This window comes from Lygodium microphyllum, chromosome 26 (assembly GCF_053477565.2).
Source record: "Lygodium microphyllum isolate KBCC chromosome 26, Lygodium_microphyllum_v1.1.10, whole genome shotgun sequence".
NCBI classification, from domain to species: Eukaryota; Viridiplantae; Streptophyta; class Polypodiopsida; order Schizaeales; family Lygodiaceae; genus Lygodium; species Lygodium microphyllum.
In genome coordinates this window covers 15,072,641-15,144,729 of record NC_141160.1, presented here as the reverse complement: position 1 = coordinate 15,144,729, position 72,089 = coordinate 15,072,641, and the positions used below count along the sequence as shown (strand labels likewise).

The following is a 72,089-nucleotide window of genomic DNA, read 5'->3' as shown; positions in this document are numbered from 1 at the left end:
TCTACAATGGAAAGCCAGCTCTCTAGACTCAAGGTCGCCCACAAAACCTAGGGTATATTTGGTCTCCTATCTGTGCATAGCATATGGAGCTAATCCATGCGGCAAAGGTAGGAGTGGTAGCCATGGCACACAAAGAGAGAAGGAAGGAGAGCAGAAGTGTAGGGAAGTAGAGAATGAAAGGGAAAATGATTTTGGAGTTATAGCTTTTATGTATCTAGGGTTTTAAATAAAGGTTCTTTTTTAATCTAAAGTTTTAAATTAAAACTCTCACTTTAGTTTCTTTATTTCAATACTTTAAAGTAACTATTAGAATTACTCATATAGACAAATGGTTTGTTCTACATTATTATATCCTCGAATATAGTTGGATTGTTGAGTATATTGAAGTCCAACTACATAAAATATAGAAAATTTTTAAGAAAAGGAATCTAAAAGACCTTCAAAATCCCTTGGATCAAATTTAATATTTAGTTTTAAGAAATAAGTAGAAGTGATGAGCTACAATGTATCATTATGCAATGATGCAATGACAATATTGCATAGATTATAGAGCTCCATCCTACGATTTAAATATAATTTTAACCAGCACAATTCACTAATAACAGTTTGTATTATCGCCGCTTGGATCATACTAAACTAACATTATGTAAATTGAAAGTACTCAGAAGTTTGAAAGAAGTTTATATTCCTTTTTTATAAAACCAACTTATAAGGATTCCACTATCTCAAGGATATGCGGAGAAGCACATTGTTTACATGTCATGGATTGCTCACTACGAGTTCTGACTTTTCTATTATCTAACTTGAAATAGAAGTTGCAGAGGGGCTCATTGGACATTAATTAGATTTCTTGTCTCAGAAAAGAAATGGGCCAATGGCTCTCTGCGCTGACCATAAAATGATTATGTCCATTCCACAAGATAACTGTATGTGTCTCATCTCGAGTATCTTGATCCAAGCTGATCCACTCCCCTCGCAAAAGTTGCTCATATCAAAAGTGAATGCACAGATTTTTTCTAGTGATGAAATACCTGTAATAGAAACAAAAATAATAGTAAGTAAATGCGAAGAACACAACAATTCATCTAAGCAATACCGATGTCAATTAAATCAACGCATTCAAAGTAGTAAAAAAGGCTTACATGAATGTGAGATCAGATTGGTTGACCTTGCACTCAATCGTCTCATAAAAAGGTGTTCTTTTGACTTGCCAAGACTCACCCAATAGCTGACTCATCCATTCCATGGATGGACACTTGCATTGATAAGTAATCTTTGTTTCCTTTAGAACATTACATTAACCAAACAAATGTGAAAACAATGAGAATGGAATAAACCAACTAAGATGCACATATTTGGAGCATGTGGTGGGTTTCATAGCACAATTGATATCATATTTTATCTTGGACTTATATGCTCTTGACAACTCCAAGCTACCAACAGCCATTCACTACTAGATAGTGGCGGCAATGGGACATGCTACAATCTCTGGCTTTCTACTACATACAATGAATTCTAAAAAAAGATATATTGAGTTGCAAGTTGACTTTTAGAGTTATTATCATAGATCAAATAACCTATATCTTCATTCCAAACATGTATCTTGCCACTCAAACATTCCACATTCTGCCATTCATGCAAAGTTGATGGTTATAGAGCTGTCAGTAAAACAAGATTGAATTAGAACACTGCAAAGATTTCTAAAAGCAACTCTGATGTAAAAGAATAAACAATGATAAAATTTCAAAACTTATTGTTTTGTTTATAATTTTCAATGTAGTTCTTATCGTGTACAGAGATTTGTTTGTGCATATAAACATGTTGAATCAACACTTTTGTTATTGTACTTGTTCCATTAAACACTTTTCTAAACTCTAAAATTTACATTTCCAATGTTTGCTAGAGTTTGCAACATTCTTACGCTTGACCTTGAAACTTCCTCGAGTACTTGGTGCATCAAAATCCAATCCAACTTTTAGTACTTATCACAAATCCAATTACCACCACTATCTTTCCTATTGAAGACCTCTGCAAGTATGTTACTAATGTTTTTCCTCCGTGAATACATTTATGATAACCAAATAGAAACATTACCTATTAGCATGTGTATAATTTGCAAATGTTCTCTCCAAATGAAATGAAATGTAAATGGAGCAACTAAAAAAACATTGTACTTGCATTTCTTTTCACAAAGAAGCCCAAAGATGTTGAACAAGAAATTGACTTATAACAAGACCATTGTTCCTTCATTAACAAATTCCTAGAGTACAAAAACAAAAGAAATATCGAGTCAAAGCATATATATAACTTACATGGGCTTTGTCCAAATGAGTTAAAAATTAACCGTGGAGCAACAAAAAAAAGTGGCAATATACATGTGGCTCTCTTTGCAAAGAAGCCCAAAGATGTTGAAGAAGTTGAGCTGGAGACTCTTGGAGTAAAAAACAAAGGAAAACTCACTATGCATATAGCTTGAATACATTTTGTCCAAACGAGATAAAATTTAACTATGGAGCAACAAAAAAACAAGACAACATACTTGTAACTTTGTTTACAAAGAAATCGTAAGATGTTGAAGAAGAAGTTGAGTGTTCAAAAGATCATTGTTCTTGACTATAAGAGACTCCTAGAGTACAAAAACAAAAGAAATTACATGTCAGAGAATGCAAATAGCTTGCACATATTTTGTCGAAACGAGATAAAACTTTACCATAGAACATCCATGGAAGAGAACAATATACCTATAAATTTTTGTGAAGAAAATCTAAAGGCTTTGGTAGAACAAGCTCTACTCTCATAAAACATGTGAGACTCACTCTGTGTTCGTGTATAGGAAATGAAATTTCACAAGGTTATAGATAGTACAAGCAACAATGAGGCTGTAAGATTTTGTTAGGAAAGAAGAAGCGGGAAAAGAGATATGATAAATTTGAGTTCCACCTAAGAAAGAGGGGGAAACTAAAAAGGGGAGAAATGAAAAGTCAAACATAAAAAGATAAGAAAATGAAAATTTGAGTCACAAACTTCCAAAAAGTGTCACTATTGTATTCCCCACATTTCCCCTCATTTTATTACTGAGGGAAGATTCGGGCCAAGATATGGCTAGCAGATTTATGTTACATGAATCTGTAATCCTAGCTCTCTCATTAGTTAGTTCTATATTTGTTTATTCACTCCTTAAGGAGCAAAAAAGAGTCCATATTTCTCCTAATGCAAAGTTCACATACATGTCAATAATGGCAATTTCAATAATGACATCTTGATCTAGTCCAATTTTGACAAATTAATTGTGTATCTTTCTACCCCATTCTCCTTCTTGAATGCTCCCACATGTTTTTAAAATGGATGAGAATAGGTAATCGTTAGGCATTATACCCTGTTGAAGCATTCCAACATACAGTTTAGGAGCAATGGTATGTTTATTGGCTGCCATGTACCCTATAATCATTGTAGTCCATGACAACAAAGCTCCCTTTTCCAGTTGATTAAATAACAATCATGCCTTTTCTAGAAGGCCACACTTTCCATACACGTCAACATGTGCACTACCAATTGGAATATTTGATTCATATCCACTTTTGATAATCTGGTCATGTATCCACTTGTGTGGTTCCAAAGCTCCTATGCTTGTGCATGCTTTCAGAACACTTGCAAACGAGAATATATGAGATTTTCTACCCTCTTATTTCATTTCATTGACAAGCTCAAGAGCACAATAGCTATCCCCAACTGTAGCATATCCTACAATCAGTACATTTCATGACACCACATGTTTCAAATCAAGATACCACAGTCTGATGCTCCCATCTATTGAGCACGTAGCAAATGCTCCTTGATCATCTAAGTCCCCCTTAAGACCAGAAAATTCAGTACTCAATTGAAGTCCCATGCTTATGGTTTTCTTATGCATTGAAAGACAAGTTACATCCCATATGCAACCACTATGAGGAAGAAATGTGTGGCACCTCACAATTTGCAAACATATGCCAAAATCAATGTATCAAAAACTCAAGCAACAATTACATGGCTAAATTTTCAATTATTATCCCTCTTTAACATAACAACATCCTTGTAAAGTAGATGGCATACAATAGTCCCCCCTAGCACCATCACTCACCAACTTATCCTCTGCGTATAATTAGAAATGGGCATCTCTCTCAGTCTCTTCAATAATCACATTGTTACCAAAATTAAACCACAACCTTGTAGCTCTTTGGAATGTCTATTTCCTATTGAAAAAAATCCTCATAAACATTATATGGATGGTGAAGAAGAGGATTATGAACCTGTCATTCATAATCAATCTAAAAGATCACCGCAGCTAGTGCAATAGTCAAACAATCAACTACTGATATTGTAGGAGCTTTGGCCATATTGGGTTGCATAGTGGATGATACTCTTCTTGTACTTGTGGATGAGACTGAACTCCATGCATCATTCTGACTCGATACTGATTTCCCTCTCATGGAATAGAAATTGGGAAATTGTTGCAATAGCCTTTCTAGCATATCCTCCTCCGTTCAACAATAGCTGACAGGCATCAATGCCCTTTCTTTGCTACTCCCCTACTACCAAATGACCACATGCATTATCAAGTCAATTCTTGTGGATATGGCTCCAACAAATAAGTAATTTATGTCAATGCTTTGTGAGAAATGCTAGAAGTTGCATCAATCTTTGCTTTGCTATGTATTAATGCTGAATGCCAGCATGAATCTTTGCCTCTCTGAATGAAGGGAGAGCCCCCTCAAGAACAAGCTTAACCCCCACTAAAGTACCATAGCTCAAAGACTTGCAAAAAACTAGAATCTACCTCATTGTCCACCAGTTTCTCTTGTGTTTTTGGCTTGCCTCTTTGAAGTAGTGTGCCACTGTACCAAATATTAAACAGCGCATCATGTCATAACATATTGTAGGAAGACATGAGCAGCATATTGCCCTTTCTTTATTGCTCCCCTGCTACCAAATGACCACATGAATTATCAAGTCAATTCCTATCAGGATGGTTCCCTTCTTTGTTGTCCCCCTTGTTGTCCACCGACTCCTCCAGTGTTATAGGCCCCCCTCTTTGAACCAACCCCGCCATTCTGCTGAATATAAAATATCTGGCTAGAGTAAGGGGGCCAAGCTGAATATAAAATAATTTAGTTGTGATTTCCCATTTCACACCCTAGTAGAGCAAGTGAATGACCTTTGAATGGAGTTTGTAGTAGCCACAAACTTGCATTGGAAATTCTTTTGAGTACTTCCATAGTTATGATAAATGGGAGTATATTCTACAAATGCATTGAAACATGAGCAAGGGACAAATTTATTTTAGTGGCCCTGATGCATGCAATTATTTCAAGAGTGCATCAACCATCAAACACACCCATTAGAATTAGGAAGAAATAGACCATCCCACTAACTCGTTGTTGTGATAAAAGAATCCATTACATTTGAAACTTGTTTCATTTACAATTATTTTCTTTGCTTTGCAATATGCATTTCTCTTGAATCAATCTTACATTCAATTTCTTCCCATTTCAAGTCTCTACATAGGATGATACAATGTCTAAGCGAATATATGAACTCTCCAGCTAGAATCTCATAGAGGTGAGAGGGCACAACAAATACATACCTAATACATGTGTTGCAAAGATTCCTAGCAATGTGCCCTAAACACTTCATGGTAAACCCTAGCTGTAGTCTCGATCAACACCCCTCCTGATTGGGAGGTTTCTTTCTTCATATAGTTGATGATGCCACATAGAAGAAGAAGCCTTTCCAAATTGTCTTCAAGGTAGCATCCAGCCTATATGCAATACTTCTAAAATGACATTTGAATGTTTCTCCTCCTGCAACATTGGATTTGCAGAAGTAGTTCTTGAAATAGTTTCTATCTCCTCCTTCATGGATTTTACAATCATCTCGAGTTCCTCCAAGATTCAACCCTCTAGAATCCAATAGCTATCTTAATTTTAGTTGAGATGGTTTTAGCACCCATAGCCATTCAATTTCTTCTCAAAGCTACCTACAAAATGCAGATCTAACCTCCCTTATGTCCAAATAATTCTTTGCATGCTTCTTTGCCAAAATCAGAATATGCATGGCACAATCTACCACCATTTTAGCTATTGTAACATTTAGTTGAGCCCTTTCTTTCCTTATTTGGCCAAATAGATAACATGATATTCATAAGCTGGAATAGGATATTTGTAAGCTACAATGTCCAAATATTCTTGCTTGAAATTTCTCACAATATGGTTGAGTTGCACCTTGCCATCAATAGACTCTCCCCCAAATTCCAATTAAACCTACTTGAATCTCCATTGTGGATGGATTAGCGCAACTTCACATGACATTATGTCTCTTCTAGTGATCAATTTTTTTAGCGCACATGAACTACTGTCTCTAGTCATGAAATTTTTTTGAAGTGAATGATATGCCTCACAGATGAGGTCTCCAAAATCAACCATAGTAAAACCAAAAAGGTCAACCACAATAAATAAGTACATAGAATTTTCATACATGAACAAGAAATTGAACCTCATCACTGACTAGCACTATCCTCAATGAATGAAAATCTTACACATACTATTAGTAGGTCCATTAGGAATAAATGTTTCAATTGAAGCTTGCTTAAAAACATCGAAAAAGTAGTCACCATACTAAAGTGTTTTGGGCTTGCAAAATGTTATGTGCAAGGACTATCAAGGTGCTCGTGTTGATTCTTCACATGTTGAGCTACAAGAGCTAGATCAAAGGGACTTGGTAACTTCATTGTTTTAGATGACAAAAATGGTTGCCAAGTAGAAACTTGTAGTTTTACGGTCAAACGCCTAAACCTTAATAACAATTACTATCAACAACATGTAAAGAGCTCATCATATTTACATCATAAAAGAATGGGTTGAAGCATGTGAAGTGAAACACATAAAAGATGGTCTTGATATCTACTTTTGTGGCCGTTGGTTCCATGGCCAAAGATCTAAGGTGATGTGGATGTATTCTAATCTTATGCCCTCTAGATGCAATAGGCCCTACTCTAGCAATCATGGAGGATTTGATTCCTTTTTCTTGTAGTTTTACGGTCAAACGCCTAAACCTTAATAACAATTACTATCAACAACATGTAAAGAGCTCATCATATTTACATCATAAAAGAATGGGTTGAAGCATGTGAAGTGAAACACATAAAAGATGGTCTTGATATCTACTTTTGTGGCCATTGGTTCCATGGCCAAAGATTCAAGGTGATGTGGATGTATTCTAATCTTATGCCCTCTAGATGCAATAGGCCCTACTCTAGCAAACATGGAGGATTTGATTCCTTTTTCTTTATTGTTTTAGCATTTTTCATTTCTATCTGTGGTGGCAAGTTAATGATGCAACACTATCCATAGGCTTTGGATTTTTGAAAGTGAAGGTATTGTAACAAGCTAAAATCTTTGATAGAAATAGCCTATGGTCATTAACTTACAATAGCCTATGGTCATCTTTGATAGCAATAATTCTATCCTCCTTTTGCTTTTGTAAGAAATTTTTGATGCATTACAAGACCTAGCTTCCAATTCTCTCATTGCATCATTCATATTGCTTACAAGGGTTGATTGTACCTTCAATCTTGATATAGAAGAATTACGAATACCACATGCCCTCTCATTGAAATAGAGGTGATCAAGCCTAGTTTTCCCTCCATGACTAATTAAATTGCAGATTTTTCCATGGCAAATGCCAAATTAAGAATATTACTTGAGTCCAATCTTACATATTAGATCAAAAAATCTTATGTGTCAAAAGAAACATCTCTGTAAGTTTTATATGTCTCTTTCAACACTAGTTATGTTGAAGTTTTCCATACAGTTAGACAAGTATGTTGATACTTATTTTAGGATATTGCCCTTATGAAAAAGAGGACCATTTTTATCTCTTTTTGCCATGCACATGCACCAAAAATGTGTGGAAAAAGATGCACAAATGGAAAATATAATAGGTTCTTAACTTTCTTATATATTGGGCTAGGTCACATGGTGCTCAATATCAAATTGTTGATCAATATAGCTAGCTTCACAAGGCTTTTTGTACCACCAAATAATCTTTAGAGGGGGAGTAACTTGAAGAATTTTTCCAAATTTTGTAAAAAGGAATGAAAATAAATGTTATATTGTTGAGTAATGACTTAATTTAAGTTTGATTTTTTGGGTGACCACTTCCCATGAATTAATACTTGGTATCACTATTTGTAATCTCCCATAAAATATATGTTCTCCATATGGATATTTGTGATTCCCCAGAATGAAATGTGAGGAACTGAATTCCCTAGTTGTGTGGCCTACAATTCCCTAGTATGCTAGGTGGGAAATGGGATTCCCTAGTTTATAACCTACAAATACCTAGTTTAAGATGTGGGGAATAAATTTCCATGGTTATATGTAAGGAAATCATACATGTATACCAAGTATTCACAAACATGAGATGTGGGGAATGTAATTCCCTAGTTATTCATAGGGAATCCATGTTTAAATACTTAGGAAAAATAAGAGAATTTCATATATTTCATGAGTTTTCATACATAGGAATTGTTCAAAAGGTCCTTGTGCATATGTGTGCAAGTTAAGAAAGGCATTCTATGGGATGAAACAAGAACAAAGAGCATGGTGTGACAAGATCAGAGAGTTATGTGTATTGTGTGTGTTTGCTATAGTAGTGGAAGCAAGTCCTAGACCACACGATTCATGAAAATGATTACTAGCTCTTTGACTCCACACATACTAACCAAAAGCAAGGGATGTACTTAAGACAATAGACACATCATATATTAATTAAGAGTTGGTCTTGGTGGTAACTAAAATGGCCATTCATATGTCTACAAAGGAGTACATGATATGTTTAGTATCAACTAACATGTGAAATCACTTTGAAACTACCATCATACACTAAGGCAAATCAAGTACAACTTTCATGGACACTGATAGACACATCTTGTCAACATGCACATGAGATCCTTCTAGTATCATTTAAGGTTTCAAATCAAAAGCATAGAGCATCATGACATTGAGATCGATGTCATGACACTCCTTGTCTATAGGTTGAAACCTTAGATCAAATCATAAACACAAAGCGTCATGACATTGAGAGCCATGTCATGACACTCCATGTTTATGGGTTGAAACCTTGGATAATATCTATTCCTACTAAGATCTCATGTGATGAGAGTGTACTTGATCAACCACTATATGCCAAGAGTTTTAAAGTCATCTTACTTGTCAATTGAGAACAAACAAATAATGTATCCCTTCTCCGAAATTGGAGTGGCCATTTTAGTGACAGACACCAAAACTTAATTGATGTATGATGTGTCTACTAGCTCTAGGATAACCACTGCTTTTTGTTGCACAAACTATGGTCTAATCCTAGCACCTTCAGTTTGGGTAAAAAGACTCAGTAGAACTCCAAAAGGTAGAGCCAAACATAAGAAAAAACTTGCATATATGTGTGGATGCATCTTTATTATAGATATGGATGGGAGTTGGGACTATTATATAGAGATTTGCAAGGATGATATACTGAATTGAGAGTTTGCATAGGATTTTGCATTGATTTGGGTGCTTTCTGTTGCATGTTTAATACTCAAAAAGAGGGTTTTTGTGGAAACATTTAGATCTCTCTTTTTCACTACTATAGAGTGTAGATGTATTATGCTAAAAATGTAAGGGTTTTGAAGCTTTTGTTAAAAGATTTCAAATCTTCTTTGGCTATTTTGTTTCAAGTGTGTCTGAGAGTTATACTAGGTTCTCTTAAGATGCGACATATATTGTTTCTATAGAGATTAATGTATTAGTGTCACTAAAGCTTTTGGCTAAATTTTTTGGGTTTGAGCTATTGCCTCATAACTATTTCTCGATTAAGCTATTTCCTTTGTCACATGGCTATATGTCTCAAAGTAATAGTGAAGTTGCATGAAGTTTGGATCACGATCCACCAGCCTGCTAGTTCTTCTTATGATGGACAAGCACGGGACTAGTGCATCACAAAAGCGGAAGCAAAGGTTCTTTGCAAAGTAATACAAGATACCATTTGGTTTCTCTCTTGCATACTTGTCTTTTCTACTATCTCTTCTCTTTGTTATCTACAAAATAATATTCTTAGGACCCTAGTGGTTATATTCTTGATACTCCCCCCTCCTCCTCCCAACATCATGCATAGGGAACTCGTGGTTTTATTCTTGACACCCCCCCCCCTCCCAACATCATGCATAGCGAACTTATAAAAGATGAGATTACTAAGCTTGTCAATGTGAGATTTTTATACCCCATTACTTATATTGAATGTGTATCTCCTATCATTGTAGCTCCCAAGAAGAATAGCAAGAAGATTCACATTTGTATCAATTATAGAAAACTTAATAGTATGATGTGGAAAAATGATTTTCCTTCTACCATTTATGGATTAAGTGCATGCTAAAGTTGCACTCGATGAGCTATGCTTTTTTATGGATGGGTTTAGTTGATATAACCAAGTCTTAATCCTCTAAAAGATCAATCTCAGTCTACTTTCACTAGTAAATGGTGTATGCTTTTTTATAAAGTAATGTCTTCTGGTCTATATAGCTTACTTGAAGGACTTTCTTCACCACAATGGATGGTGTTTTTGGATGATTTTTGTATATTTGGAATATAAAAATAAATGTATCCGCTTTTATCTAAAGTATTTGAATGAAGTGATGAATTTTGTATCTCAAAAAATGTAGATAAATGTGTATTTGGAGTTCTGTAAGGTATCTATACTTCAAGGACATATTTTTTATTAAGAGAATATTGCAATGGTTCCTACCAAGATTGTAAAAAAATTTGCACTTTTACCACCTAAGGATCTTAAATAATTGCAAGGACCTTTAGAGAATTTCAATCATTATCATGATTTATTTCCAAATTTGCAAAGATTTCACTACCTTTAACAAACTTGTTGTGAAAGGATACTCTTTTCAATTGGGATGGTGCCTATTAGAAAGCATTTGAATTTATAAATTGATTAAAGGATCGATATTTTTACCTCTTGATTTCACCAAATAATTTCACATACATACATGTGCATCTATGCATGCAGTGGGAGAGTTGTTTTATGTCAAGTTGATGCTAATAGAAATTACACTACAATAGAGAAAGAACATTTATCAATTATATTTGTAGTAGAGAAAATTTACAATTATTTTTTGAAAAATAAAATTATTACTTATGTTGATCATGAAGCATTAAACTATTTTCTTAAGAAAACATATCTTTTTAGGTGAAACTACAAGATATAGGCCTCATACCGACATTTAAAGTGACAAAAATATTCATTTAAAAATTACCCTCGTTGTCACTAAACATGCTAGTATTAGCATCTCCATGAAACCATCACTATTGGCATCGGTATGTGCATCGCAAAACTGACGCAAATACTGATGCTAATAGCGATGGTTTGTGATGCATATTGCGATGCCAATATCAACATCTCTAGTAGATTTGGGACGCTAATAGCAACGGTTACAAAGAAGAAAAAAATTGTGTGATGTATTTATATTCTACAAATGGATTACATGTTAAATGTGCAATGGTTCAAAGTGAGTGCAAAATGTACTTGAACCCACAAGACTAATACATAGAATAAATACACGATCGTTGATCAAAACTCTTAGAATCATGGCAAGATATAAAGAATGATAATAACATACTACATAGAAGATGCCTACATAAATCACATGACCAAAAAGGAAGAGGATGTGCGCTCCACAAATCCAAGTACGAGCTATAGATCCTTGGTATTCGAAAGCTCATCTCGAGGCAAAGGAGCATCGAATGGAGTTTGCCGAAATAAATAAATTACACATCAGTCCACCATACATAATGCATTTTAATAAAAATAGTAACTATGGACAAGAAAGTTGAGTGACTCACTAGGCCACCACGTACATAGAGTCTTTCGATCAATGCAATGAGACCGTGTCTCTCTGCAAACTGAGTCTCTAGGCCAGTAGGATCGCGGTTTGTAATGGAGTGCTACAAGGAAAACTAAATAAAGTTGTTAGAAACACGATTCTCAGTACAAGAGATATTGCAAAAAAGAAAGTGAAAACAACAAAAGAAAAACAAAGTCCTCTAGACAAGTCTTGTGGCCACCACTCCCAAGATGATGGACCAACCCTGCCTCCAATTGTGCCCTGGCTACCTCCCACTACTATCTCCAATGTCCTGGAGAATCTGTAGCCTCCTTGCTTAGTCTTTGCCAATCATCTAAATCTAGCCACTAGATCTTTGAGATGCCACTCTTGAGTGCATTGCATGCATGTGATTATCTGTGTGACATGTACATACGCATGCACTCCATCATCTAGCTTGTGGAAAATCTCTCTACCATGGTAGGTACCATTAACTCCTCATGCCAGGATACTACTATGTAGTCCTTGCTCCCCTTAGGTGTTTCCTTGCAATGGTCTAAGACGTTCTGTCGAAAAACTTGTTGGCAAAACTCTCTCATATGAGACATCACCCTCCTTCCCCTATCATTCATGATCAAGGCTCTTATCATGTTATCTACAAGGTATCTATACCCCTGTAGGATATGTCTAAGATATATCCTGTCCCACCTACGATTGCAATCGTGGACATAACCAGGAGAACCTTGTACATTTGGTGTAACCACGAGGGTGGTATCTTTCGGAGTAGCATCTATAGGAGTGCCACCTATAAGAGTCATTGGAGTAGACGTTCCCACCACTTTGCAAGTTTCCAAAATACTCAATTTCATCTATAATGGTGTTTGGATCTATGGCTCGCCGTTGGCTCTCTTGCTCAAACTTTGCCATGATAAGACAATCCATTGTGGAGCACATTTTGTCGATGTGCTCAAATGCGGAAACGTCACCCATGCAACTACACTGCGTTGTATATTTTGTACTGTACATTGAAATGATTAGATTAGTTGTCACATATAAAATATAGATACAATAGGTTATAAAACATGTGGTTACCTCTCGACTACATCCCCTCGAGAATTTCCACTCCTCAAAAGAGACCTCCACCCCTTCGCGAGAGGCTGCGATCAAAGTTCTATGTAACCATCCGATAGACATAAACCACCGCATCTCCTCCATGCCCTTAGGATATCGAATCGGTTGATGGCATGTACTGCATTGAAATTCCAATTGCAATTCTTTCCGATGTTTCTTCGCTTGATTATACCTATCAAGCCTTATATTTGCAAACTAATTCAATATCATATACAAAAACATTAGACGTGGTTGTAAAATTTATCCTCTAGTATTAATGATATAGCCTAGGTTGTGCCTTTCAAGTAGTGGATTAGCTCAGGCACTCCATCCATCGCACACCCACAAACTCTTCTGAATGGCCGTAATAGGTGTATTCCTCCTTGGGATGAGACGTTACCTCCCTGTATAAATTTTACAACCACGTCTAATGTTTTTGTATATGATATTGAATTAGTTTGCAAATATAAGGCATGATTGATACACATTTTTCTTACCATTTTCTCAAAGTCTAAGATTGCCTAATCAATGATCTCTGATTGGAACTCACCGAAGCTTCATGCGTGTTCTATAGACAAGCGATGTTTTTGTCTTATTACCAGCTTGCACTAAGAGCAAGGACACGTGACATGCTGATTAAGATACGCTTTGCAATCTTGAACATCATGACCATCATGGTTTCTCATATTGTTTATGTTACAACAAATAACTCATTTTTATTCTCATTCTCTTTTTCTTTTTTAATTTGTTTGAGAAGGGATTTATTCTCTTGTAACTCAATAAAATTAATATCAATTAAAATGTCTTACAACACATAACAAATTTAGATACATGGAAATTAGATACATTAAAAGTATGGTTAACCATAGATTCCTTCAAAATAAACATTTAACAACTTTTAGATTTGTTGTCCACTATATCTACTCAAGGTTGGTTCTAATATAGGGAAGATTATCAACATTGATAAAGCAATATATGTCATTCCATATCCAACACCTTTCATAATATAGAAAGTCCATAAAGTCAATCCAAGGTGTGCACAAATTGATCCCTTTTCATCCAAATTCTAGAGAGTGCATGGCCTTGTGAATCTAGAGACTATAGTCATATCTAGGTGCATATCTATATACATGTCTATCCATTGAATCCTAATGGCACAAATTTATCAAGAGGTAATCAATGTAACTTCTACTCAAAACTCCCTTGTAATAATCAAACTACATTACCTCAAACTACTTAACTCTGCCTTATAGGGAAAGTTCCATCTCAACCCCACAAGGATCAACCTAAAGTAAGCCTTAATCGTGACTATAGTCTCCTACCATGGTTATCTAATATTAGCTTAAGATAAATCCTTTGCTATCATCTCTCAAACTTCAGTAGAAAATTGCATTAGCTTAAAGAGATTGAGAAATGAAGAGGGTAATATGCATCAAACCACTTTATTAATAAGGTATAGTCTTAACTCAAGGTCCCTAAAATAACATTGATTTGGATATAGGATGATACACTAGGATAGTTGACATTCGATCATTCGTAACTTGACCTAATCTAGCATTTCATATTTTTAATGGAATTCTCTTGGCTTACCAAGACCACTTTGCTGTATAAAAAATCCATGGGCAATTTAAACATCCCCTTCACCCCCTTCCCTCAAAGAGTAGCTTTAGTTTTTGAACTAACCTAACACAATTTATCAACCTCTCTTTGCGCTCTTCGTTTCATGTTCTCTCCCCCTTCTCTTTATTTCTCTCTATCTCTTTCTTTGTTGCCCCTCTCTTTGTTTCTCTCCACCCCCTCCTGTTTTCTCACTCATTCTCCTCTCTCCCTCCCTCCCCCGTCTCTCTCTTTCTCTATTTCTTTGTTATCTTTCATGTTTATTCTCTCTCTCTCTCTCATTCTCTCTTCCTTTTCCTTTCTTCTTCTCCCTCAATGCACCTCATTCTCAAGAAAAATAAACAAAAGAAAAGAAGAAAGAATAAGAACAAATCAAGAGGAGACAATGTACTCATCGCAAAGGCCCCTGAGAATGGATTCTTCGTCTCCTCTTCATGAAGGCTCCTCTTCTTCCTTCATACACTTCCGCCTCCTCTTCATGAACGGCGGCAGTGCTAGTGAGAATCTCTCATTCTCTCTTCATATCCCTCTCCCTCCCAAAGCCATGATCTCTTCGCTCTCTTTTTCTCTCTCTCAAACTCTTTGCCACAGAATTCCGAGCTCGGGTTTTGCTTACTTTTTTTTCTCAGAGTACCATCACTATTTGTGTCAAATAGCGATGCAAATAGCAACATTACTAATTTGCATCGCAAACACCCATTGCTATATCCCTGTATCCTTCTAGTGTGAGTAATATATTAAATGTTTGTATTTCAAGAGTTTGATTTTCAAATAGTTACTCATCTTAAAAAATCTCATGTTCCAATGTATCATATTTTACGGTTATTGATATTACGTAAGGAGAAAGGTGTTAAAGATGATCTACATAGTACATTACTTTTTCTTATGGCACCAAAACTTCCATGGTATGTAGATATTGTTAATTTTTTTGAGTATAACTCATATTCACCTAGTTTGGATAAACAAAAGAAAATGTAGATGTTAATGGAGATAAGCTCCTGCGGATTATTAGGAGGTTACTCATATAAATTCTTTCCAAGAGAGGGTGTTTATTATCCCCATTTTGTAAGAGAAGACGTCCCTATGGTTTTAAAGGCATTGCATGACGAGCCTTGTGGGGAACGTTTCAAGGTAAATTAATAGCACAAAAATTTCTATGAGTCAGCTACATAAATTCTTTCCAAGAGAGGGTGTTTATTATCACCATTGTGTAAAGAAGAGGTCCCCATGGTTTCAAAGGTAGCATGCCGAGCCTTGTGGGAAACATTTCAAGGTAAATTAATAGCACAGAAATTTCTATGAGTCCGTTATTGGTATGTTTATAACATCTTAATAGCATAACATATTAAGTATGCTCATTATTATTGTAGAAAATGTGATGTATGAAAATAGTATTGCACGTTTTGTTTGCCCTCTAGAATTAGTAAGTGATCAAGGTTCCCATTTCTTAAATGTTTTGGTTAGCGAGTTGATGGAAATATATAAGATTAAGTATTGTAAATCAATGCCTTTTTATCCCAAAACTAATAGCCAAGTAGAAGTGCGTATAAGTCAAATTATTTGTGGTATTTTAACTAAATTGGTTGCTTCTCATAGAGGAGTTTGGGATAAGTGTCTTTGTGGGGCACTTTGGGCCTACTGAGCCATTTATAAGGTAACTATGCAAAATACACCATTTAACTTGGTTTATGTAACTAGTGCAATCTTTTCTATTGAATAAGATATGCATACTTTACTAGTCGCCCTCTTATTGCATTTAGGTGATATTGAGTTATTGAAATGAACAAATCTACAATTAGTGAAGTAAGATGAGGAGAAATTATTGGCCTTATAGAGCGTAGAAGCCCCATAGAAGCGTCAAAAGTCTTGCAATGATCAAAACATTAAACTACAAGAGTTTAAAGAGGAGGATTTAGTACTACTTTACGACATTCATTAGTTAGTATAAATTTCTTGGAAAGTTAAAAATTTACAAATTAGGTTCCTTCAAGTCTATTCACATCTATGCTTGGGGGGCTCACTATATATATATTCTCTATATAATGTGCGTGCATGGCCTATTTATAAATATCCTAATCTATGATTTTTTCTTGAATAAAACACAACCCTTTTCTATTCAATCTGTAAGTAACCCCTTTATATGACACCCTTCTATATGTAAAAAATGTATAAAAATTATGTTTTAAAAACCCGTTAGTTTGAACTCACGTTATATATACATATATTCATGAGTGACCCCCCCAAGCATCTATGATGATGGATCTATGGATATATAAGACAGTAAGAGAGGAATTTTACATAGAAGATGCCAATCTAGATATATATATAATTACTACTAATTGGTATTGATTCTAGGAGGTTGAGGGAATGCTTTGTTCTTGTTAATGAAAATAGTTTAGAGAGATTTGGAGTAACTAATGAGAAATTTAGTGTTGTTATAATACACATTAAAAATAGGGCTGAAGTATTAAAATAAGACACATGCATGGCTTGTTGTATCTTTATCCATGTCTATCAATTGATATTTCTTTTGCGTGATCTGATTCATGGTTAAGGTATCTATTGGCTATTAATTTGAGTTGATACATTGTCTCAACAAGGGTTGGATAGGTGAGCATTGTTGTTCTTGGCAATAATACAATCATGGCTTTAGATTCCTTTGGAGTGTGATTTGTTTCTCCTTTTTCTCATCTTCCTCTCTTTAACCTCTACTCTCTGCAGAGTATAAAACCCCTTGGTTATGGCTTTCAGCCTTTTTGTCTCAAAAATTGTATAAATTCTAAAGTGGGGGACTTAGGTTTACATAGGGGAGTACATCTTTCATACAGAACAATTATTTTTTACAAAAGAAAATTTTGATCAAAAGTAATATTTTCATCAAAATATTCTCTCATCTAAAAGATTTCTTGGTGGGAAATAATTCCTTGGTACAAAATATTATTTCCTATGAAATATTAGTGATTCTACAAAAATTAGAGTATTAAGTATAAAACCTATTTTTGACTTATACTATGTGCGTATAAATGTAACCTAGATTAGGCTCACACTTTGGAGACCTCCCTTGCTCTTAGAAAAAGTATGAATTCATATTCACCAAGTGAGCCCCTATTGTCGAAGAACTCACTACCACACAAATTAGCAAAGATCAAGCCATACATGGCCAATTAATCACATGATTTAAGCGTAGCCATATAGAAGCCTCAAAAATAGAAATAGGACACTTAGAGAAGCTAGCCACATCAAAACATACATTTCTTCACAATTGGTTCACTTTGCGTACATGACTCGGTTGTCACATAATGACTAATAATGTCAAGCCATCAAGACCATTGAATATGACCCCGCTTACACTACACCGACATTTTTTTGGGTGCTCGCCATCACCCAAACGACCTCTTTGGAAGATCATGCGCTACTACATCCGTATTTGGATAGAATACTATGTGAAGAGGAGCTACATATTGTTAGCCATCTAAACGCAAGAGATTTCATCACAAATGTTCTCACTTATATCAGACCAATTGATATGGATAATTATTCTACCATGGAATACAATCCTCATTTTTATGATTGATTTCTATAGAAAGGTTAGACACCATCTCCTTAGACTCCATTCTTGTGTGCATCTCTATCGGTAAAACCATGGATAAATTTTATTCTTTTATTATTCTCTTTATTTTTATCTTTTTTATTATTCCATAAAATAACATGTGTTGAGCCTTGTGCCACCCAAATTTTTTCCCCACTCACCCGTGTGCAAGCTAGGAATCATTGCTAACTCTCAATGGAAAGGAGGGAGTGTTCATAAAATTTTATCAAGTGTTTAAAAGTGTTCATCAAGTGCTCAAAGTCAATCATTGCATATCACTATTAGCAATTTTTATAATAAGAAAATCAACATTTAATTTTTTAAAAAGAGAAGGGTGTAAGCTCATATAATAATTCCTTGGGAGGGTCACTCATGAATATATGTATATATAATGTGAGTTCAAAATAAGGGGTTTTTAAAATAGCATTTTTATACATTTTCTACATACAAAAGGGTGTCATATAAAGGGATTACTTACAGATTGAATAGAAAAGGGTTGTGTTTTATTCAAGAAAAATTCAGAGATTAGGATATTTATAAATAGGCCATGAATGCATGTTGTATAGAGAATATATATATAGTGAATCCCTTGGGAATAATTCAAACCTTCCTCTCATCACAGTTTTTCCTTTTTAAAAGAAGACATCAAAAGTGGCAGCAGTCGACAAGAACGTTGTTCACGAGAGACACGGGAAGTCAAAAATCCCCTTCACATATGCAGAGTAAGAAAAATACAATATGAATGCTGATATCTTAAGAAATGGAGATCTAAGATATAGATAGATACAATACATGAGATAAGTGGTGGAAGACGAAGAAAAAGTGAAAGACCTGGTGGAACTAAGTATGTGTAGAATTTTGGGGGTTCATTTAACCACCCAAAATATACTAAATTCCTAACAAATTATGATGTAAACAAAAGATTAGGGACCATCATGATGAGGACACCTCAAGGAGTATAGAAGGTAAAGATTCCACTCTTAGTAAATTGTGTATCAAGCCCTAGGTCTACCACACACCCCTACAAACTGAAGGCAAAGAAAGATATTGTGGCCTAGTTTAATCTCACAAAGCATCAAATTGGCAATGCTGGCATCAAGTTTGAGGTGATCCCCACAGGCCAAGTTCATCCACATATTGTTCTCAGAAGCTTTCCACAATGCTACAATGAATAGGATCCACCTTAACATGTTTGAAGATTTTGTCATAGGAGATTTGAAAGATGTGAACCTTCATGCATACATTAGGAGCACCATTCATGAAGCAACCACCCTACTTAGTGATCTTATAGGGTCTAAAGAGATTATAGTGGGAAGCTCAAATCCTACCAAGGGAAAATCTGCTGCAACAATAGCCTTGATTGCATTTGGAGGGGTTCTAATGGCCATCATTGAATAAGCATTGAATGATCCCAACATGCCTAGAGAGATGATAATAGGTGCTTAAGATGATATAGCCACATCCTTGGCACAAGACATGATAAGCAAGACATGATCCAATGATGATGGATAGCAGGAACAAACACAAGAAGAATAAGGGTCCCAAACCACACTTAAGAAGAAGAAACAAAGGATAGAGACATCGAGGGAAAAGAATAGTGAATAAGAGAGGTGGAAAAGAGCACAAGATGCACAAAAAGTAGAGCTAGAAGCCATTAAAAAGGAAAAGGAAGAGAAATCTAGGAATGAAGAAGAGCCACACAAAGATGACCAAGAGAAGAACAAGGAGAAAAGATGTGCAAAATGGGGGAAAGAAGAAGGGCACTGCCAAGAAACAAGTTGAACAAGAAAAGACTCCGTTAGAAGAACAAGATGCATTGAAAGAGACCATGGAGGATTCTAGAAAAGTTGAAGCAGAAAGACAAGCCAACAAAAAGAAAAAAGAGGAGGAATATTTCCTGGTTGTACAAAACTTTGTGGAGGAGATGCGAAGAAGAGAAGAAACCCAAGTGGAAGCTCCACCCAGAATAAATCAACCGAGTATTAGCTCAAGCAGAATGGGAAGCATAGCTAGTTGATAAGGGAAAAAATGGATTGAAGGTAAGGGGAAAGAGCTAACCCTTATCACCACCACCATAGCATATCCAAGCACTTGAAAAAACCACACTGCCTATTGCCCCATTACCATTGTCACTTCTTTCTAGATCAACAGAAGGTAGTCAGATCTCAAGTTAAGCTCATGAACGGATGGAATCATTCTACTCATTTTTTAAAGGAAGTCCATCAATGGGATCTTCCCTAATAAGGTCAAAGCGGCTTGTAGAAGCAAAGAAAAATAAGTTGAACCATAAAGGAGGACGGAGAAGGTGCCACAACTAAGAACACCTCATCTCACGTTCCCCATATCACTCGGGGAATCAGTTATTAGGACTTTGATGACCTTCTCAAGACTTTGGAAGAGCAAAGGGACTAGAAGGAAGAAGAAAGCAAGCAACTGGTGTAAACACTAGAAAGGGGAAAGGACGCTTATGTAATGCTCTAGTGGTAGTACACTAGGGAGATTTACACTCTTCCAACAGAGCTAGCCACTTTGGTTAGAAAAACAATGGATAGTGACAAGCAAGAGGAGTTACTTGCATGGTAGAGACAAGAAAAAGAGAATAGAGAAAAGAAGAAGTCCTCCATGAGGAGACCTCATAAATTATGGCAGAGCTAGAAGACAAGATGAAAGAGTAAGACAGAAAAATTGTACAATTATGGCTAGATGAGGAAAAAGTAAAGAAAATGAAGGAGAGAACCTTCAAATTAGTAGAGTATTGGAACAAAGCCACCAAAGGACATGAATATCTCAAGAGGAATATAGCCATGTTGAGCCAGGAGAAGGAGCACCACCAACAAAGCAAGGAAGAACACATTAGCATTTTAGAAGTCCTGACAAAGTGGTAAGAGCAAGGGTTGGAGAAAGCAAGGAAAAAGAACAACCAATGGGAGGAAGGAAGCTCAAGGCCTATGCAAGACCTTGCTCCCAAACTTGCAAAGGCTAAGCACCACAAAGGTGTACCAGAAGATAGAGCCTTACTAGTAGAAAAGATAATGAGAATCCAACATTAGAATTTTATAAAAACTCTCACAAAAGTCACCAACCCAATAGAAGAGGACACAATGGAGGGATTGAAGAGAAAACTCCAAGTGTCAAAGGAAGCCCTTCAGAACACCTTGGAGTCACTACCACAACTACCATAGTACGAGCCCACTCAAGATGAGGTTTCCCAATATCTTGAACAAGAAGGACTCACAAGGGAGTAGTTCGTAAAATTGGTATTTGTGATTCACGAGGAGCGTGACCCTTCATTACAATTACTTGATTCTTTTGAACCAAACCACACAGAACAATAGCCAAAGTGCTTAGTCCTCAAAGAGACATCCTCTTTAGGTGCAAATAGAGACCCAATGTAGGAGAGGCAAAAAAATCTAGGTGAAGTTACACTAAAGCTTAGGGTGGAACCACAACAAGTGTCAGAGGTGTCCTTCCTGAGAGAAACATAGGAACTCAGCATACACTGGAAAGAAAAGTTCCTACTCCTTGAAAGAATGGAGTCATGGGATACATCAATGACCTTTGATTTCAATAGAATAGCAATTCTCAAGTAGATACCTCAGTGAATGTCATGAAGCAGGTGATTTAGATTGGGCAGTTTTCGGCAGGAGATGGCTGGATAAAAAACTGCAAGATCGTTAGTCATGCCAAGGAGAGGAGGTAAGGTACTAGAAAAATAAGGTGTTTGAAAGCCTATACTAGTGCTTGTCTTCGAGTCACAGGTATCTTGGAGATAGACTATCTTGGAGGAGATCAATGAGACATGGATGGCCTTCTATGGGGCACTTCCTAAGGAAAGAGGAGATATCGTGCATTTACCATACCCACAAAGGCATGGCATTGAATACAATCTTGACATGCATGGAAGATACCACTTTTTCCTAATATTCGATGTGAAAGTTAGCTAGCATGCTACGTGCCTAAAGACATGAGCAAAATTTGGTTTACTAGTTGTCATCATCCCTTCTTGTGCTAAAAAATGGTGAATACCGAGTTGTTGATTACGACATACATGATGAGAAAGGCCTTCCTTGAGAAATCCATGAGGCCCCTACTTCCATCAGCCCAAGATCAAAGGAGAGGTAGGGAATAGTTACAATTAAAGAATAAGAGAAAATAAAACACCCTTAGGGATTCTTGCATGGGAAACGATCCATGGTAACAATCTAGTGGCTCCTTTTTAACCTCCAAAACCCCATTTTCTCTTAAACCCCCACTTACCTCATAGTCACTCACGGTTCTCAAGGGCAAGATATCTTAAGAAATTCGTAGACCTATCACCTTGAAAAACACATCACAACACCCAAAACTCTCACCAATTGGGCCCTCAAGTGTGGGATAGACCTACGGAATCTCAATTCACCTAGCACAGACCTATCTCCCAATCATACATCCACCCACTTGCACCCCACTTGTTGCCGCACACAAATTTTCATTGCAGGTATTTTGAAGAGCACGGGAAACCACCAACAACCCATTTCTTTGTTAGCACACGTGACCTCTTACCTTCCCTCTTACCATGTAAGTCCCAAGTGCCTTCACATCTGCCAAGGGATTGGCAATTCTTTATAGGATGGGGGATAATGTTAATCTTTTTTATGAAAGAGCTACAAAAGCAGGAAGTAGAAAGTAGTGAGTGTATACAAAAAGAAGTAAAAAGTGTTAAAAGAAGTGAAAAGCAAGATACGTGCAAGGATTAAGGTGAATCCAAAAGTGCTCATCTGAGGATACACTGACCTCATCGAACTGGTAGAATTCAAAGCTCAGAGTAAAAAGTGCTCATTAAGAAATAACATAAAGGCATCAAATGCTCCAAAAAAATCACGAATGAAAATCAATGCCGAGAAGGTTGAAATTTTTTTTGTAAAATCATTCTGTAAATTAGTGTGCAATCAAGGGCGTGTGAGTGGAGTGAGTTAGGATGTCTAGATAGGTCATGAGACTCCATAGGCAGGCATAAAGAGACCATGGCCACCAATGGAAAAACTTAAAACATAGGCCTAGGCAAAGTCCTAAATCATAGGCTATATATATATGATTTTAAAAATATCATTGTAATTATTCCATCGACTAATGCAAAGTAGGCTTGTCTCTTTTCTACTTCACAATCTCATTTTCTTCTCCATGTAGCCATCTCTTGCATGCAAGATCTTAGAGAGATAGTGAGAATCTTGTGAGAGCTTGTGAGAATGCTCTTGGTTATTGCAACAAAACTCCATTGCTTTCCCTCACCTTCTTGGGATCTTCCTAGTTTGAGAGGTGGAAGAGTAGAGACTTTATTGTAGTGAGAAGAGCCAGAGGGGGCTTGGGAGAGAGAGTGAGAGAGAGAGAAGATGCAGAGTTTCATCGACTTAGAGGAATAAGAAATGGAGACCGAATCTTTGCATGCAAAGGATGATGGAGTGAGAAATGAAAAGATGTTGAGTTGAGTAGCCTTCTAGAGCTAAGGACTTGGCACTCATGAAGCTTAAATAGGCAAAAGTGGAATAGGGCCCTCAACGTAGCCTCTAGTAATTAGAAAGATTAAACCTCCATTAGAAGCCCTCTCCCAACAATTATATCCATCACCCTCTATTTTAGTATTGGCAATAGAAAGAAATGTTAAAAGCACATTTAAGGATATGGTCTATGAATTAGCATCACAAGTTCCTACACTCAAGTAGGCAAGATTTGAAGATCACTACAACACAATGCCGCCATACACGCGTCCATTACACGCGAAAAGTTACGGGCGCGTGTATGGTCGTTTATACTTACAGCAATATCGGGCGCGTGTATACATGCATGTAACAGCGCGTGTATAATTGCATGTGAGGGCGCGTGTATTTGCACGTTAAGTCTGTCATAATACACGCTCTGTTACACGCGACACAGAGCCTAACTACAGAAATCCATTTCTTTTCAAAACAGAAAACCATTAAGTTTTAAAAATGTCATTGTGCATTGCAATGTTTACAAACCATTACAAAATCCCACTACATGCACTTACAACAACGTAATATATTGAAAAATATATCTTCATATGGTTATTGAAAGACAAAGTATACAATAGAAATGTCATGAATTTGGAACAATACAGTGATGGATTGGTTAGGGTTCGATCTCATCTTCAATAAGATCCATCCTTGCCAAACGATCAACATCAATATCCATTTGATCAATTTGTAAGGCTACGATTAAATTTATTCTACTATCGCTATTTTGCCCATTGATAATGGTACCGATGCCTTGATCATTCTCATCATCATCACCATCATCCTCAATGGAAGGGTCATCCTCATGATCATGAGAAATGGCACGCTCATCCTCATTATCATGATCATCTACATTGGCATGTTCGACATCATCTTCTTTGCGGCTTGCCACATCCTCCATATGCTCCATATCAGTGAATGTATTATACATTACTTTGGAACGTGGTGCAATAGGGATGACATACCACCATTTACTGTCATGCACCATTGGCAGATAGATAACCTGCTCAAATACACATAATTCATTAATTAATTAGCATATCAAAAGTCAAGGGGTGCGCGAGCTTAGATATATATGTACATGAAACACATTTGTAAAAAAATGCATACCTGCTCACATTGTTGTGGCAATACGAGTCTATCTTTCTTTGTTTGCCAAAACTTTGTAGAGTCAATAGTTACATAGCCACTTGCATGGCGTTTTATCATTGCGTTAGGCCCTTTTTCCACCACGTTCATTTGCCATTTGACATCCAAAACATACACAAAGAAGCGGCGAAAGTCAAGTCTGTATATGTCTTGGATTGTGCCACAATAATCATCCATTTTTCCATTGGCTCCCTCAAAGCTACTAATGACACCGCAATCTTGTGTATTCCTCTTTTCATCTATTCTTTGTGTTCGAAAATGCTTGCCTTCACACCATATAGCATTGAACATAGTGCACTGGACCAAAATATAAGCAATATCTATGTAAGCAATTAATGTGAATAAATATGAAAAGCCAATCACTTACAAAGAATGCAAATTTACATTTGTTCTATGTACCTTTAACATGCATCCTCGTGCATACTCCCATTCTTTCGCCGTGATATGCAGCCCCTCATCTCTCTCTGCTCTCTCCATTTCCTCATGCAACCAATCAACATGAATATCATTCGGAAGTGTTGCTAGATGCTTAGGGTACGCCTTACGAGAGCCATGTTGCCTCCGAAAGAGAGCTCTGTCTGCTTGCCTTTTTGTCTTTGCATCCTCGTATCTTGTAACCCATCTGCTCATCACATCACTATTAAGGATGCAAGTGAAATTAAGATCATCAATCAATGTTCTCTCAATTACTTTGCTCTGTCCATTTCCTTGAGGCACAATAGACGTCATCCTCAAGTCCTCTTCATTGCTCCATAGTCGCGGCAAAGAGCTATCCACCTGATCAAGAAATTCTGATATATATACAAGAGACTCTTGTATCAACCAACCCTCAGCCATGCTTCCTTCGGGCCTTGCACTTTGCCTCACAAAGTCTTTTAAGGTCTTCATGAAGCGCTCTAGGAAGAACATCCAACGGGCATGCACAGTGCCACATAAAGCAATTTCATCCACTAAATGCACAATGAGATGTAGTTGACTTGTGAGAATGGTTCGCGGAAAAGTCTCCTCTACCATACAAACCACCTCCACTGCCATAACACGCGCATCATCCAATGTGGCTGGATCAATTGCTTTGGAACTAACATATCTGAAAAATAAATGCACAGTACGTTATACCTCATGCACATTCATTTTGCAAGGTATAATGAAGGGTGATCTTACATGGGATTTACATACCTCACAAGCTCGCCCATCTTATAAATACATCTTTTCAAACTCCTGTCTGCACAATGGTCGATGCTAGTAGGTAGTATGAACTGCGCACATAAGAGCACATGTATATTTGGGTTAGGGCATTACAAAATTTAATTTCAACCTACAATAATTGGAAAACACTTACTTGGAGCATCTTGTGCCAATCGTGGGACTTCAACCCATGTAGTTGCTCAACCCCTCTTTTCTTAGTGGTTGTAAACGCTCCCTTCAACGATCTCATGCATCCAGTGGGAGTACGCAAAGTGGTGATGGCTTGCTTTACCTGCTTCTCCTCCTTCTTTGATATAATCCAGGGAGCAGGCGGAAGACGAACGTGCCCACCCTCCTCTCATGGCCAAGCTTGACACATACGTCCTGCGACCTGCAAGTCCTCCCGTACGCTAACATTGTCTCTTTTACCAATAACATGTTCCCAAATACTAGATCCCACATTCTTGAAGATGTGCATGGGATCAAGAAGATGGTTGATCTTAAGATGGGTCCAATATGGTAGCCGGAAAAAAATGGAGTACCTACACAAGGGATTGCAGACTGTCATCTTTATTCCAACTTTAGAGACTACACAAAACAAGATTGAAAACAATGGAGATGTACCTGTTCATGCCATCTGGAGGAAGAACATTTGAAGACTCCCAAATACGCTTCCAATCTTTTGCACGAAGTGTCTGTGGATGAATGTTCCTCTTACTAGGAGCATATTTAGGGTGATCTGATGGGAGAAATCGATGATGATTATCGAATATGGTCTTACACAAACCATCAGCATACTCATGTACCAATGAAGGGCCACATATAGGACATGCATGTGTACCCAATGTCCTCAAACCTGTTAAAATAAAAAAAAAGTTAGAATAATAAAGTCAATAGTTATAATTGATATAGCTAGTAGTATTAGAGTCGGGAGGTAGTTAGAATTCTTACCAGAACAATCGCTGTATCCTGGAAAGTCATGCATTGTCCACATCAACACTGCTTTTAAGTCGAAGTGTCGAGAGGAGGGAGGCCTACTAATGTCCACTACCGCAACACCTCTCCATAGTTCCTCCAACTCATCAATCAACGGTTCAAGATAAACATCCATATGCTTGACTTTATGTTTCCCTGGAATCAGAAGGGATAACATAAGATGTCCCTTCTTGATCGCCATTGATGGTGGAAGGTTGTAATTCACCAACACAACCGGCCACACGCTGTATGCGGTGCTCTTGAAACCAAACGGATTCACTCCATCCATACCTAGGCCAAGTCTCAAGTTTCTGGGCTCTGTTTTAAAGCTGGGCCACTCATCTTCAATATGCTTCCAAGCAGGAGTGTCTGCAGGAATTCTCCACATGCCATCATCCGATCGATGTGAGGAATGCCATGACATGAGCTCTGCTATGGATTTGCACTTGAACATGTGTTTGATGCGAGGAATTATAGGAAAGTGTCGCAAGACTTTACGAGGTACATCAAAACTCTTCACATCTGTTCTATACCTTGCTTCACCACAAGTGGGACACTGTCGAGCCTCCTTATGCGTCCCACGAAAGAGAATGCAATCATTGACGCATGCATGTATGCGATCATAATCCAATCCTCCAAGAGATGTCACATAGCGCCTCACTTTGTCTCTTGAGGTGGGTAGTCTATTCCCCTTTGGAAGCATGTTTGATAATAGCCTGCATCCAATATCATCAATTAGCCCATAACCCTAAACCCTATACTGTAAACCAAAAACCACTAACTCAAATTTGCAAGTTACAATGCTTACTTCAATAATGCGTCAAGACTTGCATTGCTCCATCCATAAACTGTTTGTATATTGAGCAGTTCAAGTGAAGCACGTAAAATAGAGAATGTGCACCCTTCAAAAACCGGTGTCGATGAAGCGTTGTAGAGATGCTCTTGTTCCATATCATTGTCGTCCACACCTTTGCGATCATCCCTAAAAAGATTCCGCACCATGTCATCAAACACTTCCTCTTCCACAACTTCGTGGGGTGCAGGGCTATTGTCATCCCTTTCCCACTCATCTCCGACAACAGATCCCGAAGCTCCAGCATCATCTCGTCGACGCATTGCATGCTCTCGCCGTGCGTATGGCACCATGTTAGGGTGTGGTACTGCATCCTGCTTCAATCATAGTATATATATTACAACGCGCTCCATTAATTTGCACACCATGAGTTATTTTAATACTTTCAATTCACATCTTCTCACCTCTAAACTTGTTTGAATCCATTCTCCATACATCGAGATGTGATTCAATGTAATTCGACGCGCTCGTACAATGCACCCTTGACATCGATTACACGTACACTTGATCCTTTGTGCCAGCCACACGTCGCGATCACGATGACGCATTGTCTCATCCTCACCAGAACTACTTGAAGAGGATGATGACATGCTATGTCCAAAATAACCAATACAGAAGTAGGATCAGTTTTTAGTGAAATCATACACATCCTATGCACAAAACAATGGATACACAAGAACAATCAGTTTTTAAAAAAAGTATAAACAGTCTCTGTGTCGCGTGTACAGGCGCGTCTACAATGTATTCTGCTGCGCTTTTACATGCGCTTTTACACGCGTGCTTTTTGCGTTTACCTACCGTGCGCGTCGCTTTCTTTCTTTCAAAAGCCCTCTTTCAAAACACTTCTTCTTCTTCTTTCTTTGTCGCTACAGTACCTCTGCCTCCAGCTCTTCCAAACCCCCGAACCTGCCTCTTCCAACCAGCCTTCTCCCTCTTGGACTACCCAAAAGAAGCAAAGGGTGCAGACAACACAGAAAGGGAGAGAGAAGCAAGAATCAACGAACTCACTTTTCAAAGACTTTTCAAAGAGGTTGGTTGTCGTTTGTTTGTTTTGGCAAATCTGTCGCTTTCTTTCTTTCCACCCGTGCTATGTGTACTTGAAAGTGACAGAGGATAGAATTCACACACATTGTATATGTGCTTAACTATTTATTTCTTGACAAACGACATCCGTCAAGATAGAGGAAAGAGAGAAGAAGGAACCCTTGTGTATGTGTTTAGTCATTTCTCCCTTGATGGACAATGTCCGTCAAGATAGAGGAAAGAGTTTTTGTTTTTCATGAATTTCGTCACTAATTCGAAATGAACCATTTTGGGCGGAATTATAGGAGATATTGTAGGAGAATTTCGTCACTAATTCGAAATGAACCATTTTCGTTATATATTGTAGGAGATATATTGAGGAGATATATTGTAGGAGATATGTTTATTTTTTATATGCATGTTTTGCTTGGTTCATTGAGGCGGAATTTCGACGCTTTGCAGATTCTTCATGGATCCAGGCTCTTCCTCCGATCCGTGGGCATACGCCACTTGGATGATGGAGATGATAAACCATTTTGGGCGCCATCCTAATCCAGTGGAGCTGACAGAGTATATGTATGCCCATCCTCCTCCTAGACTCCCAGGTCACACCGCGCCCCCAAGTACACAAGCCTCTCCACTGCCGTCTACGCCTGCGAGTCCGGCGAGACGTACCCCTGCGCATACACGCTCACCGAGGAGACACACCCCTGCACGGACACACTCACGCACACCCTCCTCTGTACCGTCACGTGAGGGCTCACGGCCACCATCACGTGCTCCCTCACAGCCACAGTCACGTACACAGTCACGTGTAGCCACCCCTAGTCATGGCTACTCCCGCAGTACAGATGAGAGCCGACGCCGCAGTAGGGAGAGCGGGAGTGGAGGATTATGCGGCGGGTGCTTTGGTGGGGGGGGTAGTAGGGCACGCGGTGAGAGAGGGCATGGAGGGAGGCATGTACGAGGAGACAGTGAGGAGTCGGAGGAGGCGAGAGAGGTGGAGGGAGAGATTTTCTACGATGTTACGGATAGGGGCGGGGTAGTCATGGATGCGAGAGGGAAAGAGGTGATGGAGTATATGCGGGGGGTAGTTTCAAACATGTATAGAAATTGTTTTGTAAAATTTAAAGATCAGGATAGCCGGTTAGTTAGGGAGGTCCTAGATAGTGTACATAGTTGGTACCCCAATCCCCCACGAGCGACATTCTCGGATGTATGGGGAAGGACGCGAATAAGGGAGATCTTAAGTAATAAAAGATCTCACCTTAAGAAACTCGCGTACAATGATGGGGTGAATGTAGCTGCGGGTGGCTATCCTTGTGAGAAACCTGCCACTGCCCACAAACGCGAGTGGAAGGAGGCAAAGAAGCGCGCAGAGGGAGGCGTGAAGAGCAGGCAGCATGTGGAGGCACGACGGATCCAGATGGAGACCATTGGATCGTCGCATTTCGGATCTGGTGGCGTCGAGTCGTGGGAGGCAGAGTTTGTAAGTAACTTGCCTCTTTATTTGATTGTTTGCCAAATTCATTGATTCTATGATTGTTTTGATCTTACAAACTATCTTGATTATGTTACAGCGACGGGTTATGGGGAGGAGGCCCACAGCCCACGAGACTGGGTATGCTCGCCGCAATAGCAGACGTGACACGTGGGCCATCTTCAGAAACGAGGGACGTATTACGAATGCGCAGTTTGACGCGGCCATGAGACCATACGGTCGACAGGTACTTGAAAACTCTAAATGAATGATTTCGGTTTATTTAATTGCATATATATGTATACTTACATACGGTATATTTCTTGAACAGGCACAAGCTGCTGATGCTCCTGCCCCTGATGATCCAGCCGCCACTGCTGATGTTCGTGCCAGTGCTCCTGGTGGAGGCGAGCACCACTCATCGGAATATACCAATGCGAGCTCCTCTGATCATGGAGAGAGCACAGGGTCCTCATCATCCTCTGATTAGCTTTCAGAATACTGTAGGATGTGGTTGTACAAAATTTTTTTGTAACTGAAGCCATGGGCTTTTTTGCACCTAGCTCCCTATTTGACTTTGTATATATTTGTTCCTAATTAAAGCCATGGGCTATTTTGACATATGGACTCCCTTGTACACAAATGTATCATGTATTGACAATGTATTGAATCCTGAGTCTTGAGTCGTGTATTAAGTTTTAGATAGTAATATTGAATCGTGTATTCATAGAGAGTGAGTCTTGATTCGTGTCTTGAAATCTAAATCGCTCTTTTTTTATGGTGCAATGCACCAAAAAAAAATCCAGAGAGTGCCTTTGGGTGGCTGGATGCTGGAACAGCATCCAGGCACCCAAAAGCACTCTCTGGATTTTTTTTTCCCTCTGTAATCGCGTGTATAAGCACGTGTCATCTCTCAAAATCGCGTATATTTGCGCGGATAGTCTGTTAGATTCGCGTGTAAATTTGCAGCAAAACTGCGCAGAACGCGTGTATGGGGTCGTGTATTCGCGCGACTAGCTGTCACTGTACACACGCTTTTACACGCATGTCTCTGGCCGCGATGATACACGCGCTATTACACGGGCCCGACACTTTTTTTCCCAAGTCATTTTGTGCGGCTAGGAGCGCGGGTATGAGCCCGATCCCTTGTAGTGGATGCCACTGATAGAAAGAGATACCACAACCATAGGTAGAAAGAGAGTGGAAATTGCATATGAGAAATCTAAGAAAAAGGCACCTAAGGTCCCTAGGGTTGAAAGATCAGTGACCTCCATGACATTAGCCACATTGAGCTTGACACAAGGATTTATAGAGTTGCTCAAGGAGGTGAACAATCCGAGAGACTAGTTGAAGGAAGAGAGAAAGGATGCCTTGATGACTATTGAAAAGAGAAAGAGATCCATGTAGCTTATGAAAAACAATAAACTAGCAAAATTTTTAATCTAAAAGGACTTGAAAGCACTAAGGGTGGCCAACGACAAAGGTGAGAAATAGAACATTTTCAGAAATAATGATGCGTAGAGAGTGAATTGGTTGTAGCTCAAGAGTCAATACACACAAGTCATTTAGGAGAAAATCCGAAATGGAAAGAAATCGAAATGCATTAAAATAGATGAGATTGCAATCTCAACAAATAACCTAAAATTGATTAGGTTTTTGATGAATAAATAAGCTACTCCACCCATTGACTATTTCAGATATTGGACATCTTTATTCTTCAAAAGAATAGGTGGATTCATCTGTTTCACAAGCACATTTTTTAGGGCCATTTTTTTTCTAACAACTAGTTTTAGGAGGCTAAACCTAATGGTTTAGTATGTTATTTAGGTTCGAAGTGTAGTAGCTCATGTTGATATGTGTGAAAACAGATAAGTATAACTTAGGTCACATTGCATGAATGGGAATATTGTGATTATCTTGAGTGTTCTCAAAGTGATATTGAGGCTACAACTAAAGTGATGGGCATGGCTTTGAAAACAAGATTTCTCTTTGTCATGTACTTAGATCTCTATTTCTCCTTCTTTTTAGGCCATATGAAGGTGCAAGCAAAGAAGGAACCCAAGCACCTACCAATATATATGTGGGGTTGTAAAAAAAAGTTTCAGGGAGAGTGCTTCTACTATCAGAAGAAAGTTCATACAATTTTAGATTGTTGTATTAACAATGTAGAAGAAAAGAATTGTACTTAAAAGTTAAAGGAAAATAAATTGCCAATATCATTAAAGTGGAGGCCTAAAAAGTAAAGGAAAGAAGACAAGTAGTATGGTTAAAGTAGAGCGATTGGGAAAGTGTATCCCTCGATATAAAAAGTATGTATCACTAAGTAATAAGTATTGAATAGCAGTGTCTCCCATGACATAACCAATAAGAAAGGTTTATATAGTTATATGTAGCCTCTATAAGAACCCATTACTATAACAATTGAAAACAATGCAAAGTACCTAGTTAAGGGTACTATTTCCTTTGCTCTTGCAAATGGTGAAGTCAAAGTTCTTTCAAATGTATTGTATATTTCAGAGATCAAGAAAATAATATTATTAGCAACTTTCATAATTAATATTTCCCATGAAGTGAGATTAAGAGAATTTTTGGATAGATTTTTTCAAGTTGTTTGGCAAAGGAGAAACAAGGAACAAGTAATATAAGTTCAATTTTCTTATAGCTACCATTGGAGTGGGCACAAGTAAACTTTGGTATTAAAGGTTGGGTCACATTGTATTTACAGTGTGAAAGGAGATGCATAATCATAGTATGATTGCTCACCTACTATTTGCAGTGATGAAAGGATGTGCAAGAAACATTAAAGTGAAGGCTCCTCTAGAGTTTTTTTACGTCGACTTGTGTGATAAGATGCCTATACAATTCAAATTTTGGGATCTTATTATTTCTTGTAGATTGTCAAAACTTGTAGCAAGAAGATATGGGTGTACTTCCATGATAAAGCTCAAGCTACTTTTGATTATTCTAAAGAGAATATTTCAAATTATTGAGAATTTTTTAAAAAAATCATGGAGAAAATTTGGATAGATGGTAACAACAAGTAGTTTAAGTCCAACTCAAAGGAGTTTAAAGACTTTTGCAAGAGAAAGGGGATCAAGCGCTAATTGACAACCCCTCATATACCTCAAAAAGTTGGAATTTTTGAATGCTCAAATCACACCCTTCTATAAATGGAAAGGTGTATGCTTAAGGGCAAGGCGATGGCTATTCACTTTTGGGCTAAATCTATTAATGTTGTAGTCAACATTGTCCATTAAAGCATCAAATTTTTCAAAGTAAGAAATCATCTATTTCACACTTTAGAACTTTTGGATGATGCATATTTTTAAAAGAACTTATAAGAGGTTTTTTAAATTAAAAAGCATGAAATATCTCACACTTAAGAATATTTTGATGTGAATATTATGCACATGTTTCAAAGGAAGATTGAACAAGTTAAACCAAAAGCACAAAATTGTATCTTCTTAGGTTATAGTGATTAGCATGAGGCTTAATGCTTTTATGACGAAGAGGAAAAGAATATCAAAATGAGTCATGGTGTGGTACTCAAGGAGAAGTATAATGGGTATAATCTCTCACCATGAATGGATGAGCACCTCTAACACACACATATTTATGGATTTGCATTATGTTTTTGCGCTCAAAATACATGGAAAAAACCCTTCATTGGAATATTACTTTCTTTACATGAATTGCATGCTTTTTGTTCTATTATTTTGCAACTCCTAGCAACAAAAGCTATTGTAAGGTTCACAAAAAATGTTCTCTAGCCCTTTACACCTTGCACAAAGGTTACATCCAAATAAATAAATTACACGTATACACATACACTAATCTTGCACTAGAAAGTTTAAAAAAATACAATAATTCTATGCTACATTAGCACCCCAAAATACAATAATTATGTACTAGATAAGAATCCAAAACTAACTCATCCTTATTGTCATTAGAATGTATAGCACTCAAAATAATGAATATGCATATCTCATGCTCACTACAACACAAAAGACATTAGTTTCCCAATCACAATGTGACTAGTGCTACACACCGCTCCACACATAAGAAGTCACTATCATGTAGCAAACGGAGAAGATAGATCTACAAAATTAAATAATTCATTTAAGTCCATGGACTTAGAATGTGCTTGCCCTCAACAAGGTGCCCAGATGTCCTCTAGCAATAGCAAACTCCTCCACTTTGAACTATGACCACTCTTATGATGACAAACACGAAAAGACTGAAATAATTGAAAATAACTCCCGCAAGTGCATGATCATTATAAACTGAGTACAGTAAAACTAATTTTCGAGTACTAGTAACATTTTGTTGTATCATTGTAGTCTAGTGAGAGTCATGCTGGCCGGATCCAACCCCAAACAATTGCTTCCTTCAAAGCAGCAAATTTTACGGATTGCCCCTAGAAAAACAATTGCTTCCTTCAAAGCAGCAAATTTTACGGATTTGACAGATTGAAAGACTAACATAGATTTGCCCCTAGAAAAGGCTACGTTATTTCGGCGCATGAGACAGGTTTCATGTGCAATATTTGATTCTTTATGTCATATCCAAAGTGGATGTTCTGCTGTAGAATACTCCCGAGCACGGAAAAACCGGCCTTAGTTCCAGCCATGGCAAGGCAAAAATAATCATCGAGCACTGCGAAGTAATTTTCAGGAGGAAGTTGTAAGTCCGCGTTCTTGAAGTGCAATGTCAATTATGGAATGGAATAGTAATTAGTGGACTTGTTCACCGTGTAGCAAGGGCCAAGTGGAAAATCTCCTAGTTGCACTGGGTCAGATCTATGAGGTCTCGGAAGGTAGTTGCGATGAGTTGATAGGCGGCGTCCTCGAAGAAGGTGATGGGTGTACCTGTAATATTATTTCACGTGCATGGGATAATCAGTAGATGGTCGATTTCCCTCATCACATTTTATTAGTCGATTTCCCTCATCACATTTTATTAGTATTTGATTGCCTAATGTATAACATTCGGGTTTTCACATTCTTAGATACTGACTCATATAGATTATTATGACAAGCTTACCCGAATCAATGGTCAAGCCACCAGATCCGTTTGCGGAGATATCGAACGTGTCATTTGGAAGGTCGAGCAGCTTGCCCCCTATGCTGACACCTTCTAGAGAAACATAGTAGAAGTTGGAAAGGCTCCCATTAAAGTGATGGTTGGTGATGATGGGGGTGGATACTGTAGTGTTCGTCGCCGAGCGATCAGTGTCAAAGATGGAAGTGGGGCCCAGAAGTAAGAGACTGGTCAGAGATGTGTCGTCCCAATTAGCGAGGCAATAAGAGAACTTGTGGTCGATAGATGTGCCCAATTGAGCAGGTAGGGAAGTAACGCCTTGGCCGAGGCCCAGGACACCAGTTGCGTTGGCTAAGAGGAGATCGAAATTTAGATCGTCGCCGCCAGAGCTATTTATATGTGGCACCGTCGACTTCAACACAGCCAAAGGCAAAATGAGAGAAAGACGGCCCACTAGTATTAACATAATGGCTATAGGACACACTGTTGAAGGTCAAAGTGTCGGAGGCAAGTTTCCCAAGGCTATAGCTGTGGCTATTCCTACTGTAGCAGTACTCACAAGCGCTTGTATTGTCACAACGTGCGGATGAGCGGCCACCTGTCATATTGGAGAGGTAATCGCAGAAGGGGCTGCTTCTGCAGGCGAGCGATGCGTAGGTCGATGACTTGGAAGGGTTGAAGAAGGGCTGAGGTTGAGGAGCGCAGTGGACGCAGGGCTGGCATTGGGTCCAGACGAGGTCGCCGCCCGTGTCTACGACCAGCGTGAGGTTCTGAGGAGGGCTTCCGAGTGAGAGTGAGATGAGATATTCGCCGTCGGAGGCGAATAGCGGCAACCACGATGACGAGGAGGTAGTGGTCATACCAGAATTAGAGGAAGGGAACGACTTGATGCGATGATGGCTTCTCTGGATGACGGTTCGCATCATCTCGACCTTGGACACCGTCGTAATCGTACTGGGATCTCCATGACCACCGACATAATTGTCACGTCGATACATGGGAATACGCTGACCTTCTGTGCCCGGTTCGCTGACGTGCTCGGCGCCTGCCAATATCGACTTTCCATAGTCTGAAGACATTCGACCATCTGGAGTCACGGTGGTTTGATGATGGCTTACTGTGCTACTAATGGCATCGCAATGAATTAGGAGGCAACAAAGTATACCCACAGCACTGATCACACATTCCTTCCTCATCGGTGGCATCCTAGAGTAATTAGCACGATCAAACGGCCCGCCGTTATTTATGAGAGCGCTTATAAGACAGCCGAGCAAAGATGAGCTTATAACAGGCCCAGCTTACTTCTGCAGGCTGTGCTAGGATGCAATTTATAGAGCCACCCAGCAGCGGCCGGCCTTGAGGCTCAGATTGATGCCTTGATTATTATATTTCTCTCGTCACCAACGATGTAGATGCTACCGCCCGCATGTTTCGTCTCAATCTACCACGTCTGGGATATTCATTATCTACACTTTGGTCAGGTCTGGTGTACAATATATGCATTTGCAATAGTATATGCCCTAACGGGCCGGCAATGCCAAGTTGCCAACAATACAAGCCATCTGTAGTGTGTGAGTGGGGAGAGCAGCTAACCTCAGCATACCAGCATTAAACACCACAGCTCTGGAGATTTTCACCCAACTTACGGGTTTTCAAATACATAGTTCACTTGCTGAGAGTGACACGGAAATGCCCGCAAAGAGAACCACCTTTAGATGTGGTGAAAATTTTGACTGTTTATTTGATTCTACTTATTGAATCTATGTAAGGGGATCGATGGATCATGGATATGAGGGCGACTAGAAAAGCTAATGCATTCCCATTTCACAAAAGAAACGTTAGAATATCTTTTACTAACCCATTCTTTCACAAAATTCTTGAATTAGTCAAATAGCATATTATTTTATCCTTTGTAAAAACGACACTCAATTCATAGATTCATACCATGATATCCTTTGTACCAATCTTCTATACATATTAACAGAAGGTTTTGGAGGGGGTGCCACATGGCAAATATTAATCCCCCCTAAAACCTTCTCTTCTTTATTCTTTTGATGCACTAATTCCAATTCTCTTTCCTGATTTGCTAAATCTAAAAGCTTCTCTTTCTCCTCAATAGGCAGGACAGACGGGTAAAGAGAGAGAGAGAGAGGGGTGAGAGAGAGACAGGGAGGGAGGACGAGAGAGCCCTCTTTCGATCCACCATGCCCCGTTTCTCACACACCTCTCTCAAATACAAATCCATGGAGAGAAATCTCTCTCTCTCTCTCTCTCTCTCTCTCATGCATATAGCCAAGGCAAGCGGTAGGCAAGTAGGTAGTATATAGGCACCACATGTAGCTTGCAACTCTCACTCTCAGTTTCTCATTGATGCATGGCTCTCTCTCTCTCTCTCTCTCTCTCTCTCTCTCTCTCTCTCTCTTTGTGTGGCCCTAGTAATCAACTTGGTCTCATAGGAGTTTGTATCCTCTTGTCACATGACCCTATTAGCATTATCTCTCTGTCTTTGTCTTTGTGTTAGGCCTATTGCAATCATGCTGCTCTCACCTAAGACCCCATCAGTGAGTATGGCACCCTATTCTCACCTAGGACCCCATCACCATCAAGTATGGCATTCGAGAGGTAGAGCTGCTGATCCTTAAGGGAGGGCAAGCAAGGGAGGTAGACCATTTGGCACATCTGCATATCTACCATAGAGGCACATGTAAACTCCATGCAAAAAGGGAGGCCATGACTAAAGTGAAGGACAACAATAGCAGGAACAATAGGTTGGAGGCAATGGATGCCTTGGTAGAAATGATTGAGGTGGAAGGTCATTGTGCAGATAAACAGACAGACAGACAGAACAAAAGAGAACTATTGCCATTCATTAGTTCAATGGAGAGAGAGAGAAACAGACAGACAGACAGAGAGATTCCCCTGACTTGATATGCCAAATTTATGGGTGGCAAATTGGAGAGGCTAGCTCCATATGTGGTCATGTTGCAAAGGGAAGGGTGCAAAAGACATGTCTCATGACTTGAATAGCTATAGTCTCATGACTGAACTAACTTAAGATATTGATACTGATTGTAGAAGAGGATGGGAGGCTATACAAGGAGGTGCACTTGAGCATACTATGCATAGATGTCATCTCTGATCCTTGCACCCTCTTCAACCACCATTTTAGAGCAATTAAAGAAAATAAAGATGGTAATCTCTTAGCCTCCCCATCCTCAATCAACAGCTCACACAAAACTTATCCCCACTCCCCCCACAGTTTGTGTGTGTGTGTGTATGTGTGTATGCACGCACATGTGCACATGATGCAAGTGTGCAAAGAGAGAGAGAGAGAGAGAGAGAGCTTTGTAGTTTGTCATGAATCCCATCATGTAGAAAATGATCCCCCATATAGGAAAAGTTTCCAAAGCTAAGGCTTCCTTTATCAAGCAAGCATAAATTTTCTATAGGCCAAATTCTCCTTCTCTCTGCAAAGCTCCTTGTATGCATTATAGGATACTGAAAAAAAACATCTATTTTGGAGTATGAAGATTGGATGTACATGTATAAGCATTTGTACCCTTTCATAAAGTTAAAATTTTTTGTTAAGATGCCCAAGCTTCATAGTAATATCCTAATCTAAGGCTTATAGATTTTGGAATGGGCTATTAAGATGTGCTCTTTAGTGTGTAATTGCATCTCTAAAGCTAATTAGTAAACCCATGTTTGTATTTTTATCACCTTATAGATTGTGTAGGCTTAAGGCCACCCTAGCCCATTGAGTGCCCTATCCCTAATGAAAAACATTGTATGATCTACTATAATAGATCGTAGCTAATAACTACCTTTTAAAATATGTTAATAACTATGTATTTATCTTTAATAATTTATTTATACTCTCTCTCTCCCAATGCTTTTAATAAATTTTGGCATATTTTCTTATTTAGTTATATTTTTGTGTTATATGCACACACATTTTGGTTATTTTAAAAATAGATATACACATATATACTTCATTCTATTTGTCTTGAAACATATACACTATTTATTTTTTAATGCTTTGTTTATTTTCTCTCTATCTCTCAATTTCTAAGTAGTTATTTACTGTAATTCAAGTAACTCTATTTATTTATTTATTACATATTATTTATGCTTATATTTTTTTGGTTCTCTATCTCTCTCATTTAGAGCTTAGACATAAATTTCTTAGTCAATCCAGTAGCTAGCTAATATTTAATTGGAGAGAGAGAGGGGGGTAAATAAATGTGAGACACTTAAAAAAGAAAAGGGAAACACTCGGGGAGATCACTATGTGTAAAAATGTGGATCACCCAAGTTTATAAAAGGGGAATGTAAAAAAAGATATCCTTATAGAGAGAGAGAGAGAGGATAGTTTTCAAGTCTCACGTACATCAACTCTCTATGATTTATTGTTGCATACGTACTTTGCTAAGATATGTTTATTTGGAAGGAGCACCATGAGAAAATGATGGTGCCTTGTCAAATGACTTTTATGCCACATTATGACTATAATTTGTGTAGATTTTGGTCAAATTTTGTAAAACTTGTAACTTATATTCCACACACACACACACATAGGGATAGAGGGAGGGATGGAAAATCCTTGGACAGAACAAACTAGGGAAGCCCCAAACTCTCGCAAGGCCTCCCAAAGCTACTTCAACAATAAAGAGGACCCAACCAAGCACAAGATTTTTTTTTTTGGCACATTGGACCACCTTTAGTGTTGCTACATCATTCAGCATCATTAGACATTTGTCAATTGGTGTTGTTGTGTTTTAGGATCCATCTCAAGTACAACATACTCTTAGAGTTGAAACATGCATCCTAGACTTCTTTCTCCACTCACGTTATCCCTAGTTCTTGAGACATGGCGATTTGAGACCCCTCTGTAGCATATTCAACATAGAAAATTCATCTATTCATTCACACAACATCTAAGTTCTCTTCACCTTGAGCTCGAATTCCACCTTGTGTAATTGTAACTTTGAGCTAGTCTACCAAGCATTTCTGAAGATCCCAAATAGTATCAACAATATTAATCATCTTTGCCATGAGAATAGAAAACCTCTTGCACTGACACAAAGACATTCAATTGTGTCAAAGGTAATTTTATGTAAGCACAATATTCTTCATGGTACGGAGATTTAGAAGGTCAATAATAGTCTAGGAAGCCTAAGTGCGTAGAAACATGATGATGCAGCTACCCCAACATCTTTGGATCTAGAATTGTGATGAAGAAATCCAAATTTGAAATATTAGACCTTCCTAAAGGATTATCTACATTTGAAAATTCAAATTTCCATTGATCACTTTTAAAGTGGTAGCCCTACTAATTGGGATTGGAGCTTCAACAATCTAGTCCAAGGTCCAAGATAATGCAAACTACATCTCACTCACAATTGACATCCCCTATAGCCATATAACATCTACATTAGGATTATGAGTTTATGATAGGTGGAATAATAGAATCAAAGTGGCCAATCATAAAACCACAACCAGCATATGGTCACATTCAGAGTTAATAATGAGATACATTTGCTAAAAACAAGGACTATAATAGCAATGAATAAAGTGGAGCCATATAAATTCACCTTGTTGAATCAAGAGCAAAAGCACTAATTTAGTAGCATTGATTCACAAGCTGAATTAAGTAATAAAAGTTTTGATTCAAGAGTGGTAGCATTAATTCACAATGCTAAAAAGAATCAGTGAAATAGATTGATTACACTTATGAAATAGAGAATTTCCATTTGCACACACCTAGACTTGATCTCCTCCCAAGCATCGCAAGCATTAGACCTCCATCAGATGACATTCAAGAGGCTCTTGAGAGGTTGTTGATATGAACCTTGAACTTGCCATACTCCACTTGACCTTGCACCAGTATTTCACAAACCCTACCCTTAATGATGACATTAGCACTTTGACATGGTACATTAGATTGGCAAATACTAGGGTGCTTTATCTCCTATGAAAATACAATGGTGGTAGCACAAGATGACCTTAGATTGGTAAACACAAGGGCTAGGATGGAGTTGACTACTTGCATATGATGCGATACAATTCGATGCCTTGAATGATGTCAAAGTGGGAGGGCATTTTTGTTATTCATTGTCTGCACAATGTTCTTTTGTGTTACAACTATATATATCATCTCTCACTTGACTTGGGTCTCACCTATATATACTAACTCTACATCAATATGAATCATTCTTTGGAAGCATGTCTTGTGTATCTCTCTCATACTCTCTCTCTCTCTCAACATGGTATCAGAGCTATGGATGCGTAGCAACGACAAGGAAGATAAGTTATTTCATTGTTTATACTTGATTGAATTCTTTGCACAAGTGATGATTTGATACATTAACTTATTCAAATTAGAAGTATTAGTTAATTTTGTCTTTAAAACAAAACCTCTCGTCGTGCTCTCGAATCTTGTCAAAACCGCTTGTCAATCGGAGTTCTGGATCAAAAGTTATGACAGTTCACGATTCAAGACAACAATTCTACTCGAATCTACGATTCTTTATTTAAAACTATAATTCTAATTACAGTTCGTTAATCCCCAATTACAGTTTGTTCTCTTCATTAATGACGTTGATTACAACAAGCAAACATCTTGCTTTTTTTAGCAATGTTTTATTCTCGTTCACGTTCTTTATTCGACCGAAATAGCACTTTTCTTATACGCGTCATCTCGTCTTGCACGTTATGTCTCTCTATTTCGGGCTTTCTTTTTAGTCACTCAATACTTTTCATCGTTCTTACGTGCATCTCCCTATTTTGATTGTCATGCGTCTCAACTACGCTCGTCTTATTCATGGTTTGCAGATTCTGTGATCTCATCTTATTTGTTTTCTCTCGAGATACAGGCATGGCCAATTGCATAATTGTTAACGAATATCTGTCAGGCCAATGTTTGATTCCCTTCTTCCAAGGACAAGGATTTCTTGGGTGGAAAGCAAAGATGATGCTAACTCTTGAAGGTAACGAATTATTTGATATTGTTTTGGGCGACCTGTCTTGCCCAGTTCAACCTATTGATGTGATGAATGACAATTCTCTGATTACTAATGGCCCATTATTTGAATAATCGAAAATTGATCATACTAATTGGATTCGTAGTGATAAAGCGGCTCGTCGTTATATATTGTCTGCACTTCCTGACTCACTTATGTTGGATGTCTTTCATTTGGAAACCTCTCATGCTGTTTGAGAGTATCTTATCTCAACGTTTGAGACGAAATCGATCACCGAAATTTTATATCTCCAAACTCGTTTGAAGAATCTTCAATATAAGGTCGGTACTTCTATGCACTCTCATATGGAGGCTTTTAAAGAAATTATCAATCAGCTTGGTGCTGCCGGCACTCCTGTTGCTAAAAATCAGATTGTTACTCAACTTCTTCATACCATCAAAGATCCTTTATATGACAATATCATCACTATTTTGTCTAACAAGGATGATATCCACTTTGACAAAGCATGTATATCTCTTATTGAATATTCTCAACGTCATGAGCATCATTTGGAAAAATCTGATGCTTTTTTGGTCACTCACGAACAAAGGGATTTTGATACTGCTTTTGTTGCTCGCAAGTGTCCCGCTTCACATTTTCAGCAGGGTGGACACCCTAATCAAGGTGGTAAATCTTCTCGTCTTGCTTATCCTAACAAACATTGTTCTTATTGTGATAAGAAAGGCCATGTGGCTTCTGATTGCTAGGCACATCAATATGATGAGGACCATGGAGTTACTACAAAGCAACCTCGCTCGTCCAAAAGTTTTACTCCTTGTGATTACTGTGCACATACAGATCACCCATCTCATCGTTGTTATAAAGGTAGATATGATGAAGAACGTTCTCCATCTTATATTGTTCAACAAACTACAACTAATGATGATCATACTTATCAGGAGCTCAATTTCGTCCATCACGATATCTCTCCAGAAAATGTACTTTATGTTCATGATGGTTCTCTATTCATCGTTGATTCAAGTGCCACTAGAAACATGACATACCAATCGTAGTGGCTTCACAATTATCATTCTCTTCCTATCAAGAAGTTTGTTTACCTTGCAGACGATACGACTTGTCAAGTCAAAGGGGTGGGTGATTTATATCTAGGGATTGTTTCATCCACTAGAATATTAAGAGGAGTTCTTCATGTTCCAGATTTGCAAAGAAATTTTCTTTCTGTTGCTTGTCTAGTTGATCTTGGTTTGTTTGTTGACTTTGATCATAATCAATGTCGTATAGAGAAAGATGGACATACTATTGCAGTGGCTCCTCGACATAGTAATCTATTTGAGCTATCATTGAATAATACGGTTGCAAATGTTGTTACTTCCTCTGGGGATGCAGATTGCAAATTATGGCATCAACAATTTGCACACTCCTATTTTGCCAAAATTCTTGATCTTCATTGTCATGGTCTTGTGCAAGGTATGGATCTTAAATCTCATCCACGTATGGAAATATGTGAGTACTGTGCACTTGGAAAACACTATCATTTTCCTTTCCACACTTCTACTTCATCACATTCCTGTGCCCTTTTTGATTTGGTTCATACCGATATTTGCGGTCCTTTTCTTGCCTCAAAGTCTCAATATCGATATTTTATACCTTTCATTGATGATTTCTCACGGTATACACATATCTATCTTCTTCGACATAAGTCTGAGGCTTTATCTATATTTAAACAATACAAGATAAGTGTGGAGCTTCAAACTGGACTCTTTATAAAGACTCTTCGCAGTGACAATGGCAGTGAATATGTATCCAATCTATTTGATGACTTTTGTAAGGATCAAGGTATTCATCATGAGTTTACAGTTCCTTATTCCCTCAGCAAAATGGTGTTGCTGAGTGCAAAAATCGCACTATTCTTAATGCTATACGTTGCATGCTTATACACTCTAGTTTGTCTCGAAATTTTTGGACTGAAGTACTTTTAACAGCCATTTTTATTCAAAATCATCTTCCAACAACTATACTTGCTGGTAAAATTCCTATAACAATCTGGACAGGGAAGACACCTTCAGTCTCTCACTTTCGCACATTTGGCTGCATTGGTTATATTCATGTGCCTAAGGACACTCGACATAAGTTGGATCCTCCAGGTTTGAAGGTTATTTTTCTTGGTTATTTAGATCATTCCAAAGGTTACAAATTTTATGATCCTTCTACTCAAAAGGTTATCATTAGTCGTGATGCTATATTTGATGAGAAGACTATGGGTGGCACATGGTCGTCAGATGTTTCAGATGATACACAGTCTTTGCTTAGTCCATTTACTTACTTGCTTTGTGAGTCTACTAATTCTGATGATCATAAACCTCCTTCACCTCCAAAGAAGATTGATGAAAATTTGGAGATATATGTCGATCTTCCTATTGAGATAGAGCATGGATTCTATTCTATTGAATATAATGTCTTTGATGATGCTATGTCTATCCAAGATGATCCAATATCGTATATGGAAGCTATCAATTCGTCTCAAAGGGATCAATGGCAAGAAGCTATGCAAACTAAGTACAATTCTTTAATCTCCAAAGGTATATGGATTCTTATTGAACTCCCCCCAAATCGTGTTCCTATCAAATGTAAATGGGTTTATAAAACCAAGACCAAAGCTGATGGCTCGTTTGATAAGTTCAAAGCATGACTTGTTTTAAAAGGTTCGTATGCAACACTATTTGATCTAGAATTTCACCAAATGGATGTTAAAATGACTTTTCTCAATGGAGATCTTGAAGAAGAAATCTATATGGAGCAATCTGAAGGTTTTATGATTGCAGGAAAGGAGCATCCTGTATGCCAGCTTCATCATGCATTATATGGATTGAAGCAAGCCTCTCGTGCTTGGTATATTAAGATTGATCAATTCCTTACATCTAAAGGTTTTGTTGCATGTTTTGCTGACCCATATCTTTACATCAAAAGGGAGAACAAATGTTTTATTATTCTTGCTCTATATGTTGATGAAACTATTCTTGTGTCAAATAATATTGCTTTCTTGGATGCTATGAAGAAGCTTTTATTGATTGCATTTGAAATGGTAGATCTTGGTGAGATACATTCTTATTTGGGTATTCAAGTTCAACGACACCGACAACAAGGCATTCTTCTTCTTTGCCAGACAAAGTTTATTAATGATATTGTTAAGAAGTTTGGGTTGACAAATGCGCACTCTACCAACACTCCCATTCTTTCGAGCTCTACCAAGGGTACATCTACAACACGCAATGAAGAATCAACCATTCATCAATCTTTTGCTAATCTTGTTGGTTATCTTCAATTTATTCGTTTAAACACAATACCATATATTTTATTTGCACCTAACTTTTTGGGACAATATCTTTCTTCCCCTTCCACTATTCATTGGAGTGCTGCAAAACGTATTCTTAAGTACCTCAAGGGTACTAAGGAGTTTGGTCTTATTTATCGTTGTCGAGAGGATTCTTCTTTATCTTCTTCAACTTCTCTTGAACTTATTGGATATACAGATGCTGAGTGGGAAAGTTCACATTTATCCATGCGATCTAAAAGTGGGAATTGTTTCTTTGTAAATGGATGTTTGGTTACTTCATCTAGCAAGAAACAACAATGTGTTGTGTTTTCTACAACTGAGGCCGAATATGTTGCTGCATCATTAGCATCTCGCGAGCTAGTTTGGCCTCGACAACTACTTGCAGATTTGGGGCATCCTTCATCATCTAGTACACCTCTTCAATGTGACAACCAAAGTGCTATTAGTCTTACCAAAGACTATATACAACATAGTAAATCAAAGCATATTGCTATTCATTATCATTATATTCGACATAAAGTCAAGAAAGGTTCCATTATGGTGGAGCATTGTCCCAGTGATAAAATGGTTGTAGACATCTTCACAAAAGCTCTTATTGAAGCTCGCTTTAGTTCATTAAGACATGCACTTGGTATTGTTCCAAGTTTTTGTCTCACTGATTGAGGAATGTATCATTGTATTCAAGAAAACTTTATAGTAAATCATTTTTGTATTATAGGTATGTGTAGGGGCTCAAGTTTTTCCCTTGTTCTCCCCAAGGGTTTTTTCACTCGCAACCAGAGACCTTTGTTTGAGTGGGGATGTTACAACTATATATATCGTCTCTCACTTGACTTGGGTCTCACCTATATATACTAACTCTACATCAATATGAGTCATTCTTATGTCTTGTGTATCTCTCTTGTACTCTCTCTCTCTTTCTCTCAACATTTTGGAGATTCACCATGTAAAGTTGGATTCTACTTAGAATTTTCTTGGACATCCATCTAGCAACAACTTCTAAGTTACTATCTAGATTCATAGTTAGGCTAAATTCATAGTAAGGCTTAGAAATCTCTTTAACATCCCATGTTGTAGCAAGAGCCTTTGAAGGATTGTGAAAAGCATGCATAAAATCTCCACAAGTGCATGTTTGATATGTATAAACTCTTACCATCATGGAATATTAGTTGAGAGTTCTAGAATCAACCTAATGATTTCTATATGGATACTCATGATCTAGAAAAATAGTGCTTTTGTAATGAGCACATATTTCACAATGAGTGTTGGAGCTATGTATAGCCCACCCTATCTAGACTAGGTCTCACCTACATATATGTAGATTGTGATCAATATGATATAGACTTTGGGAGTGTATATGGTGTGTCTCTTCTCTCTTTATCATGTCTCTGTGTACCTTCTCTCTCTACATCTCAACATGCTATGAGAGCTTTCATGATTGACTACAATCAAATCCTTGAAGAAGACAATCATGAAGTATACCTATATTAGTATCTCTTATAATATTGATCCATGTTCTTTTTATTCTTAAATTTGATGTATTGTGTATGTTATGAGCATCTTATGTTATGGAATTTAAGCATAGAAAAAGTTCACTCGATTATCATTGATCATCATTTGGATTGCAGATATGTTGAATTGTAGATATGCCTTGCTTGGACACCCTAAAAGTTTATATTTGGAAAACTCTTAAGGAAACTTTCTTCCTATCAAATCCCTACTAAAATCAGAATTCTGTGTCAAAAGTAATGTTAGTTCAGGTAAACTGGACTCGAAATAGAAAAACAAATATGACAAGCGTTTTTCGTGTAGACTTCTATGGTATTTTTATATTTTTGCCAAAATTAGCAAGATTATATCTATTCTTGGCCAAAATGTAAAGCGATAATGTTTTGAGTGTTGTTCATATTTCTCATCTATGTTAGACCGAATTCTTCTCTCACATGTTTTGTCTATTTTGGATCACTTTATTATTGCCCATATTTTGTCATTCTTGGGTCTCTCTCTTTTGGAGTATTCTTTTTGAACTAAAGCTCTTTCCTTATAGCTAGCTTTTGTATATGATTTGTTGTGTCACAGTTTTGCCGTTGTTTCATATATGGTGTGCAGATTTTGTGATCTCATATTGGACATATTCTCTTAGCTAGCTATATCAAATTCTATAATCATCAACGGATTTCCTTTTGGACAATGTTTCATCCCTTACTTTCAAGGACAAGGATTCCTTGGGAGGAAAGTAAATATGCTAATTCTTGAAGGACCTATCTTTGAAGAATGGCAAACAGTTTTTAGTGAATGGGTCAAACGCAACAAAGTAGCTCGTCACTATATTCTTTCTGCTCTTCAAGAATCTCTTATGCTTGATGAATGTAATCTTTCTCATAAGCTATATGGGAGTATTTGATAGAAAATTTTGAGAAGAAATCTATTTTAAAAATATTTTATCTTCATAGTCAGCTCACTAAGCTAGATTACAATATCAAAACTTCTATGACAACGCATATCGAATCATTCAAGAACATTATCAATGATCTTGCTACTGTATTCCATGAAAGTAATTGGTAACACAACTTCTTGAAATTGTGAAGGATCCTGCTTATGATAATATTGTTACCATATTATCTAACAAAGATGGATCAATTTTGATCAAGCTTGTATATCTTTGATTGAATATTCACAATGACATGAATGATGACACACAAATTAAGAAACAGTTATGATCTCACAAGAGGACACATAGTCAAAACAAATAGACTAAGCTTTACTTACTCGAAGATGTCCCATTCCATGCTAAATAAACATAGGAGTTGTTGTGGTGGTAACTTCTCTCGTCTCAAGTTTCCTAATAGACATTAAATGGTCACACTACACATGATTGTGGGAAAAATAATATGATGAGAAATATGGTATTAGAAATGAACAAGTGTGTTTATCCAAAGAGTATTCTCCTTGTAACTACCTCAAAAAGAGTGATCATCCAATCCATCTATGTTTCAAGAGGTATTTTGATCCAGATCGTAATAGAGCATATGCTGCTAAAGCAAATTGTGTGAGTTATTTTATCTCTCTAGAAAGGATACTTCATATTCGTCATGGATCTCTTTTTATTATTGATTCTGGTGCTACAAAAAACATGTCATATTAGTCCCAATGGTCACATAATTATCATTTTATTCTTATTAAGAATTTGATTTATCTTACTGATGACACAACCTGTTATTATTATTGTAATGGTGGAGAATACATTTCAAATAATTTTAATTATTATTGTAATCATCAAGATACTCATCATGAATATAGAGTTCCCTGCTCTCCTCAATAGAATGGTATTGCTAACCATCAAAACAAGACTACTCTCAATGACATGCAATGTATGCTCATTCATTCTGTCTTATCTCAATGTTTCTGGACGCTGAAGCAAACTTAACAGCAATATTTGTGAAATACCGATTGCTCCTTGTGGTGAAATACCGATTACTACTTGGACAAGTGAAACTCCTTCTCTTTCATATTTTCAAACTTTTGAATGTATTGTTTACATTCAGGTACCCAAAGAGACTCGAAAAAAACTTGATCCTCCCAGTCTGAAAGTTAGTTTCATTGGATATTCAAACTTTTTCAAGGGATACAAGTTTTATGATCCATCTTCCAAGAAGGTAATTGAAAGTCGTGATGCTATTTTCAATGAGCAACTTATGGACAACACATGGCTTCAAGAGGATGCTAGCCAGACGTGGCCACTAGAGGATGGTGATGATACAAATTTATTACTCACTTCTTTTCCTTTTCTACATGATGATGAATCTCCTTCATGAGATAATATTGACTCTTCAAATAACGATTCACAACCTACACCTATTATTGCTAAATGACGACATTGGCATTGATCTTTATGTTGATTTTCCAATTGATAATGAGCAAGGTACTTGTCATGTTTATGATGCTGATATTCTTGAGAATGCTCTCAATATTTATGAAGACCCTGTCTCTTATAGTGATGCCATGTCATCCCCACAAAAGGAACAATGGCATGATGCCATGGAAGTTGAGTATGAATCTCTTCCCTCTAAAGGTACATGGGTTCTAACTACGTTACCACGTGGACATACTACTATTAAATGCAAGTGGGCTTATAATACTAAAACAAAAGCAGAAGGAACATTTGACAAATTCAAAGCAAGGCTAGTTGCCAAAGGTTTCTCACAAATTGCAAGAGTTGATTATCAAGGAACTCTCTCACCTATTGTTCATATTACTAGTATTCTAGTCTTGTTGGTTTTTGTTGTTGAGTTTGATTTGGAGGTTCACTAAATGGATGTGAGAAATGCTTTTCTTAATGATGGCAATTCAGAGGAAGAGATATATATGGAGCAATCTGAAGGATTTGTAGTCAAACATAAGGAAAATCTTGCTTGTAGACTTCACCAAGCACTCTATGGTCTCAAACAATATTTAGGAGCTTGGTATCAAAAGATTGATCTCTTCCTTACACAAGGTTTTATCTCTTGTTCTTCAGATCCTAACTTATATATCAAGTGCTGCAATTATAGTTTTTTTATTCTTGCTCTATATGTGGATGATACCATACTTGTTTCTAAGAATCTCAACTTCCTTCAACAAGTAAAGAAGGTTTTATTTTTTGTGTTTGACATAGTCGATCTTGGAGACATACACTCATGTCTTGGTATTAAAATCCACCACTATCGAGAAAAGGGTGTTTTATTACTTCCTCAAACAAAGTTCATTGAACATATTATTTAGAAGTTTGGTTTGGGTTTTGCACATCTTGCTAGTACTTCTTGTCTTGTGAGCTCTACAAAAAACTCTCAGTTTTTTTTTTCAGAATGATGGAGAATTAGCATTACACCAACCTGATGCTAATCTTGTTGGATGTTTTCAAATTTTTGGCATAAATTCTTACCCCGATATTCTTTTTGTTGCAAATTTTCTTGGACAACATCTTAGTTCTCCATGCCTTAAATATTGGACTACATCTAACTGAGTTCTGAAGTCTTTGAAAGGCACTAAAGATTTTGGAGTGGTTTATCAATGCCAACAAAACTCTGATTCTCTAAATTCACTTCAACTTTTGGGTTAATACAAATGAAGATTGGGCAAGCTCTCACTTATCTATGCATTCCATACGTGGAATTTTTTTTCTTTATCAATCATTTTCTTATTTCTTGAACTAGCAAAAAACAATGTCGTGTTGCTATTTCCACTACAAAGGCTAAATATGTAGCTGTATCCTTAGCAACTGAAGAGTTAGTATGGCTTCGACAAGTTCTATCAAATATTGGCCATCCTTCTGTCTCCACCACATCACTTCGATGTTCAACGTAGCAAGTCTTAATATATTGCATTGCATAATGATTATGTTCAATATGAAGTAAAGAAAGGCATGATCATGATTGAACATTGTCCAAGTGATCAGATAATTGCATATATATTCATCAAAGGACTCAATGAAGCATGCTTCACTTTGTTGCACTCAGAACTTGGAGTTGTCTCAACTTCAATATTTGGGAATTAATCTACCATGACATTGTAGTGCCATTGTACATACTTCTTGTAGGCACCATACACTTCACATTCACATATGCACACACACCTCAAACCTCCTGGTCATCTTTGTATATACATATTCAGTTTCACTTCACATGCACGGATTCACTTCACATGCCCAAAATAATCCATCCTAATCATGTTTGTACATTTGTTTATAGGAGCTCAGGTTTTTCCCTTGTGCTCCCAAAGGCTTTTTTCATCTGCAACTAAAGACCTTTGTTTGAGTAGGGGTGTTGGAGCTATATATAGCTCACCTTGTCTAGACTAGTTCTCACCTATATATATGTACATTGTGATCAATATGATATAGTTTTTGGGAGTGTATATGGTGTGTCTCTTGTCTCTCTATCGCATCTCTACATATCTTCTCTCTCTACATTTCAATAATGAGCAAATAAAGGATGCTCTTCTAGAATCTGCTAGCATTTTAGTAAACATCCAAAACCCATGTATGAGTTATTCCACATCAATTTTTTTAGGAGTTCTTGTTTGAGGATTAGGCTTGAGGAGAGTTCATTGTTTCCATGACATTTTGCTTAAGACTAAGTAAAGGTTATAGAAAACCTAAACATTCTAATAACACACCTTCACATTGTTTTTGAACCATCTATAAACACAAGGCTTTTCAAAGCTATTCACATCCACGATCCACTATATGCTTCTGGGCATGCTTTTGAGCACTTCTATTCTACTTGCTCACTAACGACTCCGAACTATTGAAATTTTCTTATGAGAAAGATATTACTTTTTTTGTCTAGAGAAATGCTCATGGACAGGAAAATTAATGTCAATGGTCACGTTTTACGCTTCTATTCCTAATGTCTTCCCTTAATTTGATGCATTACATTTTTCTACTTGAAAGAAATTCTCACGTCTTTTACTACAAGCAAGTAAAGTAGGTAAGGCAACATGTTTTATTGTAGGAAAGCGGCGGAGTTTGTATTGTGGCCTTAGTTGCACAAAATGACAAAAAGAGTAGAGGCTTCTAGATGTAAAATATGATACTTTGGGAGAGCTAAAAAATTCAATGTATCTTATATATACTATGATAACCTTGTTGATTTGGCATCTAATTCTGAAATCCTCATTATTGCATGCTCTTTATCCCTAACAAAAGCAAGAACTTGCTCAATTCTAAAGTTTTAGATGTATTGAATGATGATTTCTGGTGAATATTTTCATTGGTTCTATGATAAAACTCTTTGAAAATAAGCCATATCTTTAGTTAGGCATGGACAAGATTTGCTTTGCTCATGCTACATTTGCCACTTGTGAAATTAGAACAGTTGGGCAAGTCCATATGTTCTTTCTACGCCAACCACATCTACTTCCATTGAGCTAAATAGTTTTAAAAGTTACATTGCATACCAAGTGAGGTCATGCTTACAATAGTAAATTTCTCTATGTTACTAAATAGTCAATGGGACTAGCCTCCTTCATTGAACCGATTTTAAACTTTACTCGTAAATTTCATCATTGGATGCCATATAGTATGAAGGTATTGTATAAAGTTCCATAATCACTAAAACTACTAAAACTCTTTTATGAACCCTTAAGATTTAGCTTGTGATCAATTCTATGAAAAAATAGTGTTTTGAATCTCTTACATAAGGATTTGTTAAATTTACTAATGGAAAAAGTAAACTTAAAGTAATGGATTTATAAGTTGTGGTAAAATGTCCTAGAATGGTTAAGAAAATATCACAAAATAAGTTATCTAGGGATATATAAAGCATGCCATGAATGCATGTGATATATAGAATTTATACATAGTGATTTCCTTGAGGAAAAAAATGAGATAGACATAAATACCCATGTGCACACTCAGGCACACACACACCCACACACACTTAAAAAATATGACACAAATTTTGATGATGGAAAAAATGGAGAGAGAGAGAGAGAGAAAGAAAGAAAGAAAGAAAGTTATATTAACGTCTTCTAAAGACCAAAACTGGCCTATGAGACAAACTGTGATACAACTGATGAGGTCCAGGTATCCAAAAATAAAAGTGCTGAATGAAAAGCTAAAAACTGGAAACTGAAAATACGGTGCTATGAGTGTGATAAGTGTCGTGTATGTGTATGTGCGTATGTAGCTCTGGTACTCTAGATAATGGCTACAAAAGGGGAACAAATGTCGGCTATGATAGGGGAACAACTGTCAGCTGTGATAAAGTGGTGCGATGTGTATATGTAACAGATGCAGGGAGATATACTATCCTGGGATGTAGTAGCAGTCATCGAAGTCGCTAATAGCAGGTGATCCCTCCTAGATGCAGGATGTGGTACATCGGCGGTGGAGAAAGAGCAAACTGGAGATCTGAGATCCAATGTGTCGAGTGTCGTCGGATCTCAGTCTACTGTCGATGTAGATCAAGAATCCTCCGGATCTCCTGTCGGTGTGGCTGTGGGGTCCGAAACCCACGGATCCTCGTGCGGCGTCGGGTACGCTGGTCCTCAGCCTGCTGTAGTGTGAGCCCGGAGGTCTGGCTGGAGGCTGCTACAGTAGCTCTTACTCTGTCTATTTGAAAGAACTGTGTAATAGTCGTCTGGGTGGGCCCCTCTCTGACTGGGACCCACTGTGTGCTAGGCTCTCTGATGTGCCATGCCTCTCCCAGAAAATGGCCAAATGATCTCTGATCCATATCAGTCATACATCCATGAAGTGAGCTGCTCAATGTGTATCTAGATCTCAACTTTGAGTATGCCGGGCATCTGAGAACAAAATGCTCCTCACTCTCCACCTCTGATATGCAAAGGGGGCATATCCTCTCCTCCTGTGGGATGCCACTGGCTCTGCCACTCTCAATCATAAGCTGATGTGATGATACCTTGAGCTCATGTGATGAGAGAGAGAGAGAGAGAGAGAGAGAGAGAGTATATGTGTGTGTGTATTTGTGTGTATGTGTTGGGAGAAAGAACAAGAGGATGGATAATCCTAACATGCCATACTCTGAAACTAGGTGGAGAAAGAAGTTAATGAAGTAAATCCCTAATTATTACTAACACCGATGTAAAGCACCCACAAAAAAAGCTCCATTGCACTTGATGCAAGAAGATATAGTTTAGGTTTCATCTTGTTGACATCATTCTTCTAGTCCCTATATATCAGTGAGTGCTACATCCCCATATATTTCATTTTTGTGCCTATCCATATCAAGTATAATATACATATTTTCTAGGCTTGATCCAATTGACCTTAGTCTTCCACTCCCTATATACCAATGAGTGCCACAACCACATATATTCCATTTTCGTGCATCCAACATTGTATTCATATAAGTTGCCAAAGTTTGAATTATGTTCCTTATATCAACCTCCCACAAGCCCTATAATAGACATATTTTTTAGGTTTGATCCAATTGACCTTAGTCTTCCACTCCCTACATACCAATGAGTGCCACAATCATGTATATTCCATTTTTGTGCATTCAACATTGTATTCGTCTAAGTTGCAAAAGTTTGAAGTGTGTTCCTTATATCAACCTCCCACGAGCCCTATTGCCACATGAAATATGATTGCAAACCTCGATGTGGAGCATCAGGAGAACAACTTCATGAAGCATCTAAGTGTGAAGAACCAATGAAGAAATTATGCACTTAGTACGTACTTAATATGAATGATACTATATCAAATTTGTAGTACTCTATTGAGGACTTGCTATAACACATTTACTAATACATGTGCCATTTACTTCTACTAATTTTTCTATCAAATATTTTAGCTCCTATTACATGGGAAATCGGCATATTTCCTTAGCAACTAAGCAACTATCACCTAGTGCGATGCTCCCAGTATGGGCATCGAATTCTAAATAGTCGATTTTCCATGGGTCTTTCTTAACTTTAATGCAAAGTGTCAGATGATTAATTGATGAGATGCAAAGTCTCACATGTTCTTGCTCCTATTACATCAAACTCTTACACACTTGTGCAAGTTTTAGGTGCTATGACTTGAGATAATAGAGATATAGACACATCGAATCAAAAAAGTAGTGTAAATTTTGTCAAATACCTTATAATCTTTCCAATAGGAGAATTAAGTCCATATTCGGTTTTTTCCAAAGGTTTATAACTCAATTGTAAATAAAGAATCTCATATTAAGCTTATGATTTAATTACATGCATCTATTAATTAATGCCTATACCAGATACCAAGTTAGATAGGAGTTTTTGCAGCCTTATGTTTTTCAATGCTCCTCACACATTTCATACCCTTTGTGACATTAGGGTAAGCATCAATAATTCAATTTCTCCACCAAGATGAGCATTAGAGAATTCCATGCTCATTCAAACATGTATTTATCCTTCTCTTATGGAATTACTTTTGCCATTTAAGTCAATGCATCTGAAATCCTAGAAAAGGAGTGACAGAACTCTTACTTTTAGTATATGATTCTAATGAAAGAAAACATTGTACGACTCACTCAGTTTCCTAGACCCCACTTAGACTAAAGTGTCAAGCTACACACACACACACACTCTCTCTCTCTCTCTCTCTCTCTCTCTCTCTCTCTCTCTCTCTCTCTCTCTCTCTCTCTCTCTTTGTGTGTGTGTGTGTCTCTTCATACATCTATATGGAGAGAGAGACAAAGAGAGATATGTAGGCATGTTAGCGGGATTTTATGTGCATACAACTAAAATATAGCACTAAAATTTGATCAAAGATTAAGCGTAGTTAGATAGTCAAGTGCCAATAAATAAAACTAAATTACAAACAAAGAGAGTAATTCCAATATGCATACATTGCAGGATATTTAATATTCCCCCATGCATAGTAAGTTTTGAAAGCCAGCCCTACATCCAAATAGCCTTGTATATCTGCCTCCATTTTCCACCTATCAATTTATGGATATCCTTATCCACTTTTTGGATCCACCTTTTTCTATAAAGTTATACTATTTGAGAAATATCCATGGATAGCCCTTTGGAAGGACATTATAAAGTTATACTATTTGAGAAATTTAAAGGCACTTTGCAAAAATCTTACGGGTCTCTACTTTTTGTTATTACCATTATTATAGTTTTCTAAAAAAGCATAAACAGTGGGCCATCTTAGCATGTTGTCACCCATGGATTGCTCCTCAAGATCAACATCTTTAGCTACTTTAATACAAAGTTATCATCAATGGAAGAATGGAAATCATCATCATCAGAGTTCTCAATACCATCTTCTTCTTCCCATAAGAAACTTAAATCAATTCTAGAAAATGAAGAGTCATTATCTCCCCCTACCCCCCCCCCCCCCCGCCTCGTCCCAACATTAGAAGTCTTCATTATTATTACATTTTCTCCTATTTCAAGAGGTGGTGCCATCATGCCAATGCATCTCAAGAAAAGAAGAAGGACCATCCACAATAGAAGCAAGATCACTAGCCTAACTATGGCCAACTATGGCCACTACAAAGTCTTGGTTGGTAAACTCGAAGCTTGCCTCATCATAGTGGACATTTATGAAGGGGAACTAACTCCACTTTATAGTTTGTTACTTATGTTAGCAAGTGTAAGAACCACCAACATACATGGTTCTTGGATGTAGAAGCTATCTATCACATGTTTCATAGTGATGAGTAGCTCACAAACCTCATCAATTCTTGTGATGGATTTTTGGAGGCTACTATGGTAACAAAAGTGCTCAAAAAGTTGAGGATTATGAACATCTTGACATACACCTCTTGAATGGTCAACCCATCACCATCTACAAGATATCTACATATATGCATCAACTAATTGTGTATCATTGTGTGAATTGATATAATGGAATGCAATATGTTTCACTCATACATATTGCACTCTCTATTCTCTACTCTCTTATGGCTACTTCTTTTCTCTTCAATTCCCTCAAAGGAATAAACTCTATGCTTTAGATGCACATGTATTCCTTCCATCATTTGTATTAGTCTTTCAAATCCAGAAAGCAAACAAAAAGGATATTGATTCTCCTCTATGGCCATATAGATTAGGTCATATTTGAAATTATCATATATAGGAAATGAATCATAAAAATCTTTCTTAGGTATACCTCCCTGTCTCTCTCTCATTCTACCTTTTTTGAAGCATGCACCTTAAATAAGGCAATCAATCTCTCTTACTCTCACTTTAGCATTGCAACTCAATACCAAGCTGGACTTGTGCATTTTCATCTTTGTGGTCTAATGTACGTAACTAACTTTTAGGAGCCAAGTACTCTTTCAGTTTATTGATCATTTCAGCCTATAGTCCTTAGTAATTTCTTTCTCTCAAATCCTAAACTTTTTGTAATTTCAAATTCTATAATGAGTTAATAAAGAATCAACTTGACCATCAAATAAAAAATGTAAAGACTGTTTCATAGTGATGAATACTCTTTTGATGAGTTTGAGACATATTTGCAAGAACATGGTATCAATCATGAACATTCCATTCCTCGTTAAACACAAAAATATGGTGTTTTTTAATGCAAGATTCAAATGGTCATGGATATCACTTTACCCTAACAAGGTTTAGTTATGCTTATTGAAAAGGAGGCATCACCACTAGTGGTTATCAATAAAATAACAATACGACCAAAAAACTCAGCAATACTTCGTATATGTTGTAGTAAGTTGATACAACCAATCTCTCTCATTCAAAGATTTTGGTCACAATGTTATTCAATAATTCTTCTAGATGATAAAGGAATAAAATCCTATAGCCAAGTCTTACATCTTCATGAGTAATGGAAATTTTCTTGAACACAAAGGCTTATCATTGTCATGACTCCACTTATCAAATCTTCCCTTTTGCATGGAGAATCATTTTCCTAGAAGCAACTCCTATCCTAGCATGTCTCCTTGCAAGCTCATTGTGAATCTTCTCCCATCTCATAAGAGACACCTTACCTTGGCAACAAGTCTACTCATTGCAGTTTTCATATCTCGTCATTGAGTACCACATTATGCCTTGAAGAAATGCATGTCTTATTACCATGGTCCAACGAAAAGGAGGCCTCACCTAAACATGTGGAGCATTCTCCTTTGAACCTATCCCATAAAAAGACACATCACCTTTCCAGATTCTCCATGTCCATATGAAGTTCCTCTTTCTCATAGCCCCTCCACAAGTGGAGCCCCATCTTCTTTGGCCAAACGAGTCCCCACCAGCAAGAAGGCCACATTATCTCTGAAAATTATATCACTTTTTGTGTTGAAGTGATCTTCTAGTAATCCTCCTCCAATTGAGTCTTCAACTCTCTATACTAATTCAACATGTTCTTCTATCTTGCTATCCAAGAAATGGAGCAAGGATTGAACAATATATTTATCATTGAAAGTGACACTTATCCACCATGGCATTAACAGTAGTCTCGTAATGTGCCACAAAAGTGGCTGCAAGCCACTTTAGCAACTTAGATCCTATTTCACTAAGTTTAAAGTTACATGTGCATATGATTAAAAAAATTGGATGAGATTTTCCCAAAATATTAAGATAGTAGAGTAAAATATTTAAAACAAGTATCAAGTAGAAACTCATTTTCTACAAAGATGGATTCTCAAAAGTGCATGAAATTTGGTCAAAATAGCACTCAACAATGCTATTTGGTGCTCTTTAACAAGTTGATATTATTCCTAATCTCTTAATGGGAATACATACTATGCACATCAAAGTATTTTTCCATGAAATTTTTCGCTTGATAAGAAATTTTTTGAGATGGTTTTGATTGGAAACACTAAAAGGTTTTTATTTTCTATGAAAATAGTCTCAAACATGAACATAAAAATACACACTTTTTAACTTATTTTGACATTTTCCATTTATTTACAACTTATATCTTGTGTTGATCACATTTCTCTAAAGCTATTCCTTCTTAATATTTCTCATTCATGAGAAGTAAATTTTTTTGTAGACGGTCCAATTTGCCACAAAATGGACTTTTTTGCTACAAGACTAGTATTAACCTACTCAATGGCATGCCTCAATAAAATAAATCATTATTGATTCACCATCCAAATTTGTAAAAGCATTTGAAAATGGCCTATATCATCATTGTAATACAATTTCATGGTCCAATTGCACAATTCCACATGCATTATATGTGATTAACAATTAAGAGTCCAAGTAAGTGATCAAGGATAATGGTTTTCTTTTTCAGAGGCCTCTCTCAAAATATTGCTCATGATTTGGTGAAAAGGTCCTCAAATTTAAATGTGCATTATCACATGTTGTTATATACTTTTGTATGGATGTCTATGTATACATTTGGTTTTTCCTATAAAAATAGCCGTTTTACGATATAAAAATTCAAAATTTATGCCAAAATTCTCAATATTTGGTGGTCAGTATGATTTTGAGGATTGGAAAATGACCATATCTTTCATTTGACTTGTGTGAGGATCCATTTTTTAAGCCAAGAAAGTGGAAATTTGCCTTTTTTAAAAACACTATTCTTAGCATGGTCTTCTTAAAGTAAGAGGATTTTGTAATAAAGGCGTTCACTCTCTTCCCAAATGGATGCCCTTTGGAAGCAACTTATATCGTCCCATCATCATCAACAAGGCCCAAATAAATAATTGCAAATGACTTGGCATGAGTAGCCAGTATGGCATCAGATTGGAATAGCCATTTTGTTTTAGAGGAATCGAATCTCTTTGCCAAATGAGCAGCCATGATACTAAGTGGTCAATAAGCCATCAAAGAGGCTAGAGGTCAAAGGCAAGGGCAGGTATAGTAGGGCTCATCTAAAAGTGACTCTAAGGAACCTCCTTTGAAACAACTTGGGATTCATCTAGCTTAACTTCATCGAATTGGTAGTGTGGGTTAGTAGAGATCTCAGTAGTTGTAGCATAAGGGTTTGGAATTTCAAGCACACTACTTTTAGTTACTTTGTCAGAGTTAGAAGAAGGTTTATGTACATCACTCTATTGCACATAAGGTAATGGAGATGCATTCTAGATGGTTAGAAGCAAAGGAAAGATGAGGTTCTATGCCATTAATCCTCCTTGGAATGAACCATTCATAGATAGAAATCAAGATTATATTGCAATGAAGCATGGCCATCTAGATTTATAGATCATGTGTGAGATGTAAAAAATATATCTAACGAAATCAATCATAATCTTTCTTTGTCTTAATCCATGTGCAATGTGTAGCTCTTCTTCCAGAAGGATTTTTTCATACAAAGGATCTATTTCATCAGGTTTACAAATGTTGATACCTCAGACAGTCATAAGAACTCTCAGAGATGTAGGGGCTACACATGTCAGAACACATAGGAAAGTCTAGGGTGCCTTTCATTGCTCAACAATAGTCACTAGATGACTACTGTACCTTTCAACTAAGTCTTGACTTGAGTACCATATCCTTTCGAACTCACTTTGATCTTCTGCTTTGTTGGGCTAATTCTTTAACTTCCTCCTGGCTTGCTTGACATTGCCTAAAGTGGAACACATGAAGTAAACAATGCTTCTCCTACTCTACCTCGATCATTCTCTTAATGAATTCTTAATCAAATTTTGGATAATACCAAAAAAAAATTGATTGCTCCATGTCAGAGACCTTTCTAAGAGATTTTCATCATTAATAGTCAAAATTCCAATGTCAACATAAATATGTGCACAAGTGAAGAAAGTTGATACTACTTCATCTAGTTCCTTCAAACTCATAATTTGAGATTGATCCTTATGGTGCCCCATATTTTCTAAAGTCTCCATGAGATATCCCTTAACGACCTTTAAATGCACTAGATTTTCTAGCCAAGAAGAACAAGGCATGTGTATAAATAGATTAATTGTTCTCTTGGGCTAGAGTTAGTATTCTATTGTGAGACTAAAGTACTTGAGGCTTGTTCCTTAGTTAAAGTGATAAGTTTTCTCAATGGAAGTTACTATATCTATGTCCTCTACATCAAGTGCGTTCAAGGCCTATTTATAAATGGAAAGGTATATGCTTAAAGCCTATTTATAAATGGAAAGGTGTATGCTTAAAGGCAAGACGATGGCTATTCACTTTTGGGCTAAATCTATTAATGATGTAGTCAACATTGTCCATTAAAGCATCAAATTTTTCAAAGTAAGAAATCATCTATTTCACACTTTAGAACTTTTGGATGATGCATATTTTTAAAAGAATAAGAGGTTTTTAAAATTAAAAAGCATGAAATATCTCACACTTAAGAATATTTTGATGTGAATATTATGCACATGTTTCAAAGGAAGATTGAACAAGTTAAACCAAAAGCACAAAATTGTATATTCTTAGGTTATAGTTATTAGCATGAGGCTTAAAGCATTTATGACGAAGAGGAAAAGAAGATCAAAATGAGTCATGGTGTGGTACTCAAGGAGAAGTTGTATATAGTGAAGGAAGAAAATGCTAAGTTCTTTTCCTTTTTCATGAAGCAAAGAAGTAGGTCACTATTCTAAGATCTATCCCTATCGTTAAGGAGGAGGAAATATGACCAAGAGGAAACAAGTTAAACTAAAACACACAAAAATGTATTTTCTTGGGTTATAGTGATGAGTGAAAGGCTTATAGATTATATGACCAAGAGGAAAAGAAGATCAACATGATTTGTAGTGTGGTATTAAAGGAGAAGTCATATTATGTAGTGGAGGAAGAGATTGCAAGCTCTTTCCCTTTGTGATCAAGCAAAGAAGTAGCTCACTATGAACCTATCCCAAGAGACACTACAACAGAAACGAGGCATAGACGCGCATGTTAGACATGCAAAGTGAGGCGTCTATAAGTGCGTCTAACATGCGCGTTTATGCCATGTTAGATGCGCATAGAATTAGGAATACACATTGAATCAATAAGCAAATTAAGTATGTTAGAGTGAATGATCCATCTCATCTTCAATGAGATCAATCCTTGCTAAACTATCTACTTCTAGGTCTATGTTACCAAGAGGTAACGAAACAAATAAGTCTATCCCACTATTAGATGTGTTGCTATATTGCTCAATAATTTCATCAATATCATCGACAATCACATTATTGTCTTCTTCTGCGTTTCCTTGAACATCCTCGCGAGGTTCATCTTGCACTATATCACAGTATGTTAGAGTGAATGATCCATCTCATCTTCAATGAGATCAGTCCTTGCTAAACTATCTACTTCTAGGTCTATGTTACCAAGAGGTAACGAAACAAATAAGTCTATCCCACTATTAGATGTGTTGCTATATTGCTCAATAATTTCATCAATATCATCGACAATCACATTATTGTCTTCTTCTGCGTTTCCTTGAACATCCTCGCGAGGTTCATCTTGCACTATATCACGCATATCATCCATTATGGTGTCATCATACACATCATCATTAATTGTTGGATTGTCATCTGCTATCTCCATGTCAGTAATATTACCATATATTGGTTTTGAATGATTAGATATAGGGATGACATACCACCATCGGTTATTGTTTACCATTGTATGATACACAACCTGTATTTGAAAAACAAAAGCAAAAAACTTAAGTACTTATTATATTGTGTATATGTATCACATGTATACATATAAAAAAATTAGACTTTGTATATATACTTGCTCGCATTGTTGAGGTAGTACCAATGTGTCATTCTTGTTTTGGTGAAATTTTGTAGAGTCAATGATTACAAAACCACTTGGATGACGTCTGATTGTGGAATGCTCACCATTTGTTACCACTTCTTTAAACCACTTCACATCTAGACATATATAAAGAATCGTCTGAATTCAAGCTTCAGAATATCTTGGATCAAGCCACAATAACCTTCCATGGTACCATTGGCAGCCTCAAAGTGAGCAAGGACACCACAATCTTGGGTATTTCTCTTTTCATCTATACGTTGAGTTCGAAGATGTTTACCCTCACACCAAAGTGCATTGAATAATGTGCACTAGTAGTAAAAGATAAAAGATCAAACATGCCAACTATTTATATAAAATAAAAATTATAGAAACAAATTAATTGATAGTATGTCTCACCTTTGATAAGCAACCTCCTGCGTATTCCCACTCTTCTTGAGATATATTAATTTCCTCCTCTTTTTTCATTTTCTCCATTTCCTCATGTAACCAATCTATATCAATATGACGTGGGAGAGCATTTAGATGATCTGGAAATGAGACATTACATCTATATCTAGAGCAAAATTCTTGTCTTTCGCTTTTTTTTCTTGCCCTTTCTTCATTATATAGTGTCACCCATTTGCTCATTACATCACTATTGAGCACACAAAAACTATTTAACTTACGAAGTTCTTCTTTTGTTAGCACTTTACTCATTCCTTTTCCTTGAGGTACTATAGAGGTCATCCTCAAGTCTTCATCATCTTTCCATAGTCATGGTTGATAGGGATCCACTTCAGCAAGATATTCAAAGATATAAACAAGGGATGATTGCACTAACCAACCCTCAGCCATGCTTCCCTCAGGCCGTGCTTTTTGCCTCACAAAATCTTTCAAGGTTTTCATGAAGCGCTCAAGAAAAAACATTCACCTTACATGAATTGCCCCACAAAGTGCAATCTCATCAATCAAATGTACGAGTAAATGTAATTGCGTAGTCAAAATGCATCGAGGAAAAATTTCCTCCACCTAACAAACCACCTCAATAGATAATACTCGAGCATCTTGCAATGTGTTTGGATCAATTTCCTTCGAGCTCACGTATTTGTCAAGATATATTTGAGAATTGTTTATTTTTTGTAGAAATTCAAAGATATATAATGAAAAAATACAATGTATACACACCTCACAAGCTCTCCCATCTTGTAAATGATATCAGGTACATCTTTGGAGGCACAATGGGATATGTTAGTAGGAAGTACGAACTGAATGTAAACAATATTCATAGATCAAATGATTAGTTGAGGAAAAAGTCATCATACCCCAAAGTTTACACATAGTTACTCCACTAATTACTATATTCATGGTTAGAGATACCCATACTTGAATCATTTTGTGCCAATCATGGGACTTCAAACCAGATAGTTGCTCCACACCTCTTTTCTTTTTCTTTATGAAGCCTCCCTTGAGACATCTCATACATCCTGTGGGTGTTCGAAAGCTATATATTTGTTCCTTCACTATTTTTTCCTCGTTCTTTGACAACATCCAAGGTACATGGGGTAGCTCAATCTTTCCTGTGGGTCCAATGCGTGGCCAAGCTCATCTCATGCGACCAATGTTATGTAAATCCTCCCTTACATTAACTGAACCACGAGTCCCTATTAAGTGATCCCATAATGTAGATACAACATTTTTGAATATGTGCATGGGGTCCAATAGGTGATGGATCTTGAGTTCAGTCCAGTACGGAAGATGAAAAAATATAGAGAACCTAACAAACAAACAATATATTATGTAAACAATTCATCATGCTAAATACTTTGAAGTCAATCGAGAGAAATGCACTTCTTATCGACTCATGCTGAGTGGAGGGTGGCTATCGGCATTAATCCATCTCTCCTTCTAATCTCAAATGGTTAGAGATTGTGGAGTCATTCCATTAGTAGGGAGAACATATTTGGGATGGTCAACAGGAAGAAATCGATGATGATTGTTGTAGATAACCTTCTTTAAACGTGCCGACGTCGAGGAAACTAGAGAGGGACCGCAAATAGGACATGCATGATATCCTGACATGGTTAAACCTGAAAAAACAAGTGAATTAATAAAATGCAATTGATTCAAGTCTTGAATTTCAAATATAGAGTTATATACTTGTACCTGAACACTCTCCGTATCCTAGAAAGTCATGCATGGTCCACAACAACATGGCCTTCAATGTGAAATCTCTAGAGGATGCAGATGCACTTGTATCTTATACCTCAATACCTTCCCATAACATTTCTAACTCTTCAATCAAAGGCTCTAAGTAAATGTCCATGTTTTTTACCTTATGCTTTCCAGGAATCAGGAGGGACAACATCACATGTCCCTTTTTAATTGCCATGGATGGAGGAATATTATAGTTTACCAATACCACTAGCCATACATTGTATGATGTGCTTTTGATGCCAAATGGATTGATTCCATCCATACCTAAACCAAATCTCAAATTTCTTGGCTCTTCTTTGAAAAAAGGCCACAAATTATCTATATATTGCCATGCCGGTGTGTCTGCAGGGATCCTCCATTTTCCATCACTTGAACGATGACTAGCATGCCATGACATGAGCTTTCCAATAGACTTACACTTGAACATAAGTTCTATTCGTGGAACAATCAGAAAATGTCGCAAAACCTTACGAGGCATATCCATTGACTTCATCTCCACTTCGTATCTTGATTCACCACAACTAGGACACTCTCGTGCGAACTCATGAATCCCACGAAATAAGACATAATCATTGACACATGCATGGATCTTGACATAATCGAGGCCTCCCAGAGATGTCAAGTAATGTCTTGCTTGCTCTCTCTTAGTTGGCAATTTATTTCCTTTTGGAAGCATTTGTGATAATAACCTACATATATTTTTAAAAGTGAGTTAAAAAACCACCAACATATATTTCTATCTGATTTCAAAATAGAATTAACAATTAATATTATGATTCCTATATAAGCCAAACTGAATTTATACCTACTTCAATAACGCATCAAAGCTGACATTACTCCATCCATAAATTGTTTGCAAGTTAAGTATCTCGAGGGATGCACGAAGAACGGAGTACGTACAACCTTCATACAATGGAGTAGATGATGCTACATATAGTGGATCATCTGGCTTCGTAGAGTGACCTTCTCCTTAAACCGGTTCCGAAAATAGATGGTGTACCATGTTGTCCAAAATCTCATCCTCTACGACTTGATGGGGCATTTCATGCGGGCTACTATCATGGTCGTCAATCTCTACTCTTCATGAAGACTCTAACTCCTCGCGTCAACGTTTTATAGCCTCTCGATGCCCGGGAGGGAGCATCTGAGGATGTGGCGCCGCATCCTGCTCAACCACAAAGGGGAGTTTCATGTACGTTGATAAATGATTCCCGTAACATAGATATGCAATCTTAGTGGTAAAAAAAAATAATGAATATCGGTGATTTTTCTCGGTCCCATTCTCCATACAAGCTGAGGTGTGACATTGCAATTCGATGTGCTCGAAAAATACACCCTCGACAACGATCACACATACATTTAATTTTTTGTCGTAGCCATGCATCTCGATTATGAAGATGCAATGTTTCATCCTCACTTGAGGATGTGCTCATTGACTCACCAGCTTGCATCGCACTAGGTGATGACGACTTCGACATAATTAAACCTAATTCATGACAACATCAAAATATTTGTCATTCATATGTTTACATAATATCTTAATTTTAAATACACAAAAATCATCATAAATACATTAAAAATTATGATAAGAATTCACTATCAAAACTTATCTTTAAAATAAAAAATTATGATAAATCAAATGCGTGTCTATATCCGCGTTTAACTATGTGTTTATATTCGCGTCTATATTCGCATCTATCTGAACAATAGACGCACATATACACTCGAAAATAGACGCATACGTCAAAATTCAAATCATACTTAAATCATTTCTTTTCAAACTGCGCCTTTCCTTTCCTGCATTTTTTGCGGTTTTGAAGCTTGAGTTTAGCCGACATGCAGTCTCTTCATGCCTCACCTCCTAATGACTCACCTCTTCTCTCATTTCAAACACACAAGAAGGGACAAAGGAAAGCCAAGGAGAGGAAGAAAGAGAGAACAAGAAAGAGGAGAACAAGAAGAAACAGCCAGCAACCATCAAGGGAGGGTAACTTACCAAGGAGAGGAAGAAGGAGAAGGAAGAAGCGCCACCACCCGGCACACCAAACACCCATGGTGAGTTTCTCTCTCTCTCTCTCTCTCTCTCTCTCTTTGTTTCTCTCTTCCTCTCTCTGCTCCGTCTGTGTATTTAGGATTTGTGATTCCATTATGTATTGCATTTTGTAAATCGTCAATGGTGGTCCGTCGGCCTAAAATCGGCCAACCGGGCGCATCTGATAGTGCGTCTACATCTCAGTGTAGACACAGACATAGACGCAAAAAAATGTTTCCTCTCAAAGCATTTGAGGGCATGTCTTAGAGCGCATGTGCTGGCGCGTATGCTCTACAGTGTACACGTGATGATACACGCGCTGCACAGAAGGTTGACCTGCAATCTACACGTGATTATACACGCGCATTGACTTGGGATGCGCGTCTCGCAGCACGTATGTGCTACATGTTAGATGCGCAGATAGACGCGCTGGACAAAAGGTTCACTCTAGAGCGTGTCTGAGAGCGCGTCTAACCTGCAATGTAGACGCGGGGATACACGCGTCAAGTCTCCCAGTTCTAATATTAAACAATATATTTTTGCAATGATGAATGTGACCAATCCCATATTTGTGTTTGTCAGTTTTCTTGTTTAAGAGAAGCATTAACACTTAAGTGTTATGCTCAATGTCTAAAGAAAGCTCTTTGAAAATGTAGGTAATATATGATTTTTTGTATGCAAATAAATTTGTCCTTTTCTTGTGTTTCTTTTGCAGATGTCGTATCCTAGTTCATCTAGCAATGACCTAGATTTGGGTTGCATGAATGATACATTGGCCTCCTTTGGCAGGGGGGTCAATGCATTTTTTGGAGGTTTTCTTAGTAGGGAAGACTTCATGGGAGAGATGACCAGACATCTTGGCTGCTCTCCCACAACGAACGAGGTGTTTAGTGTCATGTTTGGGATGCCTCTGGCGTCTTTTCTTGGCACTACTTCCCAGACTCCACATGCAGGTACTCCATATACAGGTACTCCATATGCAGGTACTCCATTTGCAAGTACTCCATGTGCATCGACTGAAGCACAAGCATCTGCAAAAGCACGTGCATCTGCAAAAGCTCGTGCATCCAGCGAGGCAGAGGGCAGTCGATAGAGGGGGAGGAGGGAGACTCGAGGGGGAGGACGAGGCTTGTGTGGGGGTTGCCTAGGAGGTGGCGAGCAATCACCCTCACCAGTAGATCATGTAGAGGAGGTTGTATGCCAGTACTATAGAGTTACAGATGCTAGTGGTATCTTTCATGATGATGAGGGAAGGGATGTAATTGCGTACATGAGGAGCGTCGTTCATGCAACGTATAAAGATTGTTTCATTGCCTTCAAAAATCAGAAAAGCGGCTTGTGGCAGGAGGTGTTGAGGGCAGTCCATAGGAGGTACCCAAATCCTGAGAGTCAATGATTCTCGGATGATTGGGGATGTACAAAAGTGAGGGATACGCTTCACAACAAAAGATCCCACCTCATGACACGGGCCAAGGACTCACTGCGGAGACTGGAGGAGGGGCGTGGAGCCTATAGCCAACCACCTATGTGCCACCACGTAGAGTGGAAGAAAGCCAAGAAGAAAGCAATTAAGAAAGTGAAGAGTCGCCAGCACACAGAGGCGCGACGGATCCAAATGGAAATAATGGGATCGTCGCATTACGGATCGGGCGGCAGAGAGTCGTGGGAGGCAGAGTTTGTAAGTATATTTTGATTTCTAGTTTTTTTAAATTTATATTTCTTTCAATTCTTTATATATTTTAGTCTAATATATTGTGATTCATAATTTTTTGTATATCTCTAAATGTTTTGCAAACTACCATCGTTAGTAGGAAACCTACTCCTAGAGAGGTAGGTTACCATTGAGGCCATAACCGCATAGCGATATGGCTTCACTTTTACGAGGAGGGTCTCATCATTGAGGACCATTACAACCGGGCCATGAGGATTCCAAAGCTAGAGGAGGTATGTTTTTCTTACTTTCTTATTAAAAGTATAACTAATTATAACTTTTTCTCGACCTTGTCTATGTAAGCAACCCTAATCTTTTGTGTGTGTAGGCGAACCCGGATGTGGAGCATAGTGAGGAGGGGGATAGCGACGCTAGTAGCCATGGTGGTACTAACGAGAATGTCTCCTCTTCAGATTTGTAGAGGAGCACCATACCTCCTCATGAGGCCTTCTTTTCTTGCATATTTATGATATCTCTTTGAGCCTACTGCTTGCTGCCACGCTTTAGGTCGCAAGCACTTAAAATTCCCTTGTAAATGCTTTGATAAATAATGAATACATGGACTTTTATTTTCAATTCTCGTGCCCGTAAGATACATTGTCATTTTCCCAAATACACATCCTGATGTATGGGAGGGGGAAAAAAAAACCAAAGAGCAATGTGGTTGCTTTGCAATGTGCAACCACATTGCTCTCTGGTATTTTTTTCCCTGTTCTGTTTTGCACGTCTATCAACGCGTCTAAATTGCAGATAATTCGTGTTTATTCGCGCGTCTATAATGCAGACTACACGTGCTTATACACGCGCTTCATAATTCAAATTAAAAAAGAAATTAAATATCTTTTTTTTTAAATGACATTTTTTGTTTTCCGTTCGCGTCTATCAGTGCTTGTAAAAGTGCATCTACCAGCGTGTCTATATACGCATGTATATGTGCGTCTATTGCGCGTCTATTTGTGCGTGTAAATTCATTGATACATGCGATTATAGATGCGAATTGATAGACGCGCAAATAGACAGGCGGATAGATGCGCCCTTAAGTTTTTCTCTATATTCAAAAATCACGTCTAAATGTGCGTCTATGAGGCCTTTTTGTTGTAGTGATTGCAAGTAGTAGCTTCTAATATAGTGGATTGGTCAATCTGGGTAGTCAAAGATGAGTATGCACTTGGATCCTTGGATTGATTAGAGAAGTAGTTTGGATCTTGCAATTTCCAGCCATATACATGACAACACTCTTAGATAGAGCTTCTCTAGACTTTGAATTTTTATGAGGTGTCCCATGTGGATCCATTTTCTTTCATTGAGCAGCTGCCCTCGGTTGTTACTCTTGAATTTTTTGTCTAGGTTTAGGTGACAAAGAAATCAAGAAAGAAAGGGGAGGAATGAAAATGGAAATATTAGGAAGCAAAGAAACAAAAAAAATAGATAAGAAGCAGAGGATTAATTGCTAGATAGAAGATGTTGATTTGAGTAGCCTTCTAGAGCTAAGGAATTGGCATGAACCTCAATCTAAAATTCTAGCATAAAGAGGCAAGAGTGCAATAGGACCCTTGGCATAGCCACTAGTAATTAGCAATATTAAAACTCCATTAGAAGCCCCTCTCCCATCAATTATAGTCACCATACCCTCTATTCTAGTGTTGAAATTGGACGATATGGTCTATGAATTAACATCACAAGTCCCTACACTCCCATAGGTAATATTGGGAGATGCTACAAATACAAAGAGATATCACAACCACAAGTGGAAAGAGAGTGCACATTCAAGTTGAGAAATCTAAGAAAAAGGTAGCTATAAGGTCCCTACGGTTGAAGGATTAGTGAGACCTCCAAGCATTTAGTCACATTGAGCTAGAAATAAGGATTTAAAGAGTTGCTGAAGGAAGTGGATGATCTGAGAGACTGGTTGAAGGAAGAGAGAAAGGATGCCTTGATGACTCGTGACAAAGAGAAAGAGAGATCCATGTAGCTTATAAAAAATAAAAAACTAGCAAATTTTTTATCTAAAGAAGGATTTGAAAGCACTACGACTGGGCAATGACAAAGGAGAGAAGTAGAACATCTGTAAAAATGATGATGTCTAGAGAGAGAATTAGTTGCAGCTCAAGAGTCAATACACACAAGCCATTCAGAACAAATCTGAGATGGAAGGAAAGCTAAATGCATTAAAATAGATGAAAGGATACCTATCAATAAAGATGGAAGAGGCAAGCAAAACAAAGGACGAGACACAACAAAGGAGTAGGAAAGTCAAGGCACCAATTAATAAAAAAGAAAAGGGATCTCATAGTTACACACAACTTTAGTAGTTATAGTATGAAATGTAGTAGCAAAGAAAATTGAGTCGGTCTTAAAAGGAGAATTAGAGGATACTAAAAATTCTCAAAAAGTGGTAGAATAGAGAGCTGGAGCAAGTAAAGAAGAAGGTGGGCCAATGGGAGGAGAGAAGTATCATCACCATGTGTAACTTGGCAACCCACCTAACTCAATCTAAATGTGAGAGGGACTTGGTAAGTGAAAGGGAAAAGAAATATATGAGTTGATGCAAACATCAACTCACCAAAAAGGTTCTTAGACACAATATGGTATTGCACTTAAGAGAGATTGCAATCTTAGCCAACCAACCTAAAATTGATTAGGTTTTTGATAATTAAATAGCTAGTTACAACCATAGACTATTTTGGATATTGGACATCTTTATTCTTCAAAATAGATCATGTTCAAATATGATATTACTTGTCAAAACCCTATCATTGGACTATTATGGATATTGGACATCTTTACTCTTCAAAGTAATAGGTGGATTCATATTTTTCACAAGCACATTTTGTGTGGCCATTTGTTTTCTAACAACTAGTGTTAAGAGGATAAGGTTAATGGTTTAGATGCTATTTAGGTTCTAAGTGTGGCAGATCACGTTGATATGTGTCAAAACATATGAGTATCACTTAGAGGTCACATTGCATGAAGGGGAATATTGTGATTATCTTGAATGTTCTCGAAGTGATGTGGAGGCTATCTTAAAGTGATGGGTGGCTTTGAACACTAGATTTCTCTTTTCCATATACTTAGATCTCAATTTGTCCTTTCTTAGTCATGTAAAGATGCAAGCAAAGAAGGAACCAAAGCTACCTACTAGTGATTATGTGGGTTTTAAGAAAAAGTTTCAAGGAGAGTGCTTCTACTGTTAGAATAACGTTCATGCATATTTAGGGGGAAAAAATTGGTATTTTCAATATAAATGCAAATTGTCTATCAATCTTATGACCGTAATAGTAAATTGCCTTGTCGTGCATTTTC

At 37.4% G+C, this 72,089-nt stretch overlaps 2 protein-coding genes and 1 long non-coding RNA gene across 3 annotated transcripts; 1 reads left to right on the top strand and 2 right to left on the bottom strand.

The window, feature by feature from the left end:
• Window positions 1–26,643: 26,643 nt before the first annotated feature.
• On the bottom strand, window positions 26,644–27,239 carry LOC148013011 (uncharacterized). The gene is made up of 2 exons (XM_087667441.1): window positions 27,014–27,239; window positions 26,644–26,918 (listed from the first exon to the last, which is right to left on the bottom strand). Exons 1-2 carry the CDS (start codon window positions 27,237–27,239, stop codon window positions 26,644–26,646), a joined length of 501 nt encoding a protein of 166 aa, XP_087523567.1.
• A 3,263-nt stretch (window positions 27,240–30,502) lies between these two features.
• LOC148013010 (uncharacterized) lies at window positions 30,503–30,883 on the top strand. The gene is made up of 2 exons (XR_015688788.1): window positions 30,503–30,640; window positions 30,725–30,883. It is a non-coding gene; the product is annotated as an uncharacterized LOC148013010 (long non-coding RNA).
• Window positions 30,884–35,172: 4,289 nt separating this feature from the next.
• On the bottom strand, window positions 35,173–36,629 carry LOC148013009 (aspartic proteinase nepenthesin-2-like). Its single transcript, XM_087667440.1, has 3 exons — window positions 35,993–36,629; window positions 35,437–35,886; window positions 35,173–35,261 (listed from the first exon to the last, which is right to left on the bottom strand). Exons 1-3 carry the CDS (start codon window positions 36,627–36,629, stop codon window positions 35,173–35,175), a joined length of 1,176 nt encoding a protein of 391 aa, XP_087523566.1.
• Between the last annotated feature and the right edge of the window lie 35,460 nt (window positions 36,630–72,089).

Excerpts from the sequence above, each read along its gene's own strand:
- LOC148013011 (XM_087667441.1), bottom strand. The coding sequence starts at position 27,239 with ATGGCGATCAAGAAGGGACATCTTATGTTATCCCTTCTGATTCCAGGG. Across the intron at positions 26,919-27,013 it reads AGGATACAGCGATTGTTCTG|GTTTGAGGACATTGGGTACA; the intron begins GTAAGAATTCTA and ends TTATTTTAACAG.
- LOC148013009 (XM_087667440.1), bottom strand. The coding sequence starts at position 36,629 with ATGAGGAAGGAATGTGTGATCAGTGCTGTGGGTATACTTTGTTGCCTC. Across the intron at positions 35,887-35,992 it reads TTGTGACAATACAAGCGCTT|TGGGCCGTCTTTCTCTCATT; the intron begins GTGAGTACTGCT and ends TGTTAATACTAG. Across the intron at positions 35,262-35,436 it reads TGGCTTGACCATTGATTCGG|GTACACCCATCACCTTCTTC; the intron begins GTAAGCTTGTCA and ends ATAATATTACAG.